General features: G+C 43.3%; 1 protein-coding gene across 1 annotated transcript; it reads left to right on the forward strand.

Annotated features, from left to right (window-relative positions):
- Positions 1–25493: 25493 nt before the first annotated feature.
- On the forward strand, positions 25494–46259 carry LOC308304970 (uncharacterized protein; the record flags this gene model as incomplete). Its single annotated transcript, XM_080749593.1, has 5 exons — positions 25494–25745; positions 28174–28429; positions 29418–29603; positions 30571–31419; positions 46189–46259. 5 exons carry the CDS (start codon positions 25494–25496, stop codon positions 46257–46259), a joined length of 1614 nt encoding a protein of 537 aa, XP_080605719.1.
- Positions 46260–72089: the final 25830 nt, after the last annotated feature.

A 72089-nucleotide genomic window follows, 5' to 3' on the forward strand; every position in this document is an offset into this window, starting at 1 on the left:
AATGAAATAACGCTAATGCTAACACCAACCGCTACAGAAGGTTGCACAGACTTAGCGAGCTGCAGGCACACTTAAAATTTCTTAGAAATTTTCTCTTCTAGTCTTGTTTATTATAGTGATGTATTACCTGCTTATTGTAAGTCGCTTTGGATTAAAAGCGTCTGCTAAATGCCTAAACTGTAATTGTAAATACCTAACACTATGAATCCTCTTGTCTGAAGATATTCTGTGTGGGGTCTCATGTGTGTTTTTAAGTCACGCATTTCACAGTAGCCTTTGCCACAAACTGTGCAGCTAAAGGGTTTCCCCTATGCATGAGTGGTCATGTGTCGTTTGAGATGGTGTCTATGGCTAAAAGCTTTGCCACATTCTGCACATTTAAATGGCTTCCCCTCAGGATGTGTCCTCATATGCTTCTTCAGCTCCACCCTTTGACCGAAGCCTTCGCCACAAACTGAGCAATTAAAGGGTGTTTCCCCTGTATGATGCGTCCTCATGTGCATTTGCAGAGAATTGTAGCGGCTGTACTTTTTGCCACACACCGTACAAAGCAAGGGTTTTTCCCTCACATGGGGCTTTTCCCCTGTATGAGTTCTCATGTGTTTGATTAAAGTTCCTCTTTGACCAAAGGCTTTGATACAAACCGTACAACTAAAAGGCTTCTCTCCCGTGTGAGTCTTCATGTGCACGTTTACTTGACCTCTCTCAGCGAAGGCTTTGCCACAAATTGAACAACTAAATGGCTTCTCCCCCGTATGCGTCTTCATGTGTTTTTTTAGGTCGTTCCGTCGACTGCAGCCTTTACCACAAACCGTACAAGTGAAAGGTTTCTCCCCGGTGTGAGTCATTTCGTGTCTTTTTAGATCGTTGTACGCAAAGCCTCGGAAACAGACTTTGCATTTGAAGGGTTTTTCTCCTGTATGTGTCCTTAAGTGACTTTCTAGGTTAACCTTCTGACGGAACTGTTTGCCACAGAACGTACAATCAAAGGGCTTTTCCCCTGTGTGTGTCATCATGTGCATTTTTAAAGAGGTGCGAGCACTGAAGCCTCTCTCACAAACTGAACATGTATAGATGCCGTTTCCTCCCCCAGTATGGGTCAACATGTGGGCTCTTAGAACAGCCATATGGCCAAAGCTTTTGCCACAGACTGTACACAGAAAGGGTCTTTCCCCTGTATGAGTCCTTGAGTGATTGTCTAGCATGTATCTCTCACTGAAGGCTTTTCTACAGACTGTGCAACTAAAGGGCTTTTCCCCCGTGTGACTCTTAGCGTGTCTTCTCAGACCGCTCGGGTCGCCAAAGCTTTTGTCACAAACTGTACAGCTGTAGGGTTTCTCTCCCGTATGTGACCTTACGTGACACTCTAGCCCACTCTTGTGGCGGAATCCTTTGCCACAAACTGTACAAATAAAGGGCTTCTCCCCTTCATGAGTGCTCATGTGTCTGTCTAGACGAGCCCGAAGACCAAAGGCTTTGCCACAAACTGAACAATTAAAGGGCTTTTCCCCTGTATGGGTCAACATGTGTTTGTTTAGAGTACCCCTCGTACCGAAGGCTTTGCCACAAACTGAACAACTAAAGGGCTTTTCCCTTTTTTTCGCATGAGTCCTCATGTGTTTTTTGAGGTCGTGCCCTCGACCGCATCCTTTACCACAAACCGTACAAGTGAAAGGCTTCTCCCCGGTGTGAGTCATTGTGTGTCTTCTGAGATCACCTGCGTGAGCAAAGCCTCTGGAACAAACCGTACATTTAAAGGGTTTTTCTCCTGTATGTGTCCTTAAGTGACTCTCTAGCTGCTCCTTTCGACGGAATCCTTTGCCACAGACCGTACAAAGAAAGGGTTTTCCCAGCGGACGGGGTTTCCCCCCACAGTCCTCTACGTCAGCTGAGGTGCTGGCTGCAGGCTCCTCGTCTCCACTCACCACTACTACTGTAATCGTTGTCCCGCCAGACTCCTCTGCTCTCTGAAGGAGCTCCTCCTGTTCCTCTTTGATCTGCAGAGGCTCTGGTTCCTCCTGGAGCAGCCTGGAGCTCCTCTCCTCTAGAGGAGGCTCTGGTTCCTCCTGGAGCAGCCTGGAGCTCCTCTCCTCTAGAGGAGGCTCTGGTTCCTCCTGGAGCAGCCTGGAGCTCCTCTCCTCTAGAGGAGGCTCTGGTTCCTCCTGGAGCAGACTGGAGCTCCTCTCCTGCTGATCTTCAGGAAACTCCTCTTCACAACCGGAGAGATGCAGGAAGTCTAGTCAAAAAGTACAGTGAGAGAAAAACACATTAAACATGTTGAATTGTACAATGGACCCAGACAGACAAAGTCTTCTAGATCCAGCTGTTATCATCTGAGGCTACTGGCTCAAATCAAGTTTTCTCTTTCCTTTGATGATTTTGAGTGTGTCATTCAGTTGCTAATTTCCACACGTGTGGACTACTGTAATTTAAATTGCCTCATATCTTATATCTTGGCCTTTAAATCCCGCTTGAGAGTTTCTGTGGTCCATGTTTTGTTTCACTGTTTCACTGCTTGTGATTTGGCTGCACTTCTTTGTTTTTAAAATGTGCTTTATAAATACAGTGGATTGCATTGGATTCAAAGACAAGCCAAAGCTTAAACCTTTCCTGGTAAGGGACCCCCATCCCCCCTGTTAGCCCTCCTACCCTCTGGTAAGGGACCACCATCCCCCGTTAGCCCCCCTACCCTCTGGATAGAGGCCCTTTAGCCCTCCCACCCTGAGGGTACAGGAGCATTAAGGCCAGAACCAGCAGGATGCAGAATAGCTTCTCCCCCCAGGCCAACTGACCTAAACCGATTGGCTTGTGCTGGAATGGACATGATTGCACTTTTGAAATGCACTTCATGTACTTTACTAAGACTTTACTAAGAATCCAAGCCCTGTGCGACGAACGCTGTGCCAAAAAAGCCCAGGCAATCATCAAAGATCTTCAGCATCCCAACCACTGTCTGTTCAAGATGTTGCCACAAGAAAAGCATCTTTCCACAAACAATCAGGCAAATGAACAAACTGTCAAAGACGAGAACGGTCCAGAGCAAAAGGCTAGCCTGTACAAAAGACATAACAATAAATTACAGCTTTGAACCTTGAAGACTGTGCTGTAGCTTTTTAAAGGATTGCACCATGGCACTTCACCTACACAGTACATGTATGTGTTGGTAACTTTATGGAAGAATAACATTTTAGATGAACTGCACGTCACATACTGTACATACTGTATCTTAAATGTTCTTTTATATTTCTTAGATAGGCTTGATGTTTTTATGTTGCACAGCACTGCAACTGCATGTTCTGTATGTATGCAAGTAGAAGTGACAAATTAAATAAAAGTGATTCTGTGAGTCACCAGATGTTTTTCCTCCCAAGATCATTACCAGCTTATTTACCAGAAGTAATGGACACTTGTTTGATGTGTTTTGATGTCTGATGATATGTTAAAAGCGGTCCTCCTCTGAACTGTGATAAACATCATGATTCTGGTTGTGCACCGATGTTTTCTACACACAGGAAGGTTTGCTCTACTCAATTAGGCAGTTTCTTCTTTTAAACGGTTTCAAAGTTCTTTGGGTGCAAGATCAGGTAAATCATGAAGGAAGGTATAACCCGCACTCACTTTCTTGTGAGTCTTTTTTATTTCAGTGGCAGCAGCAGCAGTCGATCAATCACCCTGACACCCACCCTGCAGAAGTCCCTGGATGGGTGCTACACCAGAATGCTACGTGCTGTTCTGAATGTGGACCAGAACATCCACATTACCAACAAGGACCTGTACAGGCAACTGCCGAGGCTCAGCAAGAAGGTAGCAGCTAGGAGGATGAAGCTGGCCGGCCACTGCCACAGACATGGGGAGCTCCCGGCCAGCAGGCTGGTCCTGTGGGAACCAACGCGCGGGCATCGATCGCGAGGACGTTCCGCGTTAACGTATGTGGACGTCCTGAAGAAGGATGCGGGAGCTGAAAGCTCTTCGGAGCTGGCCGGGTGTATGGAGAACCGGAAAGATTGGAGACTCCGATGGAAGCTCGTCTGAGGACGACCGAGAGAGAATCACAGACGCGTTTCGGCTCTAAGCCATCATCAGTGTAACACACTGTTACACTGATGATGGCCGCTGGACGCTGTAGACCTTTAGTCTATATTAGTAGTTTAATGACTAGTAGGCCTACGTCCAATGTATTTGTATTCAAGTTCATAAAGTTATAAGAACATATAAATGCATTTGAAATAAAATAAATGTGTTGCCAGGATTCCAATTCAAGAATAGCTCAAAATAATTCAGAATTCCAATACAAAAAAAATACAAAAAAAAATAAGCAAAAAAACAAGTTGCACTTTTGCTTTTAGACTGTATGCATTGTGGCCCTGAGTGAATGTGAAAATATAGTGGCTCTCTCCATCATCAAAGTTGCCCACCCCTGAGCTAGATAAAGGGTAGATACCTGTCCTGTTCAACTTCACCATGGGTGAATGTAATGAATGGGTGAATGTAATGAATGGGTAAATGTAATGTACAATGTGATGTAAAGCTTTTGGATCAAAGCTAGATAAAGGGTAGATACCTGTCCTGTTCAACTTCACCATGGGTGAATGTAATGAATGGGTAAATGTAATGAATGGGTGAATGGGTGAATGTAATGAATGTGTGAATGTAATGAATGGGTGAATGTAATGAATGGGTGAATGGGTAAATGTAATGTACAATGTGGTGTAAAGCTTTTGGATCAAAGCTAGATAAAGGGTAGATACCTGTCCTGTTCAACGTCACCACAGGTTGCATCCTGGCGTCAAACCGTCCGTCATCCGTCTCTGGCGGTTCCTCTGGTGATGTTGGACGTCTTTTGGAGGCCGTCTTCTTCTTCTGCCTTAAGGATGTGGTCTTCTTCCCTCTGGACGCTGTAGACCTTAAGGATGTCTTCTTCTGCTTGGACTTCTCTGTAGAAATAAGGAATATGACCACGTGAAGATTACATGTCACGGTTATTGAGGTGAAGATAGCTGCTAACGAAGGACAACCTTTTTTTTTCTTTTTTACAAAAAGGGTTGATATTTTTTCATAGATTGTAATTAGGGAACAGAACATTAACATGTTAGTGTTAAAATGTTTTAATTTACTGCTTTCTATCGTTTTAGCCATATTAACAATCATGATTTCAGTGGGTTGGGGCATGCGTAGAAGTGGCTAAATATGTCTTTATAGTCACAACCAGTAAGACTCCCTAATCGGGAGATAAGCGACCGCCAGGTCGCAGCGTGATTTTAGGCCAAAATCTGTAGGAGCAGTGTCCAAAAATGTGTTTGAAAAAATCGGCCTGATGGTGCCGCTATATGGGACAGATCCATGTTGATGACATGAGTGTAGACATACTGTGTAGCGATTTGCGTGATTTTAGGGCAAAATCTGAAGGAGCAGTGTCCAAAAATGTGTTTGAAAAAATCTGACTGACAGACGGACAGCCGGTGGAGGATTTGATATTAAATGCGACCTGACGGTCGCAATAAACCCACTGATGAACTGCAATCTTTCATGGGCAGATGTGACTTATGGGGTCTAGTAGTGTTTGTTGCGACCGTAGGTCGCATTTACTATCAAAACCTCCACCGGCTGTCCGTCCGTCCGTCCGTCTGTCTGTCACACGTCACACGTCACACTTTTGCCCTGCTCATATCTCCACAACCGTTGCCCCCATCCAAGCCAAATTTTGCACACACACTCCTTACCTGCCAAACTACAACCTCCAAGGACCCCCGGAGCTCCAGGGACCCCCAGGTCCCTGGGGGACCCCCAGGTGTAAAAAATGACCAAATGTACAAAAATGACCACCCCAGACTTATGGGGTCTAGTAGTGTTTGTACATAGTAATAAATAAATCATTGGCTTATTGTGTCTAAAAAGACATATTTAGCCACTTGTACGCATGCACCAACCCACATCAAAATGGTGTGTAGTTGTCCCAACCTGCAGTGTGTAGTTTGGTGTGTAGTTGTACCAACCTGCAGTGTGTAGTTTGGTGTGTAGTTGTACCAACCTGCAGTGTGTAGTTTGCTGTGTAGTTTCTCCATCTCTCTCTGGAAGAGGCTGCACATCCACTGAGCGGCCACACTGAGGCGCTCCAACACAAACACCTTGACGTTGTGTTGTTGTTGTAAAACACACAGTATCTCCACTATCTCCTCACCCACTGACGTCATGTGTTCATTAATAGAGATCCTAACAGCCTCCATCTCGCTTCTCTGTGGAGACATTGTTTCCACCGCCGCCCAGGTTGCTTTGTCCATGTTCCTCTGTATGCAAAAAAAAAGGAGATGTGCACAAAGCAATGATTAGAGTTAGAGGATATTAATAAAAAGGGAAGACAAAGGTACAGTAGTTACATTGCAAAACAGGGGGTTTCCCCCGAAAATATATGTTTTAATTTGTTTAATCCCAGTGGGACAGAATCACCATGGCAGATTGTTTTTACATTGGAAATGAATGGGGGAAAAAGATTTTTCATAGCCTCATTATTGCTATTTAAAGTACCAAAAGAGAAACATCTACTTGATATTAATAAAAAGGGAAGACCAAAGTACAGTAGTTACATTGCAAAATACACGTTTTAATTAGTTTAATACTCTGAAAAAATCTGAGGAAAGTTACAGAGAGAGAAAGCGCAGTGCATCTTGGGTAGGAATTCTGTCAGCCAGCCTATAAATCCACTGCAAAATAGGCTGGCTGTCGTAATTTTGCCCATTTAAAATATATGTACCCAATCGAAACTCTTAGTTACATTGATATTGTTCATGTGAACTAGTCTGTTGAAGATTATTCATTATAATGAGCGAAATCTCTATCACCTGGCGGGGCCGTACTGCACGCTCGCCGTGTTCCACAGTGCGCACCGTGGTGGAAGAGCTGAAGCAACATTCTCCCACTGCACAACTCCACCCCCGATAGCAAAAAGTGAATGATTTTTTCTGGTTGGCCAGTCAGGGAGTCTCAGGGACCAATCAGAAGGCTGACAAACGGTCTATTAGTCGGCTAAATCTCGGCTATACTTAATAAAAACTATTTATTATTTATAAACTATACTTAATGATGATAAACGGATATTATAATTATGTTAGTCCAATATTAGGAGATCAGTTATGCACATTACTGTTTTTTTTTTAAATAGTTATTGAATTATGGAATAAATTGCAAAGTATATTTTCGGTGTGAATATAACCGGAATCTAGCTGGTTGAAATGACGGCTAAAAAATAACTAGTGGTGTAATATCCGACTTTTGCTCAGTGGGACTGTACATGTTTGTTGTTTCTAGAATTAACATTTGTGATACTGTGAGATTAAGGCTATCACCATAATTTAACCTATAGTTTATAAACATCAATAGCAACGTTACGTTAGCAACTGCTGCTTTTCAGAAGGTTTACCTTCAGAGTTCAGACTGAAAAAGCGCACCACTGCCGCCTAGCGGTGCAGGAAAGTTTTGATTGGAATCGTGTTTCTAACATGGTAAGATTCAGAATCGATTCTCATTTTCTAAAAATCTGTTTTTTTTATTAGATATTATTTATTAAATATTATGATTTTTTTATTATGATTTTTTAAATTATAATAGATATTATGTTGTGTTTGTACAAGTTAAAAGAATGTGTGCAAGCATGAATAAATCAGACATGTTGTCTTGGATTTACCATTGTGTGTTTACATTATTGCAATAAGTTGATAAAACCCTTACAATTATAAAAGCTACGTAAATGTAGGCCTACTCTGCTTTCATGCCAGCAGACTGGAGTAGATCCTGAAATATGAATTGAATAGAGAATCTTTTTGAATCGAGAATCGTTTTGAATCGAGAATTGTTTTTAAATCGGAAAATAATCGATTCTCCTACTTCTCTGTAACTTTGTAAATAACTGTATACTGCTGTGCTACAACTGGACAACTGAATTCCCCCCTTGGGATAATAAAGGTATCTATCTATCTATCTATCTATCTATCTATCTATCTATCTATCTATCATCTATCTATCTATCTACTATCTATCAACTATCTATCAACTATCTATCTATCATCTATCTATCTATCTCTCTATATATCATCTATCTATCTATCTATCTATCTATCTTCTATCATCTATCTATCATCTATCATCTATCTATCTATCTATCTATCTATCTATCATCTATCTATCTATCTATCTATCTATCTATCTATCTATCTATCTATCATCTATCTATCTATCTATCTACTATCTATCAACTATCTATCAACTATCTATCTATCATCTATCTATCTATCTCTCTATATATCATCTATCTATCTATCTATCTATCTATCTATCTTCTATCATCTATCTATCATCTATCATCTATCTATCTATCTATCTATCTATCTATCTATCATCTATCTATCTATCTATCTATCTATCTATCATCTATCTATCTATCTATCTATCTTCTATCTATCTATCTATCTATCTATCATCTATCTATCTATCTATCTATCTATCTATCTATCCATCTATCATCTATCTATCTATCCATCTATCATCTATCTATCTATCTATCATCTATCTATCTATCTATCTATCTATCTATCTATCTATCTATCTATCTATCTATCTTCTATCTATCTATCTATCTATCAACTATCTATCAACTATCTATCTATCATCTATCTATCATCTATCTATCTATCTATCTATCTATCTCTCTATATATCATCTATCTATCTATCTATCTATCTATCTATCATCTATCTATCATCTATCATCTATCATCTATCTATCTATCTATCTATCATCTATCTATCTATCTATCTATCTATCTATCTAGCATCTATCTATCTATCCATCTATCATCTATCTATCTATCTATCTATCATCTATCTATCTCTCTATATATCATCTATCTCTCTATCTCTCTATCTATCTATCTATCTATCTCTCTATCTATCTATCTATCTATCATCTATCTATCATCTATCATCTATCTATATATCTATCATCTATCTATCTATCTATCTATCATCTATCTATCTATCTATCTATCATCTATCATCTATCTATCTATCTATCTATCTATCCATCTATCATCTATCTATCCATCTATCATCTATCTATCCATCTATCATCTATCTATCTATCTATCTATCTACCTACCTACCTACCTATCTATCTATCTATCTATCAATCATCTATCATCTATTTATCTATCTATCTATCAATCAGCTATCTATCTATCTATCTATCTATCTATCTATCTATCTATCTATCTATCTATCTATCTATCTAGCTATCTATCTATCATCTATCTATCTATCTATCATCTATCTATCTATCTATCTATCTATCTATCATCTATCTATCTATCTATCTATCTACCTATCATCTATCTATCTATCTATCATCTATCTATCTATCTATCTATCTATCTATCTATCTATCTATCTATCATCTATCTATCCATCTATCATCTATCTATCTATCATCTATCTATCAATCATCTATCATCTATCTATCTATCTATCAATCAGCTATCTATCTATCTATCTATCTATCTATCTATCTATCATCTATCTATCTATCTATCTATCTATCTACCTATCATCTATCTATCTATCATCTATCTATCCATCTATCATCTATCTATCTATCATCTATCTATCAATCATCTATCATCTATCTATCTATCTATCAATCAGCTATCTATCTATCTATCTATCATCTATCTATCTATCTATCTATCTATCGAATCGAGGGATACCCAAAGATTCGCAGCCCTACTGCCGCCCCACCCAGTGTGCATTTCCGAACGCACCGCCGGTTTACCTCTGAACGCACCGCCCGTTTAACGGCGACCTTCGTTATTTCCGGCGACACTACTGGTATTCAGATTGAATACCAACCCTACCCTCCCCTGCCCCTTCTTTGTATATACTGTTTGTTTAGACTGTTTGTTTTTATTTACATATCTACTGCATAGTACTGTGTTCTATTTGTCTGTCATTCAATGTTATATGAGATACTTCAATGGTTTCCAGTGAGCTTAGTCTTTTCATGGATCTCCTTTTAGTAGACCTTGTACCAGTGAACTGTACCGTCATGAAACTGTACCTTTTCCTATGCAAACTTCTAATAAAGTCTTCAATCAATCAATCAATCAATGCTAACCATAGAGTATATATATAAGATGCTAACACGGCTAACTTTACCTTTACCATGAAATGGAATACCAGTAGAGTCGCCGAAATGAAGCTCGCCGAGAAACGGGGGGTGCGTTCGGAAATGCACACCGGGTGGGGCATCGGTGCGCTTTTTCAGTCTGAACTCTGAAGGTAAACTTTCTGAAAAGCAGCAGTTGCTAACCTAACGTTGCTATTGATGTTTATAAACTAGGGTAAATTATAATAGAATATTAGAATATTAATTCATGTCGATACTGAGTACAATCACAGTCACAGGCATACTGTGATTGTGTGTCCTACTTTACATGTTTGTTGTTGCTAGCATTAACATTTATGATACTGTGAGATTAAGACTATAACCATAATTTATCCTAGTATATAAACATCAATAGCAACATTAGGTTAGCAACTGCTGCTTTTCAGAAAGTTTACCTTCAGAGTTCAGGCTGAAAAAGCGCACCGTTGCCACACCCGGTGTGCATTTCCGAATGCACCCCCCGTTTCTCGGCGAGCTTCATTTCGGCGACTCTACCTGTTACCCATGAAATGCAGGCCAACAGACCCTTAAAATACCCTTAAAATACCCTTAAAAGATTCTTAAAAGAGCCTTAATGACAAAGCAACACACCTTGCAAGCCGCGGCAGAACCCTCTGAACAGAGGTAGCGCCGAAGAAATAAGCCATTTATTTACAAACATGTTTTAAAAAAACAAAGCCCACATGATAACAACACGTAATGGAGTGCTCGATACAGCGTGTATATTCATCCTGCAGAGGTCGGCGATCTTACTTTGGCGAGGCGGAGGGGAGATCAATTCCATTCGTTTACGTGCGGCGAAGCAGGGAAAGGAGCGATTGAGAAGCGGCGCCCGAACGTGATTGAGACCGCGATCCACGAACAGAGACAAAGACCAGCCATGTTGTGTGTCCTTCTTGTCGAGTTTCAACAACGTGGAGAGTAGGAGGCCACTCCTAGCCACCCATCCATCCAGAATGTGAGTCAACGGCGCGGCCTGCTGGATACTACGAGTATCACACCCAGTCCCAGAAAATGATTGAGAGAGGATATTAACCATTTCAGATGGCTCCAACAAGACACAGAGAAGAATGGCCGATGTTTTTTTTTTTTGATTATTATCATTTATATCAAAAGTCCGGGAATAGACGTGTGGCTGATTGGACCAAGTAGGAAGTCCGAGGGAGTACGGCCAGGCTTAGAAGGTGTTAAACAAACGTTTAGTTCTAAAACAGATGATTAGAGTTATAAAAGGTTGAATGTTTACCTCGCTGTGCAGTCTGTTAGATCGGTGTCAGGCATATTCGCCTATAACATATTCGCCTACACGCATTTGGTCCTTTCGCCTGGCATTTTCGCCTTGGAGGAGAGTCTTTTCACATACCTGTCTGAGCCATTTCGCCTACCCTCAATTCTGCTGTCAGACTGTCCATGTTTTCATATTATCTCTTTGTCATTTAAATATTATAGTGACTGTGACAGTGGTGTTACATGTCAAACCTACACACGGCTATCCTATGCACTCCATAGTAATCACATAAATACAGAGCTATTGGAATCAGGTGTGCCCAAATAATTAATTAATCCATGTCCCGATACTATACATTCTTTGGTGCAGTATTGAACAGTATTGTAAAACTAGAAAAGAAAATTTCTAAGAAATTTTAAGTGTGCCTGCAGCTCACTAAGTCTGTGCAACCTTGTGTAGCGGTTGGTGTTAGCATTAGCGTTACATTTTTTAACATTAGCATTTTCTGCATAAGCTTTAACATTATGGTTCTTCATATGACACCACCCACATGTCTGTACGACAAACAGATCACGAGATAAAGGGTCACTTCCTGTTTGGTGAGGGGCACTTCCTGTTTGGCGAAATAGGCCCCAATTAAGGTTAATGACTCTTAATCAAGTCATTTGATGACACCCACGCGTCTGTACGACAAACAATTCATGAGATATAGGGTGACTTCCTGTTTGGTGAAGGGCACTTCCTGTTTGGCAAAATAGGCCCCAATTAAGGTTAAGGACTCTTAATCAAGTCATTTCACACCACCCGCGCGTCTGCACGACAAACGGTTCACAAGATAAAGGGTCACTTCCTGTTTGTTAAGGGGCACTTCCTGTTTGGCGAAATAGGCCCTAATTAAGGTTAAGGACTCTTATTCTTGTCATTTGACGCAACCCGCGCATCTGTACGACAAATGGTTCACGAGATCAAGGGTCACTTCCTGTTTGGTGAGGGGCACTTCCTGTTTGGCGAAATAGGCCCCAATTAAGGTTAAGGACTCTTAATCAAGTCATTTGATGCCATCTACGCGTCTGTACGACAAACGGTTCACGAGGTAAAGGGTCACTTCCTGTTTGGTGAGGGGCACTTCCTGTTTGGCGAAATAGGCCCCAATTAAGGTCATGGGCGATTAATGAATTAAAGCTGCAAGCAGCGATGACCGGGCCCTCGCAGCTCTACCCACGTCATAAGGCCAGCAGCCAATCAGAAACCAAACAGGAAGTCAGCCATTTCGACTAATTAGTGGCGTTTTGGCACATTTTTGGCCGTTATCACGGGTCGCACTTTAACGACAGTTTTTTGAGAAAAAATTGTTTTGTGAGAAAAAAAAGGGTTTTGTGAGAAAAAAAAGAGTTTTTTGAGAAAAAAAAATTGAGAAAAAAAATTTTTTGAGAAAAAAAAAATTTGAGAAAAAAAAATTTTTTGAGAAAAAAAAATTTTGAGAAAAAAAAAGTTTTTTGAGAAAAAAAAAATTTTGAGAGAAAAAAAGTATTTTGAGAAAAAAAACATTTTTGAGAAAAAAACATTTTTTTGAGAAAAAAACATTTTTTGAGAAAAAAAAATTTTTGAGAAAAAAAAAATTTGAGAAAAAAAAATTTTTTGAGAAAAAAAAAATGTATGACACCAGCCGCGAGTCTGTACGACAAACGGTTCATGAGTTATAGAGGCACTTCCTGTTTGGTGAAGGGCACTTCCTGTTTGGCGAAGGAAGCGTCAATTAAGGTTAAGGACTCTTAATCAAGTCATATGATACCAGCCACAACTCTGTACGATAAACGGTTCATGAGATGTAGAGGCACTTCCTGTTTGGCAAAGGGCACTTCCTGTTATAGAGGGGGCGGGGCTTAATCAATTACAGCTCATCCCTATTGGCCGGAAAAAGACCAAAGTTGTGTATGCATTATAAAGTTTAAGTGACGTTGCTAGGCAAAAGTATGGCAGGGTTATGTGGCCACAAAGTTTGGTTTTTTTTCCCGGAGTCCCCCATTCAAAGTCAATGGGGGTTTTTGAGCGTAGTTTTTTACGAATTAAGTTGCCATGGTAACGCGGATCGGAAAGAAAAGTAATAGCACACCATTCCCGGCCGAGCCACACATTTTGATGTATATATTGCGGGGGTGGCGTAAATCTTGCGGCAGTTATTACGTGCGGAAATTTCCCCCATTCTAAGTCAATGGGGTTTTTGGGCGTCGTTTTTTGCGAATTACGTCGCCATGGTAACGCGGATCGGAAAGAAAAGTAATAGCAACCTATTCCCGGCCGAGCCGCACGTTTTGATGTATATATTGCGTGGGTGGCGTAAATAGTGCGGCAGTTATTACGTGCAGAAATTTGCAAGAACATTACCGACCGACCGACAGACCGACCGACTTAAGTATGGCGGTTTACAATAAATGTTTTGCCATTGCATTGCATGGCAGGCACACTTAATGAACAGTATTGTAGGCCTATATTGTTTTAACATTAGGCTATACAAAATATATATGTAGGCTATTAGCCTATATAGGTCTATATAAGATGCTACACCTAAATAGCCTATAGAATCAACCTTGCCTGTCAACAGGCATTAAAAAACTATTTTGCCATTTTTTAGGAATAAAATGTGATGTAAATAATGTCAAATAAACTGTTAGATTCACTTGACACCACTGTCACAGTCACTATAATATTTAAATGACACAGAGATAATATGCAAACATGGACAGTCTGACAGCAGAATTGAGGGTTTGCGATTTGGCTCAGACAGGTAGGTGAAAAGACTCTCCTCCACGGCTAAAATGCCAGGCGAAAGGACCAAATGCGTGTAGGCGAATATGTTATAGGCGAAAGTGCTGGTGACCCTGTATTCAGATTGAATGCTAACGTGGCTAACTTGACTTTTACCATGAAATGCAGGCCAACATACCCTTAAAATACCCTTAAAAGAGTCTTAAAAGAGCCTTAATGACAAAGCAACACATTAAACAAACGTTTAGTTATAAAACAGATGATTAGAGTTATAAAAGGTTGAGTGTTTACCTCTATGTGCAGTCTGTTAGATCTGTTTACGACAGACCAAAGACCAGGATGTGGGTTCAATAAAGTTTGGTAGGGGAAAACCAATCACAGCATGCCACGTCATCTTCCAGACGACGTACGTCCAATCATATTGTGTATAATGTTTGACGTCAGTCGCAGGTGCAGAGGACCAACCAGGACCCCGGCTCGGATGCGTGTATCAAAACAACATCCCGGTTCCACCAATGGAAGCTTGTGATTGGCTGAACCGGAGGTAGGGAGCGCTCCGTTGTTTTCGCCTGGACCGCGCGGAGGTGGTTATCTAGGTAATATAATAGGCCTACATGCGATGTTTCATAACATATTTTTACACAAGAAATAATCATAACACATTATTAACATTCTATATTTATAAGGTCAAGTATTCTACTTAATAATTGGGACTAATTGAGAACCATTATCATAGTTATAATAGGCCTACATTTACAGTAGTTTAGGCATTTTTGTTTGATAAGGTTGTGGGCAGAACAATTTGTCCTTGTTTGTTATTTGACTATTTTTACTTTAATTATAATTAAAGACACTTCATAGTGAATTAGTGATTATAATAAATAGCCTATGTAATGATTGTTGTTATTGCTAGATCAGATTGTGTTTATAATATAACGCCGGCGCGCCTCCGTCATCTCCACCCAAAACAAGCGCTCCCCCGTTGTTCCATTGTAGGAACCGGGATGTTGTTTCTGGTCCTGGTCTGTCGTAAACAGATCTAACAGACTGCACAGCGAGGTAAACATTCAACCTTTTATAACTCTAATCATCTGTTTTAGAACTAAACGTTTGTTTAATGTGTTGCTTTGTCATTAAGGCTCTTTTAAGACTCTTTCAAGGGTATTTTAATAAGGGTCTGTTGGCCAGCATTTCATGGTAAAGGTAAAGTTAGCCGTGTTAGCATTAAATCCGCCTGAATAGTAATACAGTACATTAATCTGATGGGACATTTATTAAAGGAAACATAATTAGGCTATTCATTTAGGGTGCGTTCGGAAATGCGCACTCAACGCACTGGTGTGCCATGTTGTCGTTCGTTTATTCGGTGCACTTATTGGTGCGTTGTTGTTCGTAAATCCAGTGCGTGATGCACCGTGGTGTGCTGAGTGCACGGAATACCAGAAAAGTCGCCCTCTTTCAAAGTCGCCCCAGACTCGTTTCCCAACGGGTCTGTGGCCTTAAAGGTCCATGAAACACAAAATCAGTTTTTCTATAAATATATATTATATCAATGAGTCACTTGTGATAGGGAGCAGTGATATGGTTCAATTTGCCCATAGGCTTGGGGATTCAGAGCTTTCTGCTGTCTCTGTATCTATTTCTGTGTACTTCCAGTTTCTAGGTCGAAAATAAATATTTGGCGCCACTCATTAAATATTAGCTATCACTGTTCTATAGTGTAACGTGACGTAGGCATATCTAATTAATATTAACGTTTGTTTTACAGAGTTGTATCAAGGGGGGGCGTGGTTTCACTGTATGCTTGTTTCAGCCAGAGAGAAGAGCAGGCGCTGTCGACAGACAGTTACACTGTGTGGTGCCTGTGTTATTTTCTGTGTAGTGTAGCCTGTGTAGCCTGTGTGTGTGTGTGTGTGTGTGTGTGTGTGTGTGTGTGTGTGTGTGTGTGTGTGTGTGTGTGTGTGTGTGTGTGTGTGTGTGTGTGTGTGTGTGTGTGTGCGTGCGTGCGTGCGTGTCGTGACAGTGCACGCACACACACAACGTCCACACACGAAAAATAGCAGATCTACAAGCTCACAACGCGTCGCGAAATTGTGAGAGCCGAAACCAACGTGTTTACATGAGAAGCTGCTGCTGCAACGGCTGTTAGCTAGGCTACATAGCTACATAGCAGATATACAAGCTCACAACGCGTCGCGAAAGTGACGCCCCGCGACGCGTTGTGAGCTTGTAGATCTGCTAGTTTTCGTGTGTGTGGACGTTGTGTGTGCGCGCGCGCACTGTCACGACACACACTCACACACACACACTACACAGCAAATAGCTATAGCGTTAGCCTAGCGTCCATTCTTCACTGGTTCCGTGGTCCAGAGCTGGAGAAAGTGTGTCCATGGATAAAAGCTCAGACCGCTTGTTTGTAAAATACCTGCACATTTTAATTGGTTACAGAACATGGAGTTGCCGAATCTTTATACTTTTTACACCTCCAATGGCTGGTTTTAAAAAAGGTTTCCGAAATGGAAAAGCAACAAGTGCCCACTGCTGACAGCTTCGGTCTGTCTCTCTCTGATAGAAGATAGACGCATTACTCCGCCCCCTCCCCCCACAACGGCAGATAACCACACCTACATTTTAGAAATCTTTTCATGTTCTGAAATCCCATAAAACAAATTAGAGGCGGGGTTTCTTATCCCTTTAAGCTAGATGCAGATTAGACTAAAATCAAATCTGTGCTTCTGGGGGTCCCTGGAACAAAAAAGTTTGCAATAGGGGTCCATCCATGGAACAAAATATTTTGAGATGGGGGTCCACGGCCAAAAACACATTTTGGGGGTCCTTAACCACTGATAGGCACATTCTACAAATGTCTTCTAAATCATAACAATTTTCTGAAAAAAACTTATGTTGCCATCAGTGTTTCTCAAACTTTGTCATGTGAAGGACCCCCAGAATGGGGGACAGATTTCCATTTCGACCCCCCCCCCATTTCGACCCCCCCCCCAAATCTACCCAGCCCCCCCCCCCCCCACTTCGACTCCTCCCCATTTCGACCTGGCATACAACCATTGCTCTACACAGAATGGAAAATGGAAATGACAGTTACCAGACTATACCAGTAACGACTCATCGAGAGAGGGAGAGGTTCATATAATATATGAACTTTTGGCTATATCCTCTTTTGGCTGTATCCTCTAAAAGCGACCTGATCATTTAGTTGCAGCGCCATGCAGCCGTTAACTGCTGCTGCTTATTTATTTAGGAAAAGAAACAAATGACAGAAAGAGAGAGAGTGAGAGAGCGATCGATCCACTCCCTGCCATGTGTGCTGCATATACATAAAGTTCAAGTTCAAATAGGCTGCCGCCTACATGTATATTCGTTTGTCCCCGAGGGGCGATTTGGTTGCAGCAATAGGCCTACATATTAACTTAAGAGCGCAAATGTGTGCGTGTGCGTGCGTGTGTGTCCAGAAACGTTTTGGAAACGCCACCTTAATTGTCTTCTTGGCTTGCGATCATAAATAGCCTACGAATAACGAAACCACCAGCAAAATATCCTATATCCTTCATCAGATAAATTAAGGGGACTGGGGTAAAGGGATATAAGAAATTGTCCATTTTAGAAGTATTTAAGCCTTTTTGTTCGTTTAATGCACTTGTACATGGAGCGATTGGAGTCTATTAGGCTATCTTATAGGCCTATGGGCCGTCAGGCGCGCAAATATGTATTGTTTATGTGATGATGATAATGATATATACCGTAGGCCTAATGCAACAGCGCGACAGACAGACAGCGTCGTGCACAACTGTGCGCCTTGTCAGTAGCTATACTGTATATTCCATGTCCATCAGTTTTGGGCCGACGATATCATTTGATAACAAGACAGACCCCAGCCAAACTGCGAAAAATTACCGATCTACAAGCTCACAATGAGGTGTGTCTACAGACTACACAACATGCATGCTTGCGAGTTTGCAGATCTGGTGAGCTACCCAAAGGCATACTATTGATTGCGACCGTAGGTCGCATTTACTACCAAAACCTCCACAGGCTGTCCGTGGGTGAGTCAGTCCGTCCGTCCGTCCGTCACACTTTTGCCCTGCTCATATCTCCACAACCCTTGCCCCCATCCATGCCAAATTTTGCACACACACTCCTTGACTGCCAAACTACAACCTCCAAGGACCCCTGGAGCCCCAGGGACCCCCAGGTCCCTGGGCGACCCCCAGATGTAAAAAATGACCAAATGTGGTCACACGTCACACTTTTTCCCTGCTCATATCTCCGCAACCGTTGACCCGATCCATGCCACATTTTGCACACACACTCCTTGCCTGCCAAACTACAACCTCCAAGGACCCCCCGAGCCCCAGGGACCCCCAGCTCCCTGGGGGACCCCCAAGTGTAAAAAATGACCAAATGTGCAAAAATGACCAAATGACCACCCCAACGGGGCTGCTCACGGGGAATTCCCGGGGACCACCCACTCCTCGTGCTCCAGAACGGATGCAAAAGTGGTGACGCCCCCAGTGGAGGACCCCCTCCACTGCAGCTCACATAAAATGCCGCGGTCGCTTATCTCCCGATTAGGGAGTCTTACTGGTTAGATTTGATTAAATAAGCCATGTCACAGTGACCCATTGTAATTTGTAGAGATGTTACCGATCAATCGGCAATGGATCGGATCGGGCCGATCAAAGCGTGATCGGCGATAATCGGTGGTTTAGATCAAAAGGTAAATTCACCGATCCGATCGAATAGGTGCATCTGATCAACCAGCCGTTCAGTATGCCCACTTGAGGCCATTTTGGGGTATTGATTTCCACAGTGCTGAAGGAATAATTAGTTACTGCTATGATAATAAATACAATGTAATGTTGGTAAATAACTATAAGGCAAATATATAAATGAATTCATGAGTGAATGAATGAATTAAAGTTAAAACATTAACATTTAGAAAATATAAATAATAACTTGATCTGATCGGTGATTGATCGGGATCGGGTGATCAAACTTTTGTGATCGGTGCTCGGTGATCGGTTCCAAAAAACCTGATCGGACCATCCCTAGTAATTTGGCAACTTTCTTGAGCCTATTTATTGTTGAATCAAGTAGGCGTATAGACTATATTTATTGCTCCTAATAATTAACAAATTAAGCCAGCAATATAGCCTACATTACAGCTACGTGATTTCATCTGTTCTGTAGGATATTATTCAATCATGACGTCGTTGCTGTCCGTGGTCCTGGAGGCAGGCTGGCCCAGGTGCCCACTGAACGGCGGGGGGACATGCGGTGGTCCGCGGGGCCCGGGGACCCCCGGGCTGCCTGGGTGTCGGCGCCGCCTCGGTTCAGTGTATATAAATGTTTTAATTGTCCCTCCATCAAACCATCAAGCTTGAAGTACAGAAATAATACTAGCCCGTTATAAGATTGCGTTGAGAGAGAGAGAGAGAGAGAGAGAGAGAGAGAGAGAGAGAGAGAAAGAGAGAGAGAGAGCAAGAGAAAGAGAGGGGAAGAGAGAGAGAGAGAGAGAGAAAGAGAAAGAGAGGGGAAGAGAGAGAGAGAGAGAGAAAGAGAGGGAGAGAGAGAAAGAAAGAAAGAGAGAGAGATGGGAGGAGATGCACATAAAACTATGTGCATTTATGAGCACATAAACTCATTCCTTTTTTTTTTTCTTCTTCCACCCCTACTATGAACTGCCGCTCTACGCACAGTTGAATCGTTCGCTTATATAGAAGCAGCGGCCGCGCATAGAAGGGCTTTCCTAGGGTCGGAATGGTGATGTCTATAGCAAAACGGGGACACCCTGCCATTCCGACAGGTTTATTCGAAATGGCGGTATTTCTGAACCGAGACGTTATAGGGTCGTAAAGGCGATGTGCATAGAAAAGAGGGAGCACCCCGCCATTTCGACCCATAGAAGTCAATGGTCGGAGTGGCAGGGCGTCGGTATGGCGGGGTGTAACCCCCAGAATGATATGTATTTGGCTACGGACCCCCATCACAAAATATTTTGTTCCAGGGACCCCAGAAGCAAATATTTGATTTTAGTCTATTCTGCATCTAGCTTAAGGCCACAGACCCATTGGGAAACGAGTTTGGGGGCGACTTTGAAAGAGGGCGACTTATCTGGCTACCAGTGTGAATAACGCACTGACCAACCCTACTCAGAAGATGGGGTTTGGTGGTGTGGTGCGGCGGTGCAGTGTTTTGATTGGTTGATTTTCATGGCGGTGTCTCGCACTTGTCAGCTGTGAACAATGACGTAGGAAATGATAACAAAATGCACCATTTGCTGCTTTATTGGTCCTTTGGGCTTTATTGTTACACACGCATCAACGTGTAAACTAACAGCAGGTAGGCCAATGTTATGAATTAAATTACCTATCAATAGCAACGTTACGTTAGCAACTGCTGCTTTTAAGAATGTTTTCCGACTGAAAAAGCAAACCATTGAATCTTATCTGGTGTGCGTTCGGAAAAGCGCACTCAACGCACTGGTGTGCCATGTTGTCGTTTGTTTATTCGGTGGAATACAGGAAAAGTCGACCTAAAACAAACAGCCCAAACTGGTTTCCCAACGGGTCTGTGGCCTTAAGCTAGATGCAGAATAGACCAAAATCAAATCTGTGCTTCTGGGGGTCCCTGGAACAAAATATTTTGCAATAGGGGTCCATCCGTGGAACAAAACATTTTGAGATGGGGGTCCGTGGACAAAAACACATTTTGGGGGTCCGTAACCACTGATAGGCACATTCTACAAAATGTATTCTAAATCCTAACAATTTTCTGAAAAAAAAAAAACGTATGTTGCCATCAGTGTTTCTCAAACACTGTCATGTCAAGGACCCCCAGAATGATATGTATTTGGCTACGGACCCCCATCGCAAAATATTTTGTTCCAGGGACCCCCAGAAGCAAAGATTAGATTTTGGTCTATTCTGCATCTAGCTTAAAGGACCTACACCATGAATTTTCACTTTTTCTATTTTAAAACCTTTTTTTGGGGTCCCACTGGCACCTTCTATCCTCACAAAGTCCTATTTCTGACCATTGTGTCTTTCTCTGGTTTTGGGAAGACAGAGATGAAAAGCTTTCCACGGGTTCTCAGAACAGTGCTGTTCTGAGAGTTGATCCGTGTGACGTCACACGGATTCCATTTTTTTTTTTTTTTTTCAAACTTTTTTTTTCAAAAACTTTTTTTTTCAAAAAACTTTTTTTTTCAAAACCTTTTTTTTTTCCAAAAAAGTTTTTTTTTCAAAAAAACTTTTTTTCAAAAAAACTTTTTTTTCAAAAAAAAATTTTTTTCAAAAACTTTTTTTTTCAAAACCTTTTTTTTTCAAAAAACTTTTCTTTTTTTTCTCAAACACTTTTTTTTTCAAAACATTTTTTTTTATACATAAATACAATGCAGGTGGGGTTGATTGTCTAATGTAGATTAACTTTCTGTAATGTCTGGTCTAGCAACGGTCGTCCTGTGTCATTTGACAGTAGACCTATAACATACAACATAGGCCTACAGTAGGCTATAATCAGAGCTGCAACATTATCCTATTTTTGTATTGGCCCAATATTAACATTATTTGTTGTCAACGTGGGGTCCGGGGAGGAGTGAAGAGGAGGGGAGGGGGGAGGGGTGGAAAAACCCCACTAGATGCGCCCCTGAGCAAACAGAGGCCGTTTTGGTATTGCAGCTGGAGAGCCTCATTATAGTAGAGCTAGAACAAACAAAAAGAATGGTCAGAGTGTTTGTTGAGGGTTAAAACCTGTCTAAGACTCAATTTTGAGCATATATTTATACAAAAAATATAGTTTTAAAAGCATGGTGTAGGCCCTTTAAGGCCACAGATAGGGCTGTCACGATATGACATTTTACATGACGATTAATTGTCACTCAAATAATTGGCGATTAACGATTTAATTGTGTTTTTGTCGTTGATAATTACATTTCTTTTTGGCTTTTAGGCTTTGAAGTTGCACATGGTAGATATGACACTTAACCTAAATATACAAAGAAATTACTGACATATGTGTCCGAGGCTGGAGGAACCGTCCAAATGTCGGCAATTTTAAAAGTCAGAAAACACGAAAACAAGAGTGATTTAGTTTTGTCTTTGTTTTTCGTTTTTTTGATATAAACACAGTTTGAATATATTAGAGGGTTTTCATTCCATAAGATATCTTTGTTAAGGTTGCCAAATGTTAACATTGGTGTAGTAAAGTTGCCTTACTTTGTGAGAGATTACAGACCGTTTCTGGAGGCGGAAAAGTCAGCTCTTTAGATTTGCATAGCGTTTCGATTGGCCTACCGAATCCATTGTTCCTCAGGTTTCACTCGTGTTCACGCTCTGAGCACCGCCCCATACAGCATGGTGCATCTGGTTCTAGTGTGTAAACACTCTCTCAGTGACTAACTTCATCTCGCTAATGTTATTGGTTTGCAGAAGACAGTATTCTGGAAGGATTTATTTTTTGATTTATACGTCGTGATCTGACTCTCTGAGTCGCTCTCGGGCACACAAAGAAAGACGCAGCAGCGATGATGTCTTCTCGTAATGGAACAGCCGGCGCTAACGCTAACGCTATACAGCGTATCTCACATCTCAGCCTCTCGTCTGTGGTAAAAAATAAAGCCCCGCCGCTCACGAACGCTTCTTACCTTTTGTGAACATTCTGTCCAAAAAGTAAAGGTCCTATACACTCCTCTCAACTGTTTACTTTTCAAGCGTGGAAGAAAATCCAATCAGCGTGTTGAAATAAAGAGTTTATATCGCTCATTTTGTCAGCCGGTGCATTATTTTCCCCTCTATTATTCGTTGTGTCTATACCACGTGACCAGGGGAGGTAGCATGTCTAAAAACAAAGGACCGGCTGACAAAATGAGCGATATAAACTTTATTTCAACAAGCTGATTCGATTTTCTTCCACGCTTATGAAGTAAACAGATGAGAGACCGGCATAGGACCTTTACTTTTTGGATATAATGTTCACAAAAGGCAAGAAGCGTTCGAGAACGGCGGGGCTTTGTTATACTACAGACTAGTGGCCGAGCTGCGAGTAGCTTCACGCAGTTAGCAGTGGCTAACGGCCAACGCTAACGTTAGCTAGCGCTAGCTGCAGGCAAACGCAGGCATCGTATACACAACTGGAATTGTTGCTCTATTGTTGCTCTTCTACAAGCTCACAACGCGGGCGGTTAAGTCTGTCAGAACCGTCAGATTATCCTTCTGACTGAAGTTACACAAACTCTGATGATGTTACATGTATAGCACAGTTAGCCGGCGACCAATTTCGAGTTACGGTGTTGTTACGTGCATTCCCTTAGAGCAACGTGGACTGACGAAAACTGGTGCCCCATAGAACTTTGTGCCTTTGTGGTTAATGTATGTTTTGGACTATTAAAATCAAAATCTACAAAGCAACTAAAGTTTAAAACATACATAAACCACTTTAGCCCTATGTTATACCAAGGCTATTTGAAAATAGCCGATCTACAAGCTCACAACGCATTGCGGTGCGACGCGTTGTGAGCTTGTAGATCTGCTATTTTCAAACATTTTGTACTTTTACTTTTGGTACTTTAAGTACATTTGGATACCAATACTTTTGTACTTTTACTCAAGTACATTTTTAATTCTGGACTTTTACTTGTAACAGAGTGATTCTACATTGCAGTATTGATACTTTTACTTCATTATAAAATGTAGGTAATTTTGTAACACACTATTTTAGTGAAAAATAAAAACTACAAAAAGAAGAAAATGACAGGATGAGCATATAAGGAGGGGAGGAGGTAGAAAAGACCACTGGCCACTATTTCTGACATGGCTGCAAGCACTATAGCACAATATATTACCACAGGTCTACTACTAAATAGTAGTTTTAAATAATTGTAGTAAATAAAAGTACATTTGAAGTTGACAGCTACCACTGTGAGTGTGGTTTGACTTGGGGGAGTGATTTAGGGGTGTAGGTAAGTACCTATTGTCCCTCCCATTGTCACACCCACTTCTGGCGACCTAGAGGTGTAAAAATGTTCCTGGCATTCAAATGGCTTTTTAAGCACTTTGGGGTTTATGGTGCAACAAGTTTAAAATGTCCATAACTTCTTCAAATATGCTCCAATTCCAACAAATGATACATCATATGAAAGCTTAGATTCTGTACTTGGATAATCTGTACAAAAAAGAAAAATGACCAGACATAAGGAACAAAGTACCAGACCTAGTCACATATTTGACAACTTACTACTTAGCAACGTGATTTAAACTTTAAAATGCACACACAACTTTGGTCTTTTTCCGGCCAATCGGGATTAAGCCCCGCCCCCTCTGTAACAGGAAGTGCCCTTCGCCAAACAGGAAGTGCCTCTATATCTCATGAACCGTTTGTCGTACAGACATGTGGGTGGTGTCATATGACTTGATTAAGAGTCCTTAACCTTAATTGGTTTAACTTAGTCCCGCCCCCTCTTCTGATTGGCCGAAGCTTTATTTGGCAATAACTCCACTTCCTAACACGTTACTGGTCTCAAACTTGGTGGGTGGTCCCACGGCCCCCTAACCCCGCTTATGCTAACCGCTACTCCCACTAATGCTAAAGCTAAAAATGCTAATGGTAAAAATGCTAATACTAAAAAAAAAAAATAATAACAAATGCTAATGCTAATATTTAACAAATGCTAGTGAATGCTAAAATAATGCTAATGCTAAAATGCTAATGCTAAAATTCAAAAAATGCTAAAGCTAATGTTAATAAAAATTCAAAAATGGTTAATACTAAAAACGATAATGTTAAAGCTAATGCAAAAAATGCTAATGTAAAAAAATCTAACGCTAATGCTAACACCAACCGCTACACAAGGTTGCACACACTTAGCGAGCTGCAGGCACACTTAGAAAATGTATTTTCTAGTTACAATTTACTGGTCACTTCGCCAAAAATCCAACTTCGCCAAATCAACTTGCTAGTGTAGCATGACCGCGAGGCAACAACCAATCCTCCTGTATAGAAAGTCGATGGGAGCCCAACTTGATTTGGACGCTGTGGTGACCCCGAAGGTCGCTGACTCGGGCGCCCTAGCTAAATCATTAGAGCAGCCCTGGGCTACATCTGTGCAAAATGTGGCGCTTTTAGACTGATTTGAACGAAATGAACGTTTTCTCCCCTTAAGGCCCTGAACTATTTGTGAAGGTCCAGCCATGGTGATGCCAACTGAAGTGAACTATTTGTGAAGGTCCAGCCATGGTGATGCCAACTGAAGTGAACTATTTGTGAAGGTCCAGCCATGGTGATGCCAACTGAAGTGCGTTACAAGGTAATAGAAGGAGGCTCACAACGCGGTGGCCCCCTGCTGGTGGACAGCGATGGATACTCTTACAACTACCAGCACACAGGAGCTTCTGGAAAGTTCTGGCGCTGCTCTCGGCGAGGAAAAGCTGACAAGAAATGTTTTGCGACGGTGCAGCAAAGAGGCAATCTCTTCACGCGTGGACCTCAGGACCACAATCATACTTTGACTCCTGACACTGAAACCAAGGTATGTCTCTTCCTGTAGACACCAGTGTCTCTTTCTTACCATGTAGACAACTTGTATTTTGTTGAGATAACTCTTAACTCCCCATCTTTAAACCAATTCAGTGACTTTGATTGGAGCAAGGCAAGCAAAATAGTGCAAATTCAATCCATAATAATAATAATCAATAATAATCAATAATCAATACTCTCTTTTCTTTTCATACCAATTTTGAAGGAGGTTAGGGATTTGCTCTCCTTTAAGGCTTGCGGAAGGGCGTTCCACATGTTGGTGGTATAGCAGAATTAGAGCCTTGTTTAGTGTTAAATTTAAGTTGAACATGATTAGGGGATTGATTGATTGATTGATTGATTGATTGAAGACTTTATTAGAAGTGTGCATAGGAAAAGGTACAGTTTCATGATGGTACAGTTCACTGGTACAAGGTCTACTAAAAGGATATCCATGAAAAGACTACGCTTATTTCCACAGGAAACCATTAAAGTATCTCATATAACATTGAATGACAGACGAATAGACAAATAGATCTGCCTCTGGTGTTGTGATTGTGGACATCCTTGACCTTTAGGAAGTAGTTAGTCAGGTACATGGGTATCTTGGAGGTGTAGTGTATCTTGTAGACCAGTATTTAGTCAGGTACATGGGTATCTTAGTGGTGTAGTGTATCTTGTAGACCAGTATTTAGTCAGGTACATGGGTATCTTAGTGGTGTTGTGTATCTTGTACACCAGTATTTAGTCAGGTACATGGGTATCTTAGTGGTGTAGTGTATCTTGTACACCAGTATTTAGTCAGGTACATGGGTATCTTAGTGGTGTAGTGTACCAGTAGTTAGTCAGGTACATGGGTATGTTAGTGGTGTAAGGTATCTTGTAGACCAGTATTTAGTCAGGTACATGGGTATCTTAGTGGTGTAGTGTATCTTGTAGACCAGTATCAGGAGGTGTAGTGTATCTTGTACACCAGTAGTTAGTCAGGTACATGGGTATCTTAGTGGTGTAGTGTATCTTGTACACCAGTATTTAGTCAGGTACATGGGTATCTTAGTGGTGTAGTGTATCTTGTAGACCAGTATTTAGTCAGGTACATGGGTATCTTAGTGGTGTAGTGTATCTTGTAGACCAGTATTTAGTCAGGTACATGGGTATCTTAGTGGTGTAAGGTATCTTGTAGACCAGTATTTAGTCAGGTACATGGGTATCTTAGTGGTGTAGTGTATCTTGTACACCAGTATTTAGTCAGGTACATGGGTATCTTAGTGGTGTAGTGTATCTTGTAGACCAGTATTTAGTCAGGTACATGGGTATCTTAGTGGTGTAAGGTATCTTGTAGACCAGTATTTAGTCAGGTACATGGGTATCTTAGTGGTGTAGTGTATCTTGTAGACCAGTATCAGGAGGTGTAGTGTATCTTGTACACCAGTAGTTAGTCAGGTACATGGGTATCTTAGTGGTGTAGTGTATCTTGTAGACCAGTATTTAGTCAGGTACATGGGTATCTTAGTGGTGTAGTGTATCTTGTACACCAGTATTTAGTCAGGTACATGGGTATCTTAGTGGTGTAGTGTATCTTGTACACCAGTATTTAGTCAGGTACATGGGTATCTTAGTGGTGTAGTGTATCTTGTACACCAGTATTTAGTCAGGTACATGGGTATCTTAGTGGTGTAGTGTATCTTGTACACCAGTATTTAGTCAGGTACATGAGTATCTTAGTGGTGTAGTGTATCTTGTACACCAGTATTTAGTCAGGTACATGGGTATCTTAGTGGTGTAGTGTATCTTGTACACCAGGCCCATTGCAAGATGCTGTACTCTGTCAGATACTTTGAGCCACCCCACGCTTTTGTGGTGATGAACGGTAAGCTGGGCCAGAGGAGGAAGACCAAGCATTACATGAATAATCATCCAGGAAGGATAAACTGTGTGCACTCATTGAGAGCAGCAGTAAAGATGAGCCTCAGCAAGCGACGAAAAGTCGACTTATTTGTGTCAATATCTTTCGTCTGGTGATTACTATACACCAACCTCACCAAGTCAAGTGTACTTCTATGTGCAAGACTGTGTAAATAAACATCGTTTAATAATGAAATCAGACAGGACTTTTCTGTGTGGATGTTTGGGCTGTCAAGACCAGAAAGTAGTTTTCTGTGTGGATGTTTGGGCTGTCAAGACCAGAAAGTAGTTTTCTGTGTGGATGTTTGGGCTGTCAAGGCCAGAAAGTAGTTTTTTGCCACTCAGTAGGCGTTCCCGCTTAACTCCCGAGTCCCGTGACATCATCATGATGTCACGTGCATATCCTCTATACAGCATTCTTATTCTTACGTGATTCTCCAAATAGATTCTTAATCTAATTAATCTAATCTAACTCTAATCGTTGCTTTGTGCACATCTCCTTTTTTTTTTTTTTCTTCTTCTTTTTTTGCATACAGAGGAACATGGACAAAGCAACCTGGGCGGCGGTGGAAACAATGTCTCCACAGAGAAGCGAGATGGAGGCTGTTAGGATCTCTATTAATGAACACATGACGTCAGTGGGTGAGGAGATAGTGGAGATACTGTGTGTTTTACAACAACAACACAACGTCAAGGTGTTTGTGTTGGAGCGCCTCAGTGTGGCCGCTCAGTGGATGTGCAGCCTCTTCCAGAGAGAGATGGAGAAACTACACAGCAAACTACACACTGCAGGTTGGTACAACTACACACCAAAACTACACACTGCAGGTTGGTACAACTACACACCAAACTACACACTGCAGGTTGGTACAACTACACACCAAACTACACACTGCAGGTTGGTACAACTACACACCAAACTACACACTGCAGGTTGGTACAACTACACACCAAACTACACACTGCAGGTTGGTACAACTACACACTGCAGGTTGGTACAACTACACACCAAACTACACACTGCAGGTTGGTACAACTACACACCAAACTACACACTGCAGGTTGGTACAACTACACACCAAACTACACACTGCAGGTTGGTACAACTACACACCAAACTACACACTGCAGGTTGGTACAACTACACACCAAACTACCCACTGCAGGTTGGTACAACTACACACCATTTTGATTGAAATCTTGCTCTTTCCAACGACCATCATTTCGACAAAGGAGCGTCGGGAGGGTTAGCGACTCACCCCACGGAGGTTAGGTTCAGGGTAAGGGTTAGAGTAGGGAGGGTTAGCGACTCACCCCACGGAGGTTAGGTTTAGGGTAAGGGTTAGAGTTGGGTGTCGAAAAGATGACACGCAGTAACAGCGACACGCTCCCTTTGATTTCAAGTGGCTAAATATGTCTTTTTAGACACAATAAGCCAATGATTTCTTTATTAATATTTACAGAAACACTACAAGTCAAATCTGCCCATGAAAGATTGCAGTTCATCTCTGGAGTGGGTTTATTGTGACTATAAAGACATATTTAGCCACTTGTACGCATGTCCCAACCAGCTGAAATCATAATTGTTAAACCATAGAATGCTGTAAATGAAAACATTTGAACACTAAAATGTTATCTTCCCTAATTACAATCTATGAAAAAATATCAACCCTTGTTGTAAAAAAATAAAATAAAACAAAAAGTCCTTCGTTAGCAGCTATCTTCACCTCAATAACCGTGACATGTATTCTTCACATCGTCATATTCCTTATTTCTACAGAGAAGTCCAAGCAGAAGAAGACATCCTTAAGGTCTACAGCGTCCAGAGGGAAGAAGACCACATCCTTAAGGCAGAAGAAGAAGACGGCCTCCAAAAGACGTCCAACATCACCAGAGGAACCGCCAGAGATGGACGACGGACGGTTTGACGCCAGGATGCAACCTGTGGTGAAGTTGAACAGAACAGGTATCTACCCTTTATCTAGCTTTGATCCAAAAGCTTTACATCACATTGTACATTACATTCACCCATTCATTACATTCACCCATGGTGAAGTTGAACAGGACAGGTATCTACCCTTTATCTAGCTTTGATCCAAAAGCTTTACACCACATTGTACATTACATTCACCGATTTATTACATTCACCCATTCATTACATTTACCCATTCATTACATTCACACATTCATTACATTCATTACATTCACCCATTCACCCATTCATTACATTCACCCATTCATTATATTCACCCATTCATTATATTCACCCATTTATTACATTCACCCATTTATTACATTCACACATTCATTACGTTCATTACATTCATTACATTCACCCATTCACCCATTCATTACATACACCCATTCACCCATTCATTACATTCACCCATTCATTATATTCACCCATTCATTATATTCACCCATTTATTACATTCACCCATTTATTACATTCACACATTCATTACATTCACCCATTCATACGCACACCAATGCAGTGATGTTGCTAGGTTTTCAACGTAATGGGTCCCGGGACCCACAGATGGACTACAATTATTTGAAACTTTAGTTACTTTGGAAAGCATACATTAACCACATCAGCCATGGATATTTTCAAAGGACTTTTTATACATTTGGAAACATGTGAAACAGGCTATTATGGATGAATCACATGAAAATAAACAAACAATGAAACGGTTAAACAAAACATAGACCACAGAAATGTAAAATACTCTCTGGTGGGGGCCAGTTTAATTACAGTCCACACGTGTGGAAATAAATGACTGAATGAATGATGCACTAAGGAAAGAACAGACTTGGTTTGAGCCAGCAGCCTCAGATGATAACAGCTGGATCTAGAAGACATTGTCTGTCTGGGTCCATTGTACAATTCAACATGTTTAATGTGTTTTTCTCTCATTGTACTTTTACACTAGACTTCCTGCATCTCTCCGGGTGTGAAGAGGAGTTTCCTGAAGATCAGCAGGAGAGGAGCTCCAGTCTGCTCCAGGAGGAACCAGAGCCTCCTCTAGAGGAGAGGAGCTCCAGGCTGCTCCAGGAGGAACCAGAGCCTCTGCAGATCAAAGAGGAACAGGAGGAGCTCCTTCAGAGAGCAGAGGAGTCTGGCGGGACAACGATTACAGTAGTAGTGGTGAGTGGAGACGAGGAGCCTGCAGCCAGCACCTCAGCTGACGTAGAGGACTGTGGGGGGAAACCCCGTCCGCTGGGAAAACCCTTTATTTGTACGGTCTGTGGCAAAGGATTCCGTCGAAAGGTGCAGCTAGAGAGTCACTTAAGGACACATACAGGAGAAAAACCCTTTAAATGTACGGTTTGTTCCAGAGGCTTTGCTCACGCGTGTGATCTCAAAAGACACACAATGACTCACACCGGGGAGAAGCCTTTCACTTGTACGGTTTGTGGTAAAGGCTGCGGTCGAGGGCACGACCTCAAAAAACACATGAGGACTCATGCGAAAAAAAGGGAAAAGCCTTTTAGTTGTTCATTTTGTGGCAAAGCCTTTGGTGTGAGGGATACTCTAAACGAACACATGTTGACCCATACAGGGGAAAAGCCCTTTAGTTGTTCATTTTGTGGCAAAGCCTTTGGTGCGAGGGGTATTCTAAACAAACACATGTTGACCCACACAAGGGAAAAGCCCTTCAATTGTTCAGTTTGTGGAGAAACCTTTGGTTTTCGGGCTCGTCTAGACAGACACATGAGCACTCATGAAGGGGTAAAGCCCTTTACTTGTACAGTTTGTGGCAAAGGATACCGTCAAAAGAGTGGGCTAGAGTGTCACGCAAGGTCACATACGGGAGAGAAACCCTACCGGTGTACAGTTTGTGACAAAAGCTTTGGCGACCCGAGCGTTCTGATTAGACATGCTAAGAGTCACACAGGGAAAAAGCCCTTTAGTTGCAAAGTCTGTAGAAAAGCCTTCAGTGAGAGATACATGCTAGACAATCACTCAAGGACTCATACAGGGGAAAGACCCTTTCTGTGTACAGTTTGTGGCAAAACCTTTGGCTATATGTCTGTTCTAAGAGGCCACATGTTGATCCATACTGGGGGAGGAAACTGCATCTATACATGTTCAGTTTGTGAGAGAGGCTTCAGTGCTCGCACCTCTTTAAAAATGCACATGATGACACACACAGGAGAAATGCCCTTTATTTGTACGTTCTGTGGCAAACAGTTCCGTCAGAAGTGTAACCTAGAAAGTCACTTAAGGACACATACAGGAGAGAAACCCTATAAATGCAAAGTCTGTTTCCGAGGCTTTGCGTACAACGATCTAAAAAGACACGAGATGACTCATACCGGGGAGAAACCTTTCACTTGTACGGTTTGTGGTAAAGGCTGCAGTCGACGGAACGACCTAAAAAAACACATGAAGATGCATACGGGGGAGAAGCCTTTCAGTTGTACAATTTGTGGCAAAGCCTTCGCTGAGAGAGGTCAAGTAAACGTGCACATGAAGACTCACACAGGAGAGAAGCCTTTTAGTTGTACGGTTTGTATCAAAGCCTTCGGTGCGAGAAGTACTCTAAAGAAACACATGAGAACTCATACAGGGGAAAAGCCCCATGTGAGGGAAAAGCCCTTGCTTTGTACGGTGTGTGGCAAAAAGTACAGCTTCTACAATTCTCTGCAAATGCACATGAGGACGCATCATACAGGGGAAACACCCTTTAATTGCTCAGTTTGTGGCGAAGGCTTTGGTCAAAGGCTTGAGCTGAAAAAGCATATGAGGACACATCCTGAGGGGAAGCCATTTAAATGTGCAGAATGTGGCAAAGCTTTTAGCCATAGACACCATCTCAAACGACACATGACCACTCATGCATAGGGGAAACCCTTTAGCTGCACAGTTTGTGGCAAAGGCTACTGTGAAATGTGTGACTTAAAAACACACATGAGACCCCACACAGAATATCTTCAGACAAGAGGATTCATAGTGTTAGGTATTTACAATTACCGTTTAGGCATTTAGTAGACACTTTTAATCCAAAGCGATTTACAACCAGTAAGACTCCCTAATCGGGAGATTAGGGAGATTCCACAAATAGGCCAAAAGTTTGTTTTACAAATAGGCCAAAAGTTTGTTTTACCAATTATTACAATCTATGTGAACATTTACATCAACAAATCCCAAGTACTGGTTTTTAGGGGTGCTGAGTGTGGCGCAGCAGCGTGTTATGCATTTTCTGCAGGGCCTTGTCACACCTTTGCCCTGCTCATATCTCCGCATCAGTATGACATCACACTGCTGACATCAGTTTGACATCACACCGTACACAAATGACCCTTATATAAGACCGGCATTATCTACCGACAGATTAGTAACAAGATGTCAAAATCGTTGAAGGTTGAATCTCCAGATATGGAGATAACCAACACATCCCTCCATATATGGAGATAACCGACGAATCTCACTAAGTCTGACCTCACAAGCCCCATATTTGGACACGAACAACATATAACTCCATATATAGAGACATAGCTGCTGACATCAGTATGACATCACACTGCTGACATCAGTATGACATCACACCGTACACAAATTACCCTTATATAAGACCGGCATTATCTACCGACAGATTAGTAACAAGATGTCAAAATCGTTGAAGGTTGAATCTCCAGATATGGAGATAACCAACACATCCCTCCATATATGGAGATAACCGACGAATCTCACTAAGTCTGACCTCACAAGCCCCATATTTGGACACGAACAACATATAACTCCATATATAGAGACATAGCTGCTGACATCAGTATGACATCACACTGCTGACATCAGTATGACATCACACCGTACACAAATGACCCTTATATAAGACCGGCATTATCTACCGACAGATTAGTAACAAGATGTCAAAATCGTTGAAGGTTGAATCTCCAGATATGGAGATAACCAACACATCCCTCCATATATGGTGTGATGTCATACTGATGTCAGCAGTGTGATGTCATACTGATGCGGAGATATGAGCAGGGCAAAGGTGTGACGTGTGACGGACGGACGGACGGACGGACGGACGGCCGGTGGAGGTTTTGATACTAAACTGCGACCTGACGGTCGCAATAAGCAGGTAATACATCACTATAATAAGCAAGATAATGTTCTAATGGAAGCTAGGGAGTGAGTCTGTAGTTCTAACGGAAGTTAGGGAGTGAGTCTGTAGTTCTAACGGAAGCTAGGGAGTGAGTCTGTTACTTCTAACGGAAGCTAGGGAGTGAGTCTGTTACTTCTAATGGAAGCTAGGGAGTGAGTCTGTTACTTCTAATGGAAGCTAGGGAGTGAGTCTGATACTTCTAATGGAAGCTAGGGAGTGAGTCTGTAGTTCTAGGTGTGACAGGGAGTTTATTCCTCACTTGCGGGGCCAGGGGAACCCTTTGGGAACAAATCCTGTTTTCAATGAAACCATCTGAGTTGACACATGACAGACAAAGAAACATGTTGTATTATTATTATGACTGTCTCATATATATTGATTATCTTCTTTGTGGAAATGTATTTCCATTATTTTTTTTATTTTCTTTATAGTGTATGTTTCCCCTCTAATCATGACTTGTAGTCTCCACATGTGAATGCATAGAATTACCATGATGCAGTTCCAAATGCTTGTTATTTTTTTCATGACTTAAAAAGGCACGGTTAATGTATTGTACAGTAAGATATGAAATGGATGTCGTAATCCTTAATTTGATTTCTTAAAGTTTCAAATAAAAGCTTTCTGCAGCATCTTGTTTTTTTGTTGTGTCACTGGTAAGGACTGAATCTGGGCTTTTTTTTAAGCCCTGATACAAGTAGTAGATTTTATTTTGTTGCATATTTGGTTACCTAGATCAGTGTTTCTCAACCTTTTTTCTGCATGGTCACACTTTTCATGTCCCAAGAATCCATGGTCACACCAACATAATACGGGGGTGTAAATATCGTCACTGTCGGGAAGAAACCTCACATCTCCAAGTTTCAAATGTGTACGTTTCTTCGCAAAGTAAAGCCCTGCTTCATCGTACAAGGCTGTCGCACAACAGTAGTGAAAACAGCAGATCTACAAGCACACAACGCCTCGCACCGCGAGGCGTTGTGTGCTTGTAGATCGGCTGTTTTCACTAGTTTAAATCTCTTTTTTTTGTTTTTTTTTCCCCAAATGATAAATACAATACTGGCTTTCAAGCAGTTTCAAGGGGCACACTTGACCCTTCTCAGGGGCACACCAAAGGTCCCCAGGCACAGTGGTTGAGAAACACTGCTCTAGAAAAGCAGTAGACCCATTTTCTGAGCAGAAACCTTGTATCTCCAAGTTTAAAATTTGTAATTGTTTTCGGAAAGCAAAGCCCTGCTTCATCATACAAGGCCGTCGCACAAAAGTAGTGAAAACAGCAGATCTACAATCTACAATCATTTGTAAAATGATAAATACAAAACAAACGGTTTTGGACATACAAGGTTTCCACCCGACAACGACAAAATATAACTCATGTAATTGGCCCACTGGCTTGTCACTTGTCATGATCTGAAATGGCAAATCTTTGAGTAGCAGATCTCTCTCTCTCGGGGTAAACTGAGACACTTTTTAAATTTTCTCCCCTATAGGCGAACTAAAAGATATATCAGTAAAAAATGACACATTTCCCAGTAATTTGGGATGTTTCCTAACAATGGAAGTTATCAGAACGTATTCAAGACAAAAGGCAGTGAAAATATGATTGTTTAAAAAAAGTGGTCTTGTGTCTCAGTTTACCCCAGGACCGGGGTAAACTGAGACAGACCAGTGAAATCAACGGGGTAAAGTGATCCACTCACTTTTTTCACTTTAAAACTACCATAAAAACACAAAAACCCGGTTAACGAGGTTAAATAATGCACAGGGTTAACACAAAAATGTACATGGCAGAAAGTCTTTTAAAAGGGTTTGTCCTGTCATTTCCACCCATGTGTCAAATGGGCAGAAAGAAAAAACCAAAAACCCTATAAAGAAATTGATATAAGGGTTTACCAAACTTTCCAGCCACATTTTGGGAAAGGGGATATCTTTTATCAATTCAGGGTAATCTTCAGCTTGCATCTGTCACATGGATTTATAAGTTCGTAGTTCATCAACATGTATGATATAAAATGTTGTCCCTAGCAATTTTCTTTGACACAACAGCTGATTATGTTGACAGCAAGAAACTTTACTTTTACATGCAAAAAACATTTTTTGTGAAAAAAGCATGTTTTCTACAGCACTATCAGGTCTCTTCATGGCAAGTGGGACATTCAAGGGGCTTGAAAATAATGGTCACATGACCACAAATGTGTTCCATCGCCAAGATACAGGGGGTGTCTCAGTTTACCCCGCTCTCCCCCTATAGCGCACAATGAGCCTCTCCAACTCTTTTTCCCGGGCTGAATCAGGGGCCCAGCACGTCCCTGAACACGTTACATCTTGAAAGGACTAGATATACTAACCCTAACCCTAACCCTACAACAAATTATCAATTCACTTGGGAAAAACTGAGTCCATCCTCTTTGGATCAAATCATAACCTCAAAAAAGTCGATAACTTCACAATCAAAGTGGGTGACAAGGTCATAACACGAAAAAACAAAATCTCTTACTTAGGATGTATCCTTGAAGCTAATCTTTCCAGCGAAAAGATGACTTCTAAAGTAATAAATAAAATCAACCAACGAACTCGCTTCCTACAGAGGATCGCCCCAATGGTCAATTTCAACACACTGAAGACCATAGCTGGTGCAATAATCCAGCCCCTATTTGACTACGGAGTTCACATATGGTATCGTGACGCCCCACAAGCCCTAAAAACAAAACTCCAAACAGCCCAAAATAAACTAATTAGGGTCCTGCTTAACCTTCCCTATCAGACTCACCTCACCGCTACTCACCAGTTAAGAGTGGGGTGGCTCAGAGTAGATGACAGAGTACAGCAACTTGCAATGGGCCTGGTGTACAAGATACACTACACCACTATGATAACCAAGTACCTGTCAAAATACTTTATAAACATTAATGTCCATAATTACAACACCAGAGGCAACGCCACAGATCACTTCCAACCCAGAGTCAAAACCAACAAAGGGTCAAACTCGTTTTTCTGCTATACCACCAAAATGTGGAAAGCCTTACCGAAGGTCATAAAGGAGTGTGGATCACTAGCATCCTTTAAAATTGCCCTGAAAAACCACTTACAGGCAGCAGCCGTTCGCAACTGGTAAAAAAAACGAACCTAGCCCAACCCTACCCTCCCCTGCCCCTTCTTTGTATATACTGTTTGTTTAGACTTACTGTTTTCTTTTTTCTTTTTCTTTACATATCTACTGCATAGTACTGTGTTCTATTTGTCTGTCATTCAATGACATACTTAAATGGTTTCCTGTGGAAATAAGCTTAGTCTTTTCATGGATCTCCTTTTAGTAGACCTTGTTCCTTTTCCTATGCAAACGTCTAATAAAGTCTTCAATCAATCAATCAAACTCTTGGGGACAAACTTTCACATTTTGATAAAGTATGGTCACCTCTCATAGCATACCTGGCATCAGTAAAGTATGGTCACCTCTCATAGCATACCTGGCATCAGTAAAGTATGGTCACCTCTCATAGCATACCTGGCATCAGTAACACAAAGTATGGTCACCTCTCATAGCATACCTGGCATCAGTAACACAAAGTATGGTCACCTCTCATAGCATACCTGGCATCAGTAACACAGTATGGTCACCTCTCATAGCATACCTGGCATCAGTAACACAGATAAAGTATGGTCACCTCTCATAGCATACCTGGCATCAGTATAAAGTATGGTCACCTCTCATAGCATACCTGGCATCAGTATAAAGTATGGTCACCTCTCATAGCATACCTGGCATCAGTAACACAGGCTATACTTGGATGGTCGGGTGTCGATGACAGTGGAGTAGGGACGGGTGGGGAGGGGATGGGACTTTCAGAGATACTACTTACTTAGGATCATGACTTGTATGTTTTCTATTGTTTGTATGTATATGTATTATTTATTTATGTTCATTGTGTGTTTTTTGTAAATGTATAACTTTAGATTTTGTGTGGAAAAAAATGAGGAAAAAAAGAGCATGCATTGTTGCATTTATCTCTGACTTAATGTAATTTGCTTGAATAAAAACATTTGAAACTAAGTAACTAGTAGCCTACATTTACTGAAGTGCGGTACAATTTTAGTATTTGTACTTTACTTGAGTATTTCCCATTTTCAATAATGTTACTTCTACTCCAGTGGTTCTCAACCTTTTCAGGCTGCGACCCCCAAAATAATCATATCATTATTTTAATAACCCAAAATAACCAAAATAGCAGATCTACATGCTCACAGAGCATGTATATCTGCTATTTTCACAATTTCTTCCTCTAATATTTGACAATTTGGCCACTGTTTAATTTGCCATTTTAGATGAAATTAAAAGTCCTTAAATTGTCACTTTATAAATGTGCAGATACCCTCTATACACTTAAACGTTATGTTGGTTTGTTTACTGTTGAGTGAGAAAACAATATTTCACATTAAGTTAATATCATCTGGGGACCCTCCGAAATAATTTGGGGACCCCCCTGGGGGTCCCGACCCACAGGTTGAGAACCACTGTTCTACTCCACCGCTGGCTGCTGTTCACAGCGCAGAAAGGACAGCAGCGCCCTCTACAGGGAGCACCAGGAAATGGGTCTATAGGTCTGAGACATTATTCTATTGTTATTGTTTAAGAAGAGCCAGCTAGTCTTCCAGCTCCTCCACACCTGTTGAATTCATCACTGATCAAAGATCTCTAACTGCTCAGTTTAGTGGCCTGGGAGGTCTGTAAAATGGGACCCAATAGAGTAAGTTTGATGTCATTTACACATCCTAGCTGGTTCACATTTTTTATCAGTAGCATTGGTGAGGACCCGTTTAAATATGATGGTAGGTTGACAGTATTCAAAATCTTATATTAATCTGGGGGTCCTTTTACCATATTAATCTGGAGTCCTAACATAATGAGAATCACTGCTTTAATAACTGAAGACATTTTGTCTTCTCATTTCTGACCAAAGCATTGATACAATAAAGAGGCGTTCTGATGGATCGGACACTCATTGAAATCAACTTTCAATTGAGAAAATCACATTTTCTCATTTTGTGATCTGCAGTTTTTGGGGGAAAAAAATACTTTATTATGACAGTGCTGTACATCTTTAAGTTATGTCATTAATTAATCAACTCAATTCAATACAGGTCAATCATCAAGTTATATGAGACACATGATGGTCGCTTGTTTCACTGGAATAATAAGCCCTTCTACAGGGCCAAACCAGGCCAAACCAGACCTAAGCCCCTTCTACAGGGCCAAACCAGGCCAAACCAGACCTAAGCCCCTTCTACAGGGTCAAACCAGACCTAATAGCCGGGGACCCAGTCACCAAAATGGGAGAGGACCTGTGATTTTCTGCCATACTTTTTATTTCTGTTTTATCTATTAGTTTGGTCATTAAGGTCCACAGAATGAGAGGCCTGCTCTGCCGGAAACATTGCGAAAACAAGTTATGGCCATTTGTATATTCACTGTACTGTCCCATTGACAAAAGAAGGCTAGAAACACAACCACCCTAAGGACTACAAACCATGGATTGACATCTAGACCTACTGCACATACAGTATGAAACATCTAGACCTACTGCACATACAGTATGAAACAGAGCTGATACCTTTAAATGCATTTTGAGGAAAATAATGCTGTTATTTATACCCTGTATATAAAATGTCACAATGCGACATAGCTCTGTTTACTCAATGCTGTACCCCCTCCAACTGTATTATGTTCCCCATTTTCAATTGTTTTTATTGTATTTGTGATACTTGCTTTGGCAATGTAAACGTATGTTTTCTCATGCCAATAAAGCTCCTTTGAATTGAAATTGAATTGAAAATTGACTCCACTAGAAATATTTAAAAAAAAGAAAAAAAGTCTGCTTTAATTAGCATGTGAGGGGTCAAACTATAGGCATTTTTCATGATTTCCACTTTTCACAGTTTTGGGCTGCCGAAAGTTAACCCAAGGAATGTTTTTTTCATGCAAAACAAATGCTTGCAATGGATTCAGAATCATGAAGAACTCCTAGTTTGACCCCTCACATGCTACTTAAAGCAGATTTTAATTTAATTTTATTTATTTTTAATATTTCTAGTGGAGTCAATGGGACAGTGCATATACAAATGGCCTTAACTTTGTTTTGCGATGTTTCCGGCAAAGCAGGTCTCTCATTCTGTGGACCTTAATGACCAAACTCAGGTGGGTCACTCACAGGGTCTTAGATAGTGGGGGGGATGATTGAAATATTGCGTTTTTGAGGGTTTTTATTGCGGTTTCGGGCAATTTTCATTGGGGTTTTGGGTGATTTTTCCCCACACAACTCGCACACACACACACACACACACACACACACACACACACACTACAAAGATTGTTCTGTTCCCACGTTAGATTCAATAGGCTATTACCGACAGAAAAAAAATGCACGGCGGTTTTGCAAATAAGTCATGCTTTTTGCATACTCAGCGGCGGCATTGTAAGAAATATATGTCTCCAAGGAGGAAGGAGGGAGAGACCTTTTTAAAACCCCCCTTTATCCGATCAGTTTAATTGTATGTTTGTTTAAGTCAACATATATTTGTTGAAGTTTATGTGTTGTTGATTTTTAGCTAAACAAATTATCACAATGACTAATTAGTGTAAAGTTGACATAAGAGGAATGTTTGATTACTTAAAGCCATACTGTGTAAGTTGCCCAACTAGTGGTCATTAGCCCTATAGCAAACCGCGGTCGCGTCCGCGTCTTTCGTCCGTTTTTCGTACCTTCAGACCCCCGCGTCTGCCTCCACCTCGCTGAGATCTATCTTTTAAGGGGTCCCTTGTTCCTGTGCGTTCAGTAATTCCAGAGATACGGACTCCTTCACCCTGCCTGGTAGGCGAAATTACCTAGAGAAGGGATGGTACAAACGGGCGACAACAAATATGGCTGCCATAGCGACCCCACTTCAAGATGCGCTGTGATTGGCCGGCAGTTGTATAACCCTCGCTGTGATTGGCCGGTAGTGTGATGACGCAATTTTGGCGCGAGATCCGGTCCACGGCAAGGATCTCAGTTTACATATAGAGAAGGCTTTACAGGCTGAAATTCACGGCGCGGATCTTCTAAAACTTTTGTGATTTAATAGTTAGGAGAATTTTAAGATTTGTTTTATAAAAAAAGTTACATAGTACAACTTTAACTAAAGAATGTAATTTGAACGACTGTGTCAACTGAGGTATATTTGCCATGAGTATTCCAACTAATAATTAGTTGACAGCCTGTACTGATTAGTCATTCATTTTCAGTCTAATTCGTCTCAAAATAAACAACATGGGCAAGGAGGTTGGGAGCGCTTGGCTGTAGTTTCGGTAACGAGAGGTTGCGTTTGTGTTCAATTCAATTCAATTCAATTCAATTTTATTAAAGTGTCAAATCATAACAAGTTATCTCAAGACACTTTACAAAGGCTAAAGAGCCATGAGAGAGAGAGAGGAGAGAGGGAGAAACAAGGGAGAGACAAGGGAAAGACAACAAGGGGCACACGCACACACATACACAGGTCCCGCATGCGTATGTACAAGAACGAACGAACGAACGCACACACACACACACAGGCGCTGCATGCGCACGCGCGTGTAGGGGGAGGGGAAGGGGAGGGGAGGGGGAGGTAAGGGTAGGGGGGGTGGGGGGAGGAGAGAGAGAACCCGAGCAGAACCTGTACCTGTGAGGTACCCCCCCGAGAGAACTCGAGTGGATACCTCACAGGCCCGGGGCCCCCACCCTGAGCAAGCAATTTGCTACAATGGTAACGAAAAACCCCCTCTTAAGGAGGAGGAAACGTCAGGCAGATCCTGACTCTGGGGTGAACAGCCGTGCTGCCTCGACCGAGTCGGGGGGACAGTAAGGAACAAAGAGAGAACAAGAGATAGACACAGAGAGATCCAGGCAGGTCCACAGGTGTGCTTCATGGAGGCCTGGTCCGGGGTCACACTCTTGGTCTGCAGCTGAGTAGTCGGGTTTTAGTAGCAATCCCAGCAGCTGAGTTGTCGAGTTTTAGGTATTTAGGTTGTCGAGTTTCCAGGAACTGGAACTGCGGAGTGGGAGACAGAAAAGAAACTCCGGGGATGATCCCCGGAGTTCGAATTAGTGGCAGGCCTTATAATGGCAGGCACAGTGCTAGTTACAATTGCAATGATGTGACACAAACCCACACAACCAAAAGGGGGAGGAGAGGGAGGAGGGTTCCCCCTCCCCTCTGACCCATTATTCAGCCCAACCCAGTGACTTTGTAGGTTGGGATTAGGAGTGACTGTACGCTGTCTCACAGAGCCACGGCCTTTTGTCAGCCCGGCCACTGGTCCCAACATGCACCCGGACAGCCTGAGGGAGGTAATTTAGTCAGCAACGAACGAACGAACAAACGAATGAACGAACGAACGAAGCAACGAACGAACGAACGAACGAACGAACGAACGAAGCAGCGAACGAACGAAGCAACGAACAAGCGAAGCAACGAACGAACGAACGAACGAACGAGGCGACGAACGAACGAACGAAGCAACGGTCTGTACTTAAGGGGACGAAGGCTCCGGAGAGCCTGCGACGCCCCAGCCGCGGAGGAGCGAGTCCTCCGAATTGATCGACACAAAGCAACGAACGAACGAACGAAGCAGCGAACGAACAAGCGACGAACGAACGCACGAACGAACGAACGAACGAACCTAATTATAGGCTTTATCATAGAGAAACGTTTTTAATCTAGTCTTAAAAACACAAAGTGTGTCTGCCACACGGACAGAGACTGGGAGGAGGTTCCACAACTGAGGTGCCTGATACTTAAAAGCTCTGGCTCCTGTTCTGGCCTTAGGTATTTTTTTGGGAATGACAAGCATGTTTTCATATTGTGGACGCACCGGTCTAGCAGTACTGCGAGGCTCAATGAGCTCTTCGAGGTACTGCGGTGCCAGACCGTGATATGCTTTGTATGTGAGGAGGAGAATTTTAAATTCAATTCTGTATTTAACCGGGAGCCAGTGTAGAGATGCCAGGGAAGGAGTGATATGATCACTTCTTCTGGCTCCTGTCAATACACGAGCGGCAGCATTCTGGACTAGCTGTAGGCTGTTCAGAGACTTACTTGGGCAGCCTGATAGTACTGAGTTGCAGTAGTCCAGCCTAGAGGTAACAAATGCATGGACTAGTTTTTCTGCATCACTTTGAGACAGGATGCGCCTCACTTTAGCAATGTTACGCAGATGGAAGAAGGCAATCTTTGAGGTTTGCTTGATGTGAGAATGAAAAGACATATCTTGATCAAACATAACCCCCAGATTCTTCACAGCGGCCTTAGAGGCCACGGTAATGCCATCCAGAGCAAAGTTCCTATCTGCCAGTTTGTCCCTTAGGTGCTTAGGGCCCAGGACGATAACTTCTGTTTTGTCAGAGTTGAGGAGTAGGTAGTTACTGGTCATCCAACTCTTTATGTCTTTGAGACATGCTTGCAGATTAGCCAGTTGATCCGTTTCATCTGGCTTCATTGACAGATATAATTGAGTGTCATCTGCATAGCAATGGAAGTGTATAGAATGTTTTCTAATGATTTCACCCAGAGGAAGCATATATAGGGTGAATAGTATTGGTCCAAGCACAGAGCCTTGTGGGACTCCGTATCTGACCTTTTCACGTAATGAGGATGTATCATTAACGTTTACAAACTGAGATCTGTCCGACAGATAGGACTCGAACCATCCCAGTGCGGTACCCCTAATACCAACCAGGTGCTCTAGTCGTTGTAACAGAATATGGTGGTCGATAGTGTCAAAAGCGGCACTAAGATCCAGCAAAACTAACACGGAGAGGAGTCCATTATCCAGCGCGATCAGGATATCATTTGTTACTTTCACAAGTGCTGTCTCAGTGCTATGGTGTGCTCTGAAACCTGACTGGAAAGTCTCAAATAAATTGTTGTGTTGTAAAAAGTCACACAACTGCTTGGCAACTGCCTTCTCAAGGACCTTAGAGAGGAACGGGAGATTCGATATAGGTCTATAGTTAGCTAAAAGACATGGATCGAGAGTAGGCTTTTTGAGAAGAGGTTTGATTACTGCTACCTTAAAGGACTGTGGCACATAGCCTGTCACAAGAGAGATATTTATCATATTGAGTAAGGAAGGACCGATCTGGGTCAGGACCTCCTTAAGTAATCTAGTGGGGACTGGATCGAGGAGACAGGTCGTTGACTTGGAGGAAGTGATAATCGAGGTGAATTCAGAGAGCTCGATTTGGGAGAGACTGTCCAAGTACACACTAGGCTGCAAAGCAACTCCCGAGGCCACATGTGGACCAGTAGGAGACAAAAGCAGTAGATCATCGATTTGATCTCTGATTTTCTTGATTTTATCATTAAAAAATCCCATGAAGTCATTACTACTGAGAGTTAGCGGAATACGCTGTTTCACAGAGTCACGGCCTTTTGTCAGCCCGGCTATGGTGTCAAAAAGGAACTTGGGATTGTTTTTATTTTCCTCTATTAGGGATGAATAGTAGGCAGTTCGGGCATTGCAAAGGGCCCTTCTATATAGCTTAAGGCTATTCTGCCATGCTATACAGGATTCGTCCCGTTTGGCTGAACGCCATATTTTTTCCAGTTTGCGCGAGGCTCGCTTAAGGCTTCTGGTTTCATTGTTATACCAAGGGGCTAACCTCTGTTGCTTTATTACCTTCTTTTTAAGAGGAGCAACAGAATCAAGTGTCGTAAGAAGCGAGCTTGTGACACTGTCAACAAGGTGATCAGTCTGAGAGGGACTATAAGTATACATATCTTCAACTTGGTTGGAGCATATTGGACTAATGGCTAATGGCAATTTTTCCTTGAATTTATTTATAGCTTTATCGGATAGACTTCTACCAAGGACATGTGTGTCCAATGGTGGGTAGTCCAGTAGTGTGAACTCAAAAGTGATCAAATAGTGATCGGAGAGTTCCTTATCATGTGGGAAGACCATGAGATGTTCGATTTCAATGCCATACACCAAAACAAGGTCAAGGGTGTGGTTGGCAATGTGTGTAGGTTTATCTACACACTGGGAGAAACCGATAGAGTCGATTAATGAACTGAATGCCTTACCAAGGCTATCAGTTTCTACATCAATGTGTACGTTCAGATCCCCATTTACAATAATCTTATTAGAGGCGAGGACCAGACTTGACAGGAATTCTGAGAATTCAGATAGAAATAGAGTGTAGGCGCCAGGTGGGCGGTACACTGTGACAAATAATAGTGGCTGTGATGATTTCCAGCTTGGATGTGAAAGATTAAGAACTAGGCTTTCAAATGACTTGTAGGTAGGTTTGGCTCCTGGACTAATAGCCAAACTGGAGCTGAAAATGGCTGCAACTCCACCTCCTGTCCGTCCTGTGTCACGAGGAATATGTGTATTAGTGTGACTTGGCGGGGTGGCTGTATTGAGACTGACATAATCGAGCTCACTCAGCCATGTCTCCGTAAGACAGCAAACATCAAGGTGATTGTCCGATATGATTTCATTTACTGTTACACCTTTTTTGCCTAAAGATCTAATGTTCAGGAGCCCACACTTAATATTTATATTTACTGGCATTACTGCGTTGGTTTTGATCTGTACTAGGTTTGTTTGCACAGATCCTTGTCCAGCTGGTATATTACGCCTAACTGGTCGAACAGTTATAATTGTTTTAATTTGGGTAGGTGGCTGCTCTGGTGGAAGCACAGAGAAGTGTGTAAGACTGCAACTCTGCTTTCTGGTCCCAACTCTGGTTGGTCATAGATTCTTGATAAAGTCATCCATGTTTTTGGAGATAGTCTGCGCACCATCCCAAGTTGGATGTATGCCGTCTCTCCCCATCAGACCAGATTTCCCCTGGAAGGTTTGCCACTGATCAATAAAGCCCACGTTATTATCTGGGCACCAACCTGACAACCAGCGGTTGAATGAAGCCATACGACTGTACATTTCATCATTAGTCATATCTGGCAGGGGACCAGAGAAAATTACGGAGTCCGACATTGTCTTTGCATATGTGCACACTGACTCAACATTTATCTTAGTGATCTCCGATCTTTTGCGTCGTGTGTCATTTCCACCGCAGTGGATTATAATCTTATCATAGCGTTTAAATGTTTTACCTTTAGCAATTATTTTTAGGTTTGATTCAATGTCGCCCGCTCTGGCCCCGGGGATGCATTTAACTATGGTCCCTGGTGTCACTAGTTTCACGTTTCTCATTATAGAACTACCAATAACCAGAGTTGTATTCTTAATGACAGGTTTAGCCTGCTTAGAGGCTTTGTCATTGATCGGAGGTGGAGATATGTTCTCACTGACATGCTCAATGGGTGTATCAGTGAGTGGGGAAAATCTGTTTGAAACGTGAGGTGGTTGGTGTCCCGCGTGCTTTTGTTTTCGTTTACGCTTTCCACCAGTAACATCCACCCAGCCGTTCATGGGTTGTTTTTGGGAGCCACGGCCGGCCGCCGTCGGTGACCGAAAGTGACCCCCCGTTCCCGGCCGCCCGTTAGCATATTGCGGGCTAAAAGCACCGCTAGCTATGCTAGCTTCCAACTCAAAGAGCCTCGCTTCCAGCGCTGCAAGCACAGTGCACCGGTCACAAACATCCGAGTCAACAAAGGAGTCGGGGTTGTAACTGTACATGAGACATACAGAGCAGGAGCGATGCCCCGAGCGATACTGGAACCGGGGGCCGGGGGGGTAGGGGTGAAAAGCCATCGCCCGGCAGACAGGTTAGCTGCTAGGCTAAGGCTAAACGCTAGGCTAAGTTGCCTAGCCGACAGTATGGACCTCTGAACAGCAGAACGTCAAGCTAGGTAGTCGAGCCCAGGTAGCGATAGGTCGCCACAGGGTACAGGGATAGTTTAGTTTAGTAGTTAGCAGTGATAATGTGTGCTTAGGTCACAACAGCACAACAAGATAGGCGTTTAGCAACAGAGCAGCTCCGTAGCAGCTCCGATTGCAGGACGCAAAACAGGAAGTGACGTGACAGGCTTACCGTCAAAGGGTCCGTGTAGCAACTGCAATCATGTTGATGAGAGAGCCAGTTTGCAGTGTAGGAAAAAAAAAAAAAAGAAAAGTAGCTCGGCCGGCAAAAAAGTGGGGGGGATGAGTTCACGTTTTTATGAAAGTGGGGGTGTTCCGTCGTACTCACAATGAATGGTGGTGACGCCCCTGACCAAACTAATAGATGAAACAGAAATAAAAAGTACGGCAGAAAATCACTGGTCCTACGCTATTCCTTGAGCTTTTGGGCTTGTGGGTCCCCGGCTATAAGCCCCTTCTCCCCTCCAGGGCGACATTGTATTCCTAGAGGGTCAATTGGGTATGGCAGGGGTATGCAGCTGCCATACCCTGGGTCCAGGTGGAAAAATAAAAGTTACTTTTAAATTTAAATCCATGAATGTCTCTTTGTCTATCTGTGCTGGTTATTATGTTGTTCAATTACAGTAAAATAACTACAAATGCAAAATGTAACAAAATGGTCACTTTAACAAGATATTATAATTATATTCTCCACATCTTGACAGAATGGTGTATTCCCAGGTTCTGTAGGTCAGCTGAACAGGTGTAATTCATGTGGCACGTTTACTAACATCAGCTGTACTTGAACAACCGTTCCAGACTGCCATATCCAGCCCAAGAAACCGTATGAACCTGTGTAAGAAACTGACAAAACTCATTTTTTTCAGCCATTGTGAAAATAGCAGATCTACATGCTCACAACGCCTCGCTATTGAGCATGTAGATCTGCTATTTTCACAATAGAACCGTGTTATCCAAAATGTAATGCCTCTTTTCCATGAGGAATCCCATCTTTGCCAGGGCTGTATTAACCATTGGGCCGGTAGGGCCGTTGCCAAGGGCCCTTGGGGGAACTGGGCTGCGTGGTCATTGACAACTTACTAAAATAAAATGTATATTAATTCAAAATCAAATGTGTGGGGCCCTCCTCTGTTGTATACAGGTGCTTTCTTGGCCCACAGATGATCATCATGGCTTCATCATGGGTAGTGCGCGTCGGGAGGGAGGGGGGGGTTATTGTTGGGGGTGGGGGCTAAAAAGTGTATAGGCCAGGGGCCCTCGCGGGGGTTAATCCATCCATGATCTTTGCCATACCCTAGTTTTTGCTGAACTGACGCCACTGGGTTCTTTTGCCAGAGTCGTATATATATTTATGTTGGGGGTATTTCCAGTGGTTTACCGTAGACTGCGGGAGTGACGCGACACTTGTCTGAATATTTTTCACACAACAGGTTTCTGAACAAAATAAACATCCTTTCTACCGGTATGTCAGTGGTGCTCAAAAAAGGAACCCCAAGATATGTATTTGGCCGCGGACCCCCATTTCAAAATAGTTTGTTCCAGGGACCCCCCCCCCCCCCCCAGAAGCATTAAAGTTACACCTTTTTCAGAAAATAGCAGATCTACAATCTTGCAGCAGCCAGTGAGTGACTGTCGATTTTAAAGGTCACGATTAAATGTTTTGGATTTCTTTTAACAGCACTGATGCCATTATATGATTATCAGGCTGTTCTTCATTTGTAAAGACAGAAAACTTTCCTCAATTACGTTTCTCAATTTGTTAACTTATATTTGAATATAATTATAAACAACAAACGAGAATCTAGGATAGGATTTTAATATATTAATAATATAAACGTTGGGTTTCAACAAAGAGGATGAGAAGTTTAACATTCTTTGAAAAGATTTACAGGATATCCCACCCGGCCTGGCGGAGACTCACCAAATATTTGAATATTTGAATATCAAAGTCACTATTCGACGTTGTTCACCGAATTCGGATATTCGCTTATTTCTTTTTTCTTTCTTTTATCTTCTTTTTTTTATAGTTTATAAAGCTTGGCTAGATAGGAAGTCATAAGAATGAGTTGTCAATGCCCCTGGTGGATGAATTTGTTAATGTATTTGTTAATGTTCTATACCAGGGGTTCTCAAACCTTTTTAGGCCATGACCCCCAAAATAAACATATTTGAACTGGGGACCCCCACCCTGACAAGCACTTGGAATTGTAGGAATTACATTTAATGTGACTCGGTTCCACAGATAAATATTGTGAAAATAGCAGATCTACATGCTCGCAAAGCGAGGCGTTGTGAGCATGTAGATCGGCTATTTTCACAATGTTCGCCTCTTGCTTACTTAATATTTGCCAGTTTGGTCAGTCCTGTTGAATATTCGACAATTCGAATACTTTGAGGTCGAATAATTCGAATACTAAAAATCGCTATTCGTGAATGCCCTAGCTTGTAGATTGGCAAAGATATGTTTTTGTCAAAGAGATTTGGTAGAGTGAAGTGGTCCGTTTTAAATGGTACTGGATATGCAGCTCGGCAAATAAAAGGTGAATTGATCCCAGTGCATGACGGAGGACGATATCATGATAAATTAAATCTCGTGAGTGTTTTTATCAGGATAAACCATATTAATGATTATCATCCCATCACTGATGGCTCTTCCCTTCAGCAACTCTTCTCCTGCCATCACAGACCTCCATTCAGAAACAGTTTACAGTTTAGGCATTTAGCAGACGCTTTTAATCCAAAGCGACTTACAAAAAAAGAAACACCCCCACTTAGAAACATCCCCATTCAGAAATACCCCCACTGAGGTTAGGGTTAGGGTTTAGGTTAGATTTAGGTGACACCTCCATTTAGAATAATGGAAGTCAATCTTCTGAATGGCAATGTTTCTGCGTCGTAAGGTGGTTTCTGGAACGCAGAGTAACCGTTTAAATCCAGCGATCTCCACCACTGAAAAGGATCGCATGTTGCGTTCCGACCGCACCGGGCGTTTCTTGAGCTGTTGGTGGCTGTCGTCCTTTTCCGTCCGGATAGGGAAATGAAAGGTGCTGCAGCCTCGGACGCTACGATGAAACACTGGAGAGGAAAAACACGGTTTATCTCTGCAAACTCATCGGTCGGCCTGCCTTCTTTCAACCTGAAGAAAAGTAAGCCTGCTGCACGAAATGACAACAACATGAAATAACTGGCGATACGGCTTGGAATTTCAATAACGGTATTGAACATCGATTTCAATTGAATTGGGATACATACAGTATGGATACATTTACTGTACACACCCCTGTATCTTTAAAACTAAGAGCATCGTAGTGAGGTGTCGAAAGTTCTAAATGCTCCTGTAGAACCCCCGAGTATGTATGCAATCACTCTAGTTTTAGTAAAAAAAACGTTTTAATCAAGATTGCACGGAGAAGAACTGCATTACCCATACCCATAGTGCTAAAAATGTACATCCGGTGAAATCGACGTCTGTGATTGGTCTAGCTTCTTCTTTCATGTATCTTGCGGTTACCGCAGATTATTGCACTTCAGCAGAAATCCGTGAGCGAGCGTCTTTCTTTTACAAATATGATGCACTATGTTAAGGATGACGATAAGAGCGTCCACAGAGATGACAATCACTACATTTCAGGCCATATGCTGGCCTGGATAACTAAACTGAGCGTGATTTAAGGGATATATTTCAGGAAACAAGTGTCATTCGCAATGCATTCTGGGAGTGTAGTTTCCGTATTTTTTTAAATAATGATGTACACAGTCTTGTACCCTGCCCTTTTTTCAGCTTTCTAATTAATCGTTGCATTAAACAAAAATGAATATTGTCATGATTCCTCACCAGTCGAGGTGGCTTTGTCAGTATAGACGTTAAATAAATACTTTATGAAATGTCTATGGAAGAAATGAATGGGGAAAACGGTTCCGACACTACGCTCTATTTAGTGCAGTCACTACATATGAAAAAACCTAGAACAAATTGCAATAGTAGCAAACTCAACTGATTCTGTATCCTCATTATGTCCAGGACCACACATTCACCCACGTTTTGCCCACCAATGTGAGAACAATTAACATATAAGCAAACAAACAAAAAAAACAACCACTTCAATGTTTTGTCCTAAAATAGCCCGTCTACAAGCTCCCAACACATTGTGAGCTTGTAGATCTGCCATTTTGTTTTAATACTTTGTCACACATTTGTTTTATACATATTGTTTTACCCATAGTGATTGAGGACACATCGACTGCATAATTGTGAATACTATTCACAATTAAATTCACGTTAAATAACACCGTTACATCGGCCCGTTACGGATACTTCTGTCAGGCTCTAATTTGGACCAAAGCTTTTGGCACTAAGCTCTAAAGCTCCCCCTCCACGGTGTGAGCCCTCTTCATGTGCGTTTTTAGATTCCCCAGTTGACCGAAACCTTTGCCACAAACCGAACAAGTGAAGGGTTTCTCTTTGGTATGAGTGGTCATGTGTGCGGTCACGTGAGCCGTCTGGCTGAAGCCTTTTCCACAGACCGTGCAGTTAAAGGGTTTCTCCCCCGTATGAGTCCTCATGTGGTTCTTCAGGTCGTCAATGCGACCGCAGCCTTTCCCGCAGAGCGCGCACGTGTAGGGTTTCTCCCCCGTGTGCGTCCTCATGTGCTTCCTCAGGTTGCTCATGTGACCGCAGCCTTTCCCGCACACCGTACAAGTGAAGGGCTTCTCCCCGGTGTGAGTCATCATGTGTGACTTCAGGTTGCCCCGCTGGCCGTAGCTTTTGCCACAAACGGTGCAGTTAAAGGGTTTCTCTCCCGTGTGCGTCATGGCGTGCCGGTCCAGGTGAGACTTCCGGTCGAACGTTTTGTCGCACTCCGTGCAGCCGAAGGTTTTCTTGGGCGACTTCAGGGCGTCCAGCGCGGCCGACTCGTATTCCATGGCCGTCTCCTCCCACGCACCGCCGTTGTCCTCGGCGTCGGATTCAGAGCGGCGTGGAGACAGGAGGAGCTGCTGGTTGTCTCCAGTCGCCTGCTGCGATGCGACCCAGTACTTTATATAAGCTGCTGTTTTCATGTGTTCACTGGAGGAGCCGGCGAGAGGCTCTGCCGTCTCTCTGTTCTCATCTTCATCTTCATCTTCTTCACCTGTCAACACTGAGCCTTCAGCCTGCTCTGATGTTTCAAGGAGATCCTCCGGTTCCTCTTTGATCCGTAGAGGAGGCTCTGGTTCCTCCTGGAGCAGCCTGGAGCTCCTCTCCTCAGGTTGTGGTTCCTCCTGGAGCAGCCTGGAGCTCCTCTCTTCAGGTTGTGGAGGCTGAGGTTCCTCCTGGATCAGCCTGGAGCTCCTCTCCTCAGGTTGTGGTTCCTCTTGGAGCAGCCTGGAGCTCCTCTCTTCGGGGGAAACCCTCTCCTCGCGCACAGGGAGGAGCCGGAAGTCTGGACCAAAGAGAAAATGAGAGAAGAACAAATAAAGTTGATGCAACACACTGTAGGCTTGTAGAGCCCCTTGGGACCCCAAAAGTAGAAAAACTTTCAAGTAACACTGCTTAGTTTCTGTTGGAGCCAAAATACAATTGTTTATTTGTTTATTATTTTTATTCATCACAGAGGTGTGGTACTGTCTGTCGCCATGGCAACCGCCACAGGGGGGTGGGTACTGCCACAGGGGGTGGTTACATTTAACCTTGACAATGGCCGTGGCAACTCAGGTGTGCAAAGGGGAAAACGCCAAACAGTTTTAGACCGTGTCGTGTGTCGCCACGCAGGTTTTGTTGGCTTTCAATACATTTTTTGGATCACTGTATGTCTTAACTTTATGCAAAATAAAAGGATTGTAATATCCAAACTGAGACAACTTTTTGGACATTGAATTTCACGCACGCGTCCTACTAAGGCAACCCGATGCCCCTCGCTGTAGGTCTACAGGTAAAGGCTTCTACATTGTCTAAAACTAGGCTTTTCATTTGAAGTGGACATTTGAAAGTTATTTTTTGGAAGACGGCTTTAAGCGCTGGTCATTGGGACCGCGTTGATCGGCGACAGTGAAAATATACATTGGCCTATGGATTTTTGCACGTTTTTGATTACCGTTTCGCGTTGAAACAAGAACCGACTGGATCAGTACACGGACCTGTTGCTCGGCCCGGCGTACCCGGCACCGTTTGGACGGAGTCACGGAGAGGAGCGGCCCGCCTGCACTGGGAGTTGATAGCGGGGTTCGGCCCGGCGTTTGGAAGAAGAGGACAGCGCGTCACAGCGGAGCTGCCCGGCCTGCACCCGGAGTTAATCGCGGAGTCCGGTCCAGCAACCCGGCGTTCGGCCAGGGCAACGAACGCAGCACCGTGGGACCGAGTGGAGCTTCCCGCCTGCATTAGGAGGAGGTGATCGCGGCGTTTGGACAACGATCCGGCGGCGAACTACGCCGTTTTGCACCGACAAGGAGCAGCCGCTTGCACCAGTGGAGTTGATAAAACTCGAAGCTTTTTTGAAGTTTAAAGTCACGGTCACGGGCCCGTCAGCACACAGACAAAGAAAAGAAAGAGGTATGTAGCGCGCTACAAGGGTACTCTGGCCATGAAACAATTGTGTGCACACAGGTCTTTTACAAACCCAATGCATTGGTGGTTTACATTTTATGATTGCAATTTAACCTGTTCGTGGGTTCATGCTTGATGCTTCACTGTTTCATTTTATTCATTTTATGGTTGCAACCCGTTCGTGGGTCTTTTTTGAAGGTTTGAGGTTCTTATTGTTGGTTTTGCGCAGTTTTCCGATTTCACTGAAGGCACTGTTTTATCGTTGAACTGCTGGTATTATATTGCATTGCTGTTATTATGTCTGATGGTGTGAATCCAAATGAGTTATTCATGCATGTTGAACAGCCCGCCACGGCTGAAACACCTACTGACGCAATGGGCGAACGTGAACTTGAATCTGCGCAGATTGAATCAGACACGCTGTCTGCAAAGCATCCACAGCCCCCAGCGGCTGAAAATACAGGTCAAACCACTCCGAATGTCGAAACTGAGACCCATGTTACAAAACGAAAAAGCATACTGACACATAAAGCACTGCTGGATAAACTGGAGACGTTGCAAAAGGAGAGAAAATCCAAGTTGAATAAGGCATCTAACCAACAAAAAAGCATTTTGGAGTGGATGCAAACTGGTCCCAAACATGAGGTACAATGCTTGTTTATGAAATATTTAAACATAATCAAGGAAGCAGGATGTGCCCAGAAGGCTCTGTTGCAAATATTGCCCCCAGAGGAGAAAGCAAAACACGATCTGTGGTTCAATGCAAAAATGATTAATGTCAATGATTTTGTTGATGAAGTGAATGCTTGGACCCAAAATGCAAAGGCTGTTGAAGATGATGATGATGATGATGATGATGACGACATGGAAAATCTAATTAAACCATCGGATAGCATTTCAAATGTGGAGAGTAAAACTGCTTCTAAAAGTCAGACAAGGTCTGGAATCAGCAGGAACAGCAGCAGATCTTCCACAGCATCAGCTTGCCTACAGGCAGAGGCAGAGAGAGCTGCACTAGTGATCAAAACCGCTGCATTAAAGGAGAAGTACGCTCTGGAGGAGCAGGAGAAAATTCTGTAAAGGAACAGAGAAATGATGGAGGAGCAGGAAGAAATGTTAAAAAGGAAAAAGGAAATGATGGAGCTTGACGCTCAACTGAGGGCTACTGATGCCAAAATTGCAGTGTTAAACTCCCCCAGTCGCCAAGCCCTTTCCCTCACCCTTTCAGATGGAATGGAATCTTATCACAGGAAAGGAACCATGTTAAAAGAACCCACAACTACAGTCAATCCTCAAGCTAAAGAGTTTATTCAAACTTTCACTCAGTTACCTCCACAGCAACAGATAATTCAACTTCCTACGCAGCTATCTCTAATACCACAGCAACAGTCTATTCAACCACCACACCAGCAACAACCTGCTCAACAACCTGTGGTCCAACAACAACCATCGCTATGGCAAACACATTCTGTTCAACAACCTACACACCTGGAACAACAGCCAACACCCATTCAAATACAACCACCAACTGTTCAAAGAACACGTGTATCTTGGGATGCATTGCAGGGCAGTACTCAGGACACTTCAATATACGGGGGCCCTTCTGTTCAGCAAACAAACACAGCTACAACTCCCCAAAACAACGACACTTCCGCTATATGCAACCTGCTACAGAGACAAAATGACATAACGGCAATGCTAGTGGAGCAGCAAACCACTCATTTATTACCACCAAGAGAGATCCCTTGGTTTGATGGAGACCCCCTGCAATATAGGACCTTTATTCGGGCATTTGAACATTGTGTAGAGAAGAACACAAAAAATAGAGGTGATTGTTTGTATTTCTTGGAAAAATACACCAGGGGTCAGCCCAAGGAGCTTGTGCGTAGCTGTCAGCACATGGCACCAGATAGAGGCTACGACATGGCAAAATGCTTACTTGAACAACACTTCGGCGACGAATACAAAATCACAGCAGCTTACATGGAGAAGATGCTCAACTGGCCGTTGGTGAAGTCTGAAGACGCAAAATCTCTTCAAGCCTATGCTCTTTTCCTTCGGGAATGCTGTAATGCAATGGAGAATGTGTTGTATATGAGAGAACTCGATATGCCAGCGAACATGAAGATATTGGTTTCGAAACTCCCATTTAAGCTAAGAGAGAATTGGAGAGTCTCTGCATGTTCGATAATGGAAAGGCATCATCGAAGACCACAATTTACAGACATTGTCACATTCATCGAGCGGCAAGTCAAGATCATTTCAGATCCGGTCTTTGGAGACATCCAAAGTACACCACAGAATGCAGGAGGTAATAGGATGAAAACACAAATCAAACCCCGGTTCCAAGGAGACATGGTCCAAAGAAGACAAAGTTTTGCAACCACAGTTACCATTGACACCCCTATTACAGAAGACCAAGAAAGCTCTAACCCAGTTCAAAGGCAAGGTACTGTGGCCACTCAAAATCCAGTTTGTTTATGCTGCTCTGAAAATCACTCTCTGGACAGATGTCCTCAGATTGAAAAGAGAACGCACAGGGACAAGATTACTTTTATGAGGAAAAAAGGAATCTGTTTTGGCTGTCTCCACATTGGACATCTTAGCAGGAATTGTAAGAAGCGTTTGACCTGCAATGTCTGCAACCAAAACCATCCCAGCATTCTACACATTAATTTTCAAGCGGAGACCGCAAGCAACACAAACCCAAACCAACCAAGAAACCCAGCAGTAAGTAATGCGCTTGTCTCTTTGCAAGCATATGGGCAAACAGGGGCCGGAGAGAGCAATGGCATTCTCTCCATCTTACCTGTACAGGTGAAGTCCATCGAGGGAGACAAAATTATTCAAACATACGCCTTCTTGGATCCAGGTAGCACCGATACATTTTGTTCAGAAGCCCTCATGAGAAAGCTGAACCTTAAAGGCAAGCAAACACAAATCAGCTTATTGACTATGGGACCAAAGGCATCCGTCCCCAGCTACATACTTACCAACTTGGAGATTGCAAGCCTCACTGGTAATCAGTTTTATGAACTGCCTAAAGTCTACACCCAGAAGAGAATGCCAGTAAGTCCACATAACATCATCAAAGACAAAGAACTGTCTAAGTGGCAATACTTGGATGGTATTTCTGTCCCTCATATTCAGGCTCCTGTAGAGTTGTTGATAGGTACCAATGCCTCTAAACTGCTTGAGCCCAGGGGAGTGGTGAACAGCCGTGGCAATGGGCCATACGCCATTAAGACCCTACTGGGGTGGGTCATTAATGGTCCCCCACCAAAAGACATTGAGGAGCGTAACAGTGGCTACCCAGCTGCTGCCAACAGGACCTCCATAATAAATATGGAGGAATTGCCCCACAAAGATTGTGGTGGTGTTGATAGGCAACACACTGGGCTAAGAACGCTGAAAAGGAATGATGACAAACTGAACCCCATTCTGAAGGATGGGCTCCTAAGATTTGGCAGGAGGTTGAGTAGGGCAGAAATGTCTGAGGAACCCAAAATTCACCTCGCGAAAGACCTCCGTATTGCCAATCAAATCCGAAAGCCCACAAACAGATTTGGAAGGAGGTTGAGTAGGGCAGAGATGTCTGAGGAAGCCAAATTTCACCTCGCGAAAGACCTCCATGTTTCAAATCCAATCCTAAAGACCATCAACGAACACGTGGGACATGGTGGGACAAACCATGTTCACTCCAGAATAAGGAGAAACGACTGGAACATCGCTGCCAATGCAGCAACCAGAAAATGGTGTCCAACTCTCTTCTACAGGCACCACGGAAGGCCTCCTCAAAAGGAGATGAAGATGAGTCGAATGCATCTTGGACCGTTAATGGAAACCCTGGCTGATAAGAAGACCTGCCACTGCTATGGTAGCAGCAGAGGAAAAATATGGAGGGACAGCAGACCTCTCACAGACAAACAGGTTTCCTGCAAGAGTCCTGGTGACCTATGCCGACAGGACAGGACTGGAGCATTAGGCACTAACGTGGACTAAAATGAGTTCACTGGTTTGCCCAGCCACAGTTATGATTTTGATTGATTTTGTTTTTGTTTTGTATATTGTTTTGGCTCCATTATTTGAATATTGTTTGAATTGTTCCTGGCCTCCTGCCATCCTCAATTAGGGGCCGGAGTGTTGGAGCCAAAATACAATTGTTTATTATTTTTATTCATCACAGAGGTGTGGTACTGTCTGTCGCCATGGCAACCGCCACAGGGGGGTGGGTACTGCCACAGGGGGTGGTTACATTTAACCTTGACAATGGCCGTGGCAACTCAGGTGTGCAAAGGGGAAAACGCCAAACAGTTTTAGACCGTGTCGTGTGTCGCCACGCAGGTTTTGTTGGCTTTCAATAATTTTTTTGGATCACTGTATGTCTTAACTTTATGCAAAATAAAAGGATTGTAATATCCAAACTGAGACAACTTTTTGGACATTGAATTTCACGCACGCGTCCTACTAAGGCAACCCGATGCCCCTCGCTGTAGGTCTACAGGTAAAGGCTTCTACAGTTTCTGTGCAACAACTGTAAACATGCTTTCATGTTTAGAAGCCTTCTGTAGCTTACATCACACACTAGTGATGGCCATGGCTTTGATGCCATCTTAGATTAGATGTCGACCTGTTTGACACTGCAGAAATATAATTGCCTTCTTAGATGCATTAACGAGCATCAACTAGCATCACCTGGTCACAGAAACAAAAACCTCCACTCTGCAGTGCTCTAAATTATTTTTCTTCTTTTTTTTTGTAATTGTCTGAGGGCCACTCCAACTTCATTGGCGGGCCTCCAGTTGAATATTGATTGACTTTATTAGAAGTTTGCATGGAAAAAGGTACAGTTTCATGACGGTACAGTTCACTGGTACAAGGCCAACTTTTCAGGGCGATTTTAAAGGATGCTAGTGATCCACACTCCTTTAAGGCCTTCGGTAGGGCGTTCCACATGTTGGTTGTATAGCAGAAGAACGAATTTGACCCTTTGTTTGAGTTGACTTTGGGTTGAATGTGATCTGTGGCGCTGCCTCTGGTGTTGTAATTGTGGACGTCCTTAACGTTTATAAAGTATTTTGACAGGTACATGGGTATCATAGTGGTGTAGTGTATCTTGTACACCAGTATTTAGTCAGGTACATGGGTATCTTAGTGGTGTAGTGTATCTTGTAGACCAGTATTTAGTCAGGTACATGGGTATCTTAGTGGTGTAGTGTATCTTGTAGACCAGTATTTAGTCAGGTACATGGGTATCTTAGTGGTGTAGTGTATCTTGTAGACCAGTATTTAGTCAGGTACATGGGTATCTCAGTGGTGTAGTGTATCTTGTAGACCAGTATTTAGTCAGGTACATGGGTATCTTAGTGGTGTAGTGTATCTTGTACACCAGTATTTAGTCAGGTACATGGGTATCTTAGTGGTGTAGTGTATCTTGTACACCAGGCCCATTGCAAGTTGCTGTACTCTGTCATCTACTCTGAACACGCACCCAGCCCCCACTGTCATAATATTTAATCAAATTAAATAGTATGACAGTGTGGGTGTGTCCCTCAGCTAAAAGCATAATGCAGCATTCACTCGTCCAGGCCAGGCAGGAAGCCATGCCTACATGTAAACTCTGCTTCTGTATTGTATGAGCTTTGTTCACTGTATATGTTAGGGGTGTAACGATACATTTTTATAGTGATTCAATACATATCACGATACATGGTTGACGATACGATACATGGACGATATTGGTTCATGCTGTGAATAGTGGCACTAAGGAGCCATGCTACATGTTGCGACGATTTATTCCATTGAAAATGGTTTTGAATAAAGTTTAGAGCTCCCCCAAAAAAACTCTATTTTTGCAAGACGTATTAAGGTTTACAAAAACCGAACATTTTCGGTTCCTTTAATAAAATGAATTAAATAATCGGAGGCCTCAACGAAGCCCCGTTCTAGCCCTGGATCCAAGCCGCCTACCAAGCTCTCTTTCCACCGGCCCGTAATCGGGTAACGTCGCTGAAACGCGCCGCCCAATCCAATACAAAGTCACATCTTTAGAGGATATTTTCTCTGAACTGTGTTCCTAGTGCAGTGGAAACGTTTTTTTTTGCGGCTGAATAGCTTCAGATCGGTCTTCTAAAAAATAAAACAGCCGATTGCTAACTGTTAGCTCTCGGCCTCCATTTCACGTTCATAACACTGTCTGCAGAAAAAACACAAGCCACTTCTTCGTGGTTAACCGGATGTTACTATGAAGCCTTATGGAGGAATGGCTGGCACTCTAGCGGCCACTTGTGGCCCCTGGCAGTCATCGTGTTAAAAAACACTCCAAAAAAGAAAGGAAACCTTGGAAAACCCACATACCAGTAATGACAAACAGAACTCCTTCGGTAGCAGATGATTAGATGATAGCCAAGCACAGACTCACTCTAGACTCTCAGACTCTTCGCCCAGCAGCAGATCCACTAAGATCCTGAAGATCCTCAAGGACCAAGAGGCAGGACGGGACAGTCTCAGCCCAGAGTGACCTCTGATGATAACAACCAACCTTCTTCACAGTGTAGATTAAGGATCTCAGAGAGTTGAAAGATGCTGTCAAACGGGGGGTCCCGTGTCCTCTAATGCACATCAGACTGAGGGGTCCTCTAATGCACATCAGACTGAGGGGTCCTCTAATGCACATCAGACTGAGGGGTCCTCTAATGCACATCAGACTGAGGGGTCCTCTAATGCACATCAGACTGAGGGGTCCTCTAATGCACATCAGACTGAGGGGTCCTCTAATGCACATCAAACTAAGGGGTCCTTGGCATTCAAACGGTTGAGAAGGGATAGCATCCATGTTCCGCGCTTACCCGACCCCAGAGCCATTTAAGGAGAGTTGCGTCACCTCCGTTCACTTCATCAGAGTGAGTCTACATAGACCTCTATTGGTGAATGGTGACAAAGCTCCGAAACGGAAGTTAACAGAGTTAATTGCAGTTCATTGGAGCGACCGTAGAAACAGAGGGACTTCTGCCAGTCATAGTGACTACCTTTTCCATCCAGTTTTTAGAGGCTGTGTACGTGGAGGCGATACCTTTCTATGTCTATGATTTGGAGTTACAAGAACCACGTGACCGGCGCTGTTCTCTGACATCGTCAATGGTGCAACTCTCCAACAGATGGCTCTGCCTGAACCTAAACATAAACCTAGGGAACAGAGAACGGGGGGAACATAGAACCAGGGGAACATGGGCCTGACCGCGGCTTCTACTCCATCTGATCTTCTACTCCAAGGCCTGTATGAGTCTCTTCAGCTGGTCCAGCCTCTCCAGCAGAAGAAGAAAGCCTAACCCTAAACCTGGGGAACAGAGAACATGGGGAACAGAGAACCAGGGGAACATAGAACCAGGGGAACACAGAACCAGGGGAACATGGGCCTGACCACGGCTTCTACTCCAGCAGATCTTCTACTCCAAGGCTAGTCTGGTAGGATTCACCTTGAAACATGGGCTGCATATTGTTGTAGTGTTTTTGGTTGGTTTCTGTTCTGGATGTTTTGAAGGTTTGCACAGGGCTCTACTTCCTGTATTGTCCCAGCTCAGATTCTGAGCCTGGGACAACTTCCTGCCCAGGAATATCATAGTTTTGGCCCAGAGGTTCTTCTCGCCCCCCTAGTGGTGAGAAAAAAACCTCACTCAGATTGCTCCAAGGCCTGTATGAGCCTCTTCAGCTGGTCCAGCCTCTCCAGCAGAAGAAGAAAGAGACCTCCATGTTTCAACACAACTCTCCAACAGATGGCTCTGCCTAACCCTAAACGTAAACCTGGGGAACAGAGAACCAGGAGAACATGGGCCTGACCACGGCTTCTACTCCAGCAGATCTTCTACTCCAAGGCCTGTATGAGCCTCTTCAGTTGGTCCAGCCTCTCCAGCAGAAGAAGAAAGCCTAACCCTAAACGAGAACATGGGGAACATAGAACCAGGGGAACACAGAACCAGGAGAACATGGGCCTGACCACGGCTTCTACTCCAAGGCCTGTATGAGTCTCTTCAGCTGGTCCAGCCTCTCCAGCATCTCCTCCTTGGCTTGGCGGCCCTGCTCCGCCAGGCTGTGCAGGCGCTCCTGCATGGTCCGCCGGGCCTCCATGGCGAGCACCGCCTTCTCCTCCAGCTCCTCCACCTGCTCGTCCTTCTCCTGCGCTGCCTCCTCCATCACGCGGACCAGGCCCTCCTGGTGCGCCGGGGCGTCCCGCGCCGCCGCCAGCCTCCGCTCCCCCATGGCCCGCGCCAGCCTCTCCTGCGCCGCGCGTCGCTCCTCCATGGCACGCGAGAGGCTCTCCAGCGCCGCCCGCTCCTCGTCCATGCTCTGCGCCAGCCGCGCCTGCGCCGTGCCGCGCTCCTCCATGGCCCGCGACAGCCGCTCCTGCGCCGCGCGCCGCGCCTCCGTGGTGACCGCCAGACGCTCCATGGCGAGCCGCCGCAGCTCCATGGCGTGCGCCAGACGCTTCCGCGCCGCCCGGCGCTCCTTCATGGCCGTGGCCACGCGGTCCTCCTCCATGGCCTGCACCAGGCGCTCCTGGATCAGACGCTCCTCCATCACCTGGGCCGTCCTCCGCTCCTCCAGCGCCTCCAAGCGGTCCTCCATCAGCCGCGACAGCTTCTCCTCCAGGGCCGCCAGCGCCGGGCCCTCGCCGCCCGGCGTGGCCCTCGACATCCTCTCATCCAGGACCCGCGCCAGCCTTTCATCCATGATCTGTTCCATGCGCTCTTCCATCATCTGCTCCATCCGCTCTTCCATCATCTGTTCCATTCTTTCTTCCATCATCTGTTCCATCCTCTCTTCGATGACCTGTGCCATCCTCTCCTCCATGGCCTTTGCCGTCCTCTCTTCCATGGCCGCCGTCGTCTCTTCTTCGGTCTCTTCCACGACCTGTGCCGTCCTCTCTTCTTCTGCCCTTGCCATGCTCTCTTCCACAGTCTGAGCCAGACTTCCCTTCATGGCCTGTGCTGGACTTGTGCATGTAGCTTGCAGCATATTCTCGTCTTCCGTGTCCTTCTGCGTACTCCCGTCTTCCGTGTCCTGTGGTGGACTCTGGTCCCCCATGGCCGCTGGCAGCCCGAGAGGATGTCACTAAGCTGCTGCTACGCTTTCTGTCTCGACGGGCTGCCTTGCTTAACAACCGAGTGAAAGCTGATCTCTGCGCTCTTCCTGAGATTTAAGTATGGGCCGGACCCTTCGCTATCCAGTCGTGGATAACGTCACGTGATGTCACTAGACTATCATCTGGTGACGTCACACCACCCTCCACCTGTCCAACCATTCATACAACTCAACAAATACCACGCTGTCACTGTACTGGCTCCATCGCCTGAAGAAGAGTAGGACACTGTGGGCCCTATTCTTGTCACTGCCTTACCTGGTAGCCTTACCCTCTACCCACAAATTATGGGCAAGGCAGCTGGTACTGTCCCTAAACGGTATCTTGGGGACACTATACCCGCTATGCATTATGGGGACGCTATACCCGCTATGCATTATGGGGACGCTATACCCGCTATGCATTCTGGGGATGCTATACCCGCTATGCATTATGGGGACGCTATACCCACTATGCATTATGGGGACGCTATACCCGCTATGCATTATGGGGACGCTATACCCGCTATGCATTATGCTGACTCTGTTATTTGCCCATGGAGGTTAAATTGCTATTTTGGCCGCCACGCAGGTTTAGGAAAGCACAGCGGATTCTAAAACCACCTGCTATGCCCAATGTGTTTGGTAGATTCTAAAACCACCTGCTATGCCCAATGTGTTTGGTAGAGGATTCTAAAACCACCTGCTATGCCCAATGTGTTTGGTAGATTCTAAAACCACCTGCTATGCCCAATGTGTTTGGTAGATTCTAAAACCACCTGCTATGCCCAATGTATTTGGTAGAGGATTCTAAAACAACCTGCTATGCCCAATGTGTTTGGTAGAGGATTCTAAAACCACCTGCTATGCCCAATGTGTTTGGTAGATTCTAAAACCACCTGCTATGCCCAATGTGTTTGGTAGAGGATTCTAAAACCACCTGCTATGCCCAATGTGTTTGGTAGAGGATTCTAAAACCACCTGCTATGCCCAATGTGTTTGGTAGAGGATTCTAAAACCACCTGCTATGCCCAATGTGTTTGGTAGATTCTAAAACCACCCGCTATGCCCAATGTGTTTGGTAGATTCTAAAACCACCTGCTATGCCCAATGTGTTTGGTAGAGGATTCTAAAACCACCTGCTATGCCCAATGTGTTTGGTAGATTCTAAAACCACCTGCTATGCCCAATGTGTTTGGTAGAGGATTCTAAAACCACCCGCTATGCCCAATGTGTTTGGTAGAGTAGATTCTAAAACCACCTGCTATGCCCAATGTGTTTGGTAGATTCTAAAACCACCTGCTATGCCCAATGTGTTTGGTAGAGGATTCTAAAACCACCCGCTATGCCCAATGTGTTTGGTAGAGTAGATTCTAAAACCACCTGCTATGCCCAATGTGTTTGGTAGATTCTAAAACCACCTGCTATGCCCAATGTGTTTGGTAGATTCTAAAACTGCCCGCTATGCCCAATGTGTTTGGTAGAGGATTCTAAAACTACCCACTATGCCCAATGTGTTTGGTAGATTCTAAAACTACCCGCTATGCCCAATGTGTTTGGTAGATTCTAAAACTACCCGCTATGCCCAATGTGTTTGGTAGATTCTAAAACTACCCGCTATGCCCAATGTGTTTGGTAGATTCTAAAACCACCTGCTATGCCCAATGTGTTTGGTAGAGGATTCTAAAACCACCCGCTATGCCCAATGTGTTTGGTAGAGGATTCTAAAACTACCCGCTATGCCCAATGTGTTTGGTAGAGGATTCTAAAACCACCCGCTATGCCCAATGTTTTTGGTAGAGGATTCTAAAACCACCTGCTATGCCCAATGTGTTTGGTAGATTCTAAAACCACCCACTATGCCCAATGTGTTTGGTAGAGGATTCTAAAACCACCTACTATGCCCAATGTGTTTGGTAGATTCTAAAACCACCCGCTATGCCCAATGTGTTTGGTAGAGGATTCTAAAACCACCTGCTATGCCCAATGTGTTTGGTAGATTCTAAAACCACCTGCTATGCCCAATGTGTTTGGTAGAGGATTCTAAAACCACCCGCTATGCCCAATGTGTTTGGTAGAGTAGATTCTAAAACCACCTGCTATGCCCAATGTGTTTGGTAGATTCTAAAACCACCTGCTATGCCCAATGTGTTTGGTAGATTCTAAAACTGCCCGCTATGCCCAATGTGTTTGGTAGAGGATTCTAAAACTACCCACTATGCCCAATGTGTTTGGTAGATTCTAAAACTACCCGCTATGCCCAATGTGTTTGGTAGAGGATTCTAAAACCACCTGCTATGCCCAATGTGTTTGGTAGATTCTAAAACCACCCGCTATGCCCAATGTGTTTGGTAGAGGATTCTAAAACCACCTGCTATGCCCAATGTGTTTGGTAGATTCTAAAACCACCTGCTATGCCCAATGTGTTTGGTAGATTCTAAAACTGCCCGCTATGCCCAATGTGTTTGGTAGAGGATTCTAAAACTACCCACTATGCCCAATGTGTTTGGTAGATTCTAAAACTACCCGCTATGCCCAATGTGTTTGGTAGAGGATTCTAAAACCACCTGCTATGCCCAATGTGTTTGGTAGATTCTAAAACCACCCGCTATGCCCAATGTGTTTGGTAGAGGATTCTAAAACCACCTGCTATGCCCAATGTGTTTGGTAGATTCTAAAACCACCTGCTATGCCCAATGTGTTTGGTAGAGGATTCTAAAACCACCCGCTATGCCCAATGTGTTTGGTAGAGTAGATTCTAAAACCACCTGCTATGCCCAATGTGTTTGGTAGATTCTAAAACCACCTGCTATGCCCAATGTGTTTGGTAGAGGATTCTAAAACCACCCGCTATGCCCAATGTGTTTGGTAGAGTAGATTCTAAAACCACCTGCTATGCCCAATGTGTTTGGTAGATTCTAAAACCACCTGCTATGCCCAATGTGTTTGGTAGATTCTAAAACTGCCCGCTATGCCCAATGTGTTTGGTAGAGGATTCTAAAACTACCCACTATGCCCAATGTGTTTGGTAGATTCTAAAACTACCCGCTATGCCCAATGTGTTTGGTAGATTCTAAAACTACCCGCTATGCCCAATGTGTTTGGTAGATTCTAAAACTACCCGCTATGCCCAATGTGTTTGGTAGATTCTAAAACCACCTGCTATGCCCAATGTGTTTGGTAGAGGATTCTAAAACCACCCGCTATGCCCAATGTGTTTGGTAGAGGATTCTAAAACTACCCGCTATGCCCAATGTGTTTGGTAGAGGATTCTAAAACCACCCGCTATGCCCAATGTTTTTGGTAGAGGATTCTAAAACCACCTGCTATGCCCAATGTGTTTGGTAGATTCTAAAACCACCCACTATGCCCAATGTGTTTGGTAGAGGATTCTAAAACCACCTACTATGCCCAATGTGTTTGGTAGATTCTAAAACCACCTGCTATGCCCAATGTGTTTGGTAGAGGATTCTAAAACCACCCGCTATGCCCAATGTGTTTGGTAGATTCTAAAACCACCCGCTATGCCCAATGTGTTTGGTAGAGGATTCTAAAACCACCCGCTATGCCCAATGTGTTTGGTAGATTCTAAAACCACCCGCTATGCCCAATGTGTTTGGTAGATTCTAAAACCACCCGCTATGCCCAATGTGTTTGGTAGATTCTAAAACCACCCGCTATGCCCAATGTGTTTGGTAGATTCTAAAACCACCCGCTATGCCCAATGTGTTTGGTAGATTTCTAAAACCACCCACTATGCCCAATGTGTTTGGTAGATTCTAAAACCACCTGCTATGCCCAATGTGTTTGGTAGATTCTAAAACCACCCACTATGCCCAATGTGTTTGGTAGATTCTAAAACCACCTGCTATGCCCAATGTGTTTGGTAGATTCTAAAACCACCCGCTATGCCCAATGTGTTTGGTAGATTCTAAAACCACCTGCTATGCCCAATGTGTTTGGTAGAGGATTCTAAAACCTCCTGCTATGCCCAATGTGTTTGGTAGAGGATTCTAAAACCACCTGCTATGCCCAATGTGTTTGGTAGAGGATTCTAAAACCACCCGCTATGCCCAATGTTTTGCTATGCCCAATGTGTTTGGTAGAGTAGATTCTAAAACCACCTGCTATGCCAATGTGTTTGGTAGATTCTAAAACCACCTGCTATGCTCAATGTGTTTGGTAGAGCGCGCCTGCTAACCTGACACTCAACGCAGACCATGAAAAGTAGCACAGAGCCTAGAGGGAAATGGGATACATACTGAATAATAAAGCTCCCTACAGACAGACTGCCGTTAACTCTTTTACCGCTTCGAACGTTAACGCTCGTCCCAATTCTGAACGCGGCTCAAAGCCAATACGAACGCTTGTTCTTTTACCTTGTCTGAGCACTGTAAGCTGATGAGGGGTCGCGCGGGTTTGTACAGTAAAAACATCTCCCGTAATGCTGCTTTCAAATCTCTACCACACGTTAACATCAATGATGTCCAATTCACTTCCTGGCTGTTCTCTGTGGACCTCATCTAGATTATGCATTTCTACGCTCTGAACAACGGAAAAAGGGAGGGCCATTTCACATCCATTGATTGCATAAGGCAGCCCCCTGCCGTCAGTTTGGCTACAGTACACATATATGTGTCCACTGAAAACGATTATGTTTGGAAATCATCCATAGATAATTTTCTATAACATCGCAAAGGTAAGCTACTTTGATGGCACCAGCACAAATAAAATAAACAAATAAATAATACATATGGCAGTAGAACTGTTTTTAATAACTAAGTACAAACTTCTTAAAATGTGACTTTTTTTATGAAACACTGAACTCAACGGAGAGTTGTTGAGACAGACGGCACCAGCACAAATATAATAAACAAATAAATAATAAATATGGCAGTAGAACTGTTTTTAATAATAACTAAGTACAAACTTCTTAAAATGTGACTTTTTTTTATGAAACACTGAACTCAACGGAGAGTTGTTGAGACAGACGGCAGAGAAATGCAGATTGCAGACTGAAGAATGCATTGCAGGGTGTGAACAAGATGAGGATATGGACTAAACATAACACTAGCAGACAGAAGAATGCATTGCAGGGTGTGAACAAGATGAGGATAAGGACTAAACATAACACTAGCAGACAGAAGAATGCATTGCAGGGTGTGAACAAGATGAGGATAAGGACTAAACATAACACTAGCAGACAGAAGAATGCATTGCAGGGTGTGAACAAGATGAGGATAAGGACTAAACATAACACTAGCAGACAGAAGAATGCATTGCAGGTTGTGAACAAGATGAGGATAAGGACTAAACATAACGCTAACATTGGAAAGGTAATCTCTCACTCTCTCAGTCTCTACCAGGGGTGTCACACCAAATTCTGGGCCCTGGGTACAAGGATTCACTGTGGGCCCCCCATGAATGTTAACTATTGAAAAATAGCAGATCTACAAGCTCACAGCACTGAGCACTGCACTGAGTGCCGCGCTGTGAGCTTGTAGATCTGCTATTTTTGAAAAATCTTGAAAATGTGTGCAAGAAACCTATATGTCAAGGACCCCCAAGATGATATGTATTTGGCCACGGACCCCGATGTCAAAATATTTAGTTCCAGGGACCCCCAGAAGCAAAATTTGAGTTAAAAATGTTCGCTTAAAAAATACATATATTCAAAGATTTTCACACATTTTCACAACTTTTCAAAAATAGCAGATCTACAAGCTCGCAGCGCGGCACTCGGTGCCGCGCTGTGAGCTTGTATATCTGTTATTTTTCAATAGATAAAGTTACTATAGGGCCCCTCCACCTTGGGCCCCGGTAACTCAGTCCCACTTTCCTACCCCTTGTGATGCCCCTGGTCTCTACTACGACTCCGCTATATAATTTGAAGGGAACCACATGGCATGCTCACCGCTGTGGCAGTGTAGCGCCGCCTGGAGGCTTTTTAGGGCTTCGGGCCTAAAATGATGATACTTGTTAGGCCCGGGCCGAGCCTCTACACGGCCCAGTCGGGCCCAGTTTGGGTAGGGCCTTAATTTTCGGGCCCGTTGAGAACTCTACAACCGACCCCCATTTAATGACATTTATATCGCTGGGAACAGTGTTTCTGACCCAATATCACTTGAGCAGAGCATTGTTATTGTTAGAGTAATATTAATACATGATTTGTCATTTTCCTTTCTTTATTATGTTTATACCTGAGTCAGTGTTGAACCTCATCCTCCTGTGTAGTAAGACGTCAGCCTCGTCTTCTGGTTCCTCTTTAATCTGTGGAGGCTGTGGTTCCTCCTGGAGCAGCCTGGAGCTCCTCTCCTCTAGAGGAGGCTCTGGTTCCTCCTGGAGCCGCCTGGAGCTCCTCTCCTCATGTGGAGGCTCTGGTTCCTCCTGGAGTCGCCTGGAGCTCCTCTCCTCACGCTGTGGAGGTAGACTGGAGCTCCTCTCCTCACGTTGTGGAGGTAGACTGGAGCTCCTCTCCTTGTGTGGTGAAGGCCCTGACAGAAGGAGGAGAAAGAAGAGGTAAGCATCAGCACCAAACTGACAGAATACTTCCTACACATTAAGGATGTCCACAATTACAACACAGCGGCAGCGGCACAGACCATGTCTGGCCTTACACGCTTTTATCTCATGGAGGCTGGATTTCTGTAATTATGTACACATGGGTATTGAAAAGTCAGCACTCAGGCGCCTGCAGTTGGTGCAAAATGCTGCTGCTGCTGCCCGCCTCCTCACAGGCACTAAAAAAAGAGTGAGCACATTACGCCGGTCCTGGCTGCCCTGTGATTGGCTCCCTGTTTGTTTTAGAATTCATTTTAATTATTTATGTATTTATGCTTTTACAACTTTACACAGGCTGGCCCCTCCCTACATAGCTGAACTGATTAGTCGCTACTCCCCAGTCAGGGCTCTGAGGTCTGCTGACAAATCGCTCCTGGAGGTTGTCACAACTAACCTACGGTCCAGTCACTCCTGGAGGTTCTCACAACTAACCTACGGTCCAGGGGGCGACCGGGCCTTCTCTGCTGCTGCCCCTACTGTCAGGAATAACCTCCCTTTAAATATTCAATGTGCTCAGTCAACTGGGGTTTTTAAATCTCTCTTAAAGACCCATTTATTCACTGTAGCTTATAATGTTGTTCATTTTTTCTTTTTTTATCTCGCCTTATTTGTTTATATGTTCTTCCTTATGCCCTGCGATTGTTACACAATATCTGAAGCTCAATACTGTGTGACGGCTGCTAGGGAGGATTGGGTGAATCACTGGATCCTCCATAGGAGCCCCACAGTGTCTGAATCACTGGATCCTCCCATAGGAGCCCCACAGTGTCTGAATCACTGGATCCTCCCATAGGAGCCCCACAGTGTCTGAATCACTGATTCTCCCATAGGAGCCCCACAGCGTCTGAATCACTGATCCTCCATAGGAGCCCCACAGTGTCTGAATCACTGATTGTCCCATAGGAGCCCCACAGCGTCTGAATCACTGGATCCTCCATAGGAGCCCCACAGCGTCTGAATCACTGATTCTCCCATAGGAGCCCCACAGTGTCTGAATCACTGGATCCTCCCATAGGAGCCCCACAGTGTCTGAATCACTGATTGTCCCATAGGAGCCCCACAGCGTCTGAATCACTGGATCCTCCATAGGAGCCCCACAGCGTCTGAATCACTGATTCTCCCATAGGAGCCCCACAGTGTCTGAATCACTGATTCTCCCATAGGAGCCCCACAGTGTCTGAATCACTGATTGTCCCATAGGAGCCCCACAGCGTCTGAATCACTGGATCCTCCATAGGAGCCCCACAGCGTCTGAATCACTGATTCTCCCATAGGAGCCCCACAGTGTCTGAATCACTGATTCTCCCATAGGAGCCCCACAGTGTCTGAATCACTGATCCTCCCATAGGAGCCCCACAGTGTCTGAATCACGGATTCTCCCATAGGAGCCCCAAAGCGTCTGAATCACTGATCCTCCCATAGGAGCCCCACAGTGTCTGAATCACTGATTCTCCCATAGGAGCCCCACAGTGTCTGAATCACTGATCCTCCCATAGGAGCCCCACCGCGTCTGAATCACTGGATCCTGAAAGCCAGTCAGAAGGCTCTTGGTGTGGAAGATCACACGCTGCAAAGCTATATATATATTTAAACTCACCTCTTCAGGATTGCATATCCCAGCCGAGGTCTGGCAAATTATGCCTCCCTAGTCCTTGACCTACTTTTAACTCTTTATTAGTGCCCGAGCACACACAGTGTGTGAGGACCCTATTGTAATCGTAAAGATTCTTCTTCTTCTTCTTATTATTCCCCCGAATAAATCGTGTTTTTGAGCCGCAAAACGTACTCCAAAAGTTGCGCAACTTTGCACACACATCACAAGTGGCGAAAATTTTCGTATTTAAAAAAAATCAAAAGGGGGCGTGGCCTAATGGCTCAATAGCGCCCCCTACAAAACTTCGTGCCTCAAGCCCCACCATACGGTTTCACCTACATGTATGAAAATCGGTACACACCTGTATCATGTCAGGACTCACAAAAAAGTCTCTTGGCGCCATGTCCGAAACCAAATAGGAAGTCAGCCATTTTGACTAATTAGTGGCGTTTTGGCCCAATTTTGGCCGTTTTCACAGGTCGCACTCGAACTCCTCCTAGGGGGTTAATCGGATCAACTTCAAGTTCGCTCGGCATACTCAAGACACCTTAACGATGAAAAGTTGTGCGAATCGTGAGTTTTCGTAAAACGGCGTGCCCGTGGCGAAGGGTCAAACTTCCTTCACCAAACAGGAAGTGCCCCCTCTTCTGATTGGTCCTTACTTGATTGTTCCTTTTTTTGGCTGTTACTCATCAACCGTTTATCGTACAGAGTTGTGGGTGGTATCATATGACTTGATTAAGAGTCCTTAACCTTAATTGACGCTTCCTTCGCCAAACAGGAAGTGCCCTTCACCAAACAGGAAGTGCCTCTATAACTCATGAACCGTTTGTCGTACAGACTCGCGGCTGGTGTCATAATTTTTTTTTTCTCAAACATTTTTTTTTCTCAAAATTTATTTTTTTCTCAAAAAAAAATTTTTTTTTTATTTTTTTTTCTCAAAAAAATTTTTTTTCTCAAATTTTTTTTTTCTCAAAAATTTTTTTCTCAATTTTTTTTTCTCAACTTTTTTTTTCCTGAATTTCTTTTTCTCAATTTTTTTTTTCTCAAAACATTTTTTTTCTAAATTTTTTTTTTCTCAAAAAAATTTTTTCTCAAAATTTTTTTTTCTCAAAAAACGTTTTTTCTCAAAAAACTTTTTTTTTCTCAAAAAACTTTTTTTTTCTCAAAAAACTTTTTTTTCTCAAAAAACTTTTTTTTTCTCAAAAAACCTTTTTTCTCACAAAACTATTTTTCTCACAAAACTATTTTTTCTCAAAAAACTATCGTTAAAGTGCGACCCGTGATAATGGCCAAAAATGCGCCAAAACGCCACTAATTAGTCGAAATGGCTGACTTCCTGTTTGGTTTCTGATTGGCTGCTGGCCTTGTGACGTGGGTAGAGCTGCGAGGGCCCGGTCATCGCTTGCTTGCAGCTTTAATTAGGGCCCGAGCACACACAGTGTGAGGACCCTATTGTAAATGTAAAAAAGAATCGCGTTTTTGAGGCACAAAACGTACTCCAAAAGTTGCACAACTTTGCACGCACATCACAAGTGGCGAAAAATTACTTATTTAAAAAAAATTAAAAGGGGGCGTGGCCTAATGGCTCAATAGCGCCTCCTACAAAACTTCGTGCCTCAAGCCCCACCATGCGGTTTCACCCACAAGTACGAAAATCGGTACACATCTGTATCGTGTCCGGACTCACAAAAAAGTCT

The sequence above is a fragment of the Nannobrachium achirus genome, assembly GCF_963921795.1.
Source record: "Nannobrachium achirus genome assembly, chromosome: 19".
Classification (NCBI taxonomy): domain Eukaryota; kingdom Metazoa; phylum Chordata; class Actinopteri; order Myctophiformes; family Myctophidae; genus Nannobrachium; species Nannobrachium achirus.